This window comes from Choloepus didactylus (genome assembly GCF_015220235.1).
Source record: "Choloepus didactylus isolate mChoDid1 chromosome Y unlocalized genomic scaffold, mChoDid1.pri SUPER_Y_unloc1, whole genome shotgun sequence".
Classification (NCBI taxonomy): Eukaryota; Metazoa; Chordata; class Mammalia; order Pilosa; family Megalonychidae; genus Choloepus; species Choloepus didactylus.
Genome location: NW_023637624.1, coordinates 1,755,142 through 1,825,992, shown reverse-complemented (window position 1 = coordinate 1,825,992; position 70,851 = coordinate 1,755,142). Strand labels below are relative to the sequence as shown.

At 47.8% G+C, this 70,851-nt stretch overlaps 4 protein-coding genes across 4 annotated transcripts; 3 read left to right on the top strand and 1 right to left on the bottom strand.

The window, feature by feature from the left end:
• Positions 1 to 17,463: 17,463 nt before the first annotated feature.
• On the top strand, positions 17,464 to 27,132 carry GPKOW (G-patch domain and KOW motifs). Its single transcript, XM_037824706.1, has 11 exons — positions 17,464 to 17,649; positions 18,390 to 18,544; positions 18,643 to 18,767; positions 20,686 to 20,795; positions 21,549 to 21,762; positions 22,235 to 22,367; positions 23,089 to 23,215; positions 23,418 to 23,541; positions 23,614 to 23,683; positions 24,223 to 24,308; positions 24,406 to 27,132. The coding sequence occupies exons 1-11, from the start codon at positions 17,474 to 17,476 to the stop codon at positions 24,538 to 24,540; spliced, it is 1,455 nt and encodes a 484-aa protein (XP_037680634.1). The 5' UTR covers positions 17,464 to 17,473; the 3' UTR covers positions 24,541 to 27,132.
• A 5,678-nt stretch (positions 27,133 to 32,810) lies between these two features.
• On the top strand, positions 32,811 to 34,646 carry LOC119525878 (long-chain-fatty-acid--CoA ligase 3-like). Its single transcript, XM_037824674.1, is given in 4 exon segments — positions 32,811 to 32,880; positions 33,449 to 34,251; positions 34,253 to 34,405; positions 34,407 to 34,646. Coding segments are annotated over 4 exon segments (1,266 nt in total).
• Positions 34,647 to 34,796: 150 nt separating this feature from the next.
• On the top strand, positions 34,797 to 50,593 carry WDR45 (WD repeat domain 45). Its single transcript, XM_037824703.1, is given in 10 exon segments — positions 34,797 to 35,462; positions 35,585 to 35,659; positions 41,032 to 41,136; positions 42,002 to 42,110; positions 42,250 to 42,344; positions 49,046 to 49,125; positions 49,242 to 49,465; positions 49,526 to 49,627; positions 49,722 to 49,867; positions 50,117 to 50,593. Coding segments are annotated over 10 exon segments (1,101 nt in total). The 5' UTR covers positions 34,797 to 35,407; the 3' UTR covers positions 50,227 to 50,593.
• A 497-nt stretch (positions 50,594 to 51,090) lies between these two features.
• On the bottom strand, positions 51,091 to 56,715 carry CCDC120 (coiled-coil domain containing 120). Its single transcript, XM_037824673.1, is given in 12 exon segments — positions 51,091 to 51,614; positions 51,617 to 51,833; positions 51,835 to 51,993; positions 51,995 to 52,178; positions 53,286 to 53,384; positions 53,519 to 53,693; positions 54,064 to 54,126; positions 54,519 to 54,813; positions 55,331 to 55,471; positions 56,134 to 56,267; positions 56,411 to 56,501; positions 56,632 to 56,715. Coding segments are annotated over 12 exon segments (2,166 nt in total).
• Positions 56,716 to 70,851: the final 14,136 nt, after the last annotated feature.

The following is a 70,851-nucleotide window of genomic DNA, read 5'->3' as shown; positions in this document are numbered from 1 at the left end:
ACATAGTTATGCATTCATCACCACAATCTATTTCTGAACATTTTCCTTACATCAGAAACAATCAGAATAAGAATAAAAAATAAAATAAAAAAGAACACCCAAATTATCCCCCCCCCCATCCCACACTGTTTTTCATTTAGTTTCTGTCCCCACTTTTCACCTCATCCATCCATACACTAGATTAAGGGAGTGTGATCCACAAGGTTTTCACAATCACACTGTCACCCCTTGTACTCTACATTGTTATACAATCATCTTCAAGAGTCCATACTACTGGGTTGGAGTTTGATAGTTTCAGGTATTTACTTCTAGCTATTCCAATACTTTAAAACCTAAGAGGTGTTATCTATATAGTGCATAAGAATGTCCACCAGAGTGACCTCTCGACTCCATTTGAAATTCCAGAGCCTTGACTTTATTTTTTTAATTCAGTTTTATTGAAATATAGTCACATACCATACAATCATCCATGGTATACAATAAATTGTTCACAGTATGATCATATAGTTATGCATTCATCACCACAATCTATTTCTGAACATTTTCCTTACATCAGAAAGAATCAGAATAAGAATAAAAAATAAAAGTAAAAAAAGAACACCCAAATGATCCCCCCATTCCACCCTATTTGCCATTTAGTTTTTGCCCCCATTTTTCTACTCATCCATCCATACACTGGATAAAGGGATAGTGATCCACAAGGTTTTCACAATCACATTGTCACCCCTTGTAATCTACATTGTTATACAATCATCTTCAAGAGTCCATACTACTGGGTTGGAGTTTGATAGTTTCAGGTATTTACTTCTAGCTATTCCAATACTTTAAAACATAAGAGGTGTTATCTATATAGTGCATAAGAATGTCCACCAGAGTGACCTCTCAACTCCATTTGAAATCTCTCAGTCACTGAAAGTATTTTATCTCATTTTGCATCCCCCTTTTGGTCAAGAAGACATTCTCAATCCCATGATGCCGGGTGCAGATTCATCCCCAGGGGTCATTTCCTGCATTGCCAGGGAGATTTACAGAGCCTTGACTTTTAAAAGCATTTGTGCAGATGTATCTAATGGTAATATTTTGTGTATCTCTATCTCGATAATGGGAAATAGAGTCATTAGTGCCTTTGAATCTAATCGGATTAGATAATCAATTCCAAAAACCCCAGAACCAATTCAGAAATCTCATCTTTAAGATACTGTTTCTCAAGGACCACTCTTAGTATGAAATCTGTATTAGTCACGATTCTCCAGGGAAACAGAACAGTCAGAAAAGATATATACATACATATATATATAAATATTGTGAGATTTATTAGGAATTGGCTCATATGACTGTGGGGATGGACAAGTCCAAATTCCATAGAGCAGGCTGCAGGCTGCAAACTCTCATGAAGGTTTCAATGAATTCCCCAGCAGAGCTGGCTGGCTGAAATAGAGAGAGAAATTTTTCTTTCTGATTGCTGAAATCATCAGTTCTCCCTTTAAGGCTTTCAACTGATTGGATGAGACGTCTCTCATTGTTGAAAGCAATGTCCCTTGTTGATTTTAGATGTAATCAGGCATAGATTCATAGCAATCAACTGACGGATAATTTAAATCTATCTAGGAAATATCCTCACAGTAACAACCAGGCCAGTGCTTGCTTGACCAAACAACTGGACACTGTAACCCAGTCAAATTGATGCATGAACTTAAACATCACATTGCCTGAAACATTTGTGAAGCCCATTGTAAGGAAACAAAAGGAGGGCCACATATTAGAAATCTAAATGTCTAAAAGTAATAAATCAAGTTAACTGTAAAATGAAATACAATGTACGTTCCTACCCTGACAAATACATTTGCATATCAACCTGCAGAAAGCAGGTAAGCAGGTCGCAGCCCTGGCCACACTGTTGTCAATGACTATCAGCATCTGTGAGTGCCTCTCCCCACAAACCAGGTGCTTCCCAATGGAAGAGCTGAGATTCCAGCCTCATATTTCCAGTTGTACTTGTATGGGGTTGAGCTCTGTGAGGGTGTCCGAGGTTGTCTGTGTAATGCACAAATGATTGAGAATTGTAAGGGGGAAAAGTATAGAACAGGGGGTCTCAACCTTTCCATACCCAACTGCAGACTCAAGTTGGGACAGATGCTGGCAGCTACGTAGAGTACTCCTGCAGCTCCAGAAGAGAAAATCAGGGGAATACATGCTTGAAAACAGCCTTGGAAGCCTGGTGCAAACCCATGCTCCACTGCCTCCTAGCTGTTGTGACCTTGGGGACGTTACTTATCCTCTCTGGGCCTCCATCTCCAATCCGTAAAAAGGGGATAATTATAGTGCCTTGTGTTGGCTTGTTTCTCTTTCCCCAAGAATAGGCCCCTGCTCAGTGTGAAAGGCTTGTGCAGCATAGCAAGGCAATATAAGAAACTATCCTGGCTTCTCCAAAAAGAAAGTGGGCAGGTGTGGCCCGACTTGTGCAGGGCATGGCCAGGGGGCAGAGGAGATCCCAGATCAGGCAGCCAGAATTGGGGAAGTCTCCAGGGGAATTTGAGGAGACCTGACCCTGGAGAGAGGGTAGGAAGGCATCCTAGTGGAGGAGAGGCTATCAGAGCTCAGTTTTTCTCCTCAATCCAGTTCACATGGAAAAAATACAGGAAAGCACAAAGGAAACGACAGCCGCCTGGCACCCTTCCACAGACAGAAGCATGTTGAGTTACTTTTCTATGTATTCAACCATCCATGTTCTGTATATGACCACATGTTCTTTCTTTTCAGAAATGGAATAAAAGAGGTTTGGAGCCTTTAAACTGGACCTTGATAACAGGCAGGCACTTCCAGGGAGACAAGGCCCTGGGAAGAGTCTCCCAGAGAAAGGGCACAGCATGTGCAGAGACAGGGAAGTGTGAAAAACAGCAGGAGTACTTGGGGAACTGTGACAGCCCCACATGGTGACTGAGGCCATAAGGATGGGGCAGAGCAGGCAAGGAGGTCCCATATGTCCTCCCTCAGAGGTCAGGTCAGAGGAGGGAGGAGTGGGAGACTGGGGTAGGAATAAAAGCAGGGACCAGGATCGTTCAGCCTGTTATACTTAAGACAAAACTGGGGCCTTGAAGGAGGACCAGGGAAGTTGCCCAGACAACCAGAATGGAGGTCAGGACATGGGGTGTCCATAGCCCTTAGTGAAACAGCCAGGGACAAAGTGAGCTGCTTGAGGCTGGCTCTGTTGTTGGCTGCCTTTATTTACTGTCTTTTATCCCTTACTAAACTGTAAATCTCATCCAAGGAAGGATCAGTTTCCTTTCGTTAAAAAAAAAATTAAGTTGGCAACCTATGTACAACATTTTAACTACATTTTCCATTTTAATCACTTTCAAGTGTATAATTCAGTGGTATTAATCATATTCACAATGTTGTGCTATCATCACCATCCACTGCCAAAATTTTTGTTCTCTGCAAACAGAAACTGCACTCATTAAGGACTAACTCACTACTCTCTCTCAATCCTGTAATATACTTTCTGTTGCTATGAATTTTTATGTTCTAGTTATTTCATAGAAGAGAGATCATACCATCAAGTGTGTCCACAGCCCTTAGTGAAACAGCTATGGACCAGGTGAGCGCTCAGAGGTAAGCTGCTTGAGACCAGCTCTATTGTTGGTTGGCTGCAGGGCAGTCAGCCAGGTTGCCTGACTAGGCAAATCTCTGAGCCCCTCTGACCCTCAGTTTCCTCCTCTGCAAAGTAGCAGTCCCAGGCCCTCTTCCACTGCAACCCCATTCCTCCTTCCACTACAGCAGCAGTCTGCCCAAGGGCTCCCCCCTTGGGGCCAAAGTCTCCAGACCCCCTTTTTCAAACCTTCAAACTTAGGGCCTCCTCCTCCCCTCCCATGGCCAGTGTCCTATACCACCCCAGGGTCTTCCAAGCCTTCTCTAGTCCAGGCTTCCACCTCCCCCCACTCTTCAGGGAACCTGCTTTCCCCATTTCCTGAGTCCCCCAACCCCATAATGCTCACGACCCAAACCCTCCCGCGGCCCCACAGGCTCCAGGGCCGTGCCTCACCCCAGCCCCACCATACCCTTCCGTTTCCCCATAGGGACCCTCTTAGGCAAAGATTCACTGCAAACTGACTGAGCGCCTACTACGTGCAAAGCTCTGTTGGAGGCTGGCAGAATTCCCTGGCAAATTTGGGTTCCGATTCTGTATCTCCATTTTTAGTTGTTAGACCTTGGGCCGGGCCCTTACTTCTCCAGGACCCACCTCCTCTTTCACTTATAGGAGTGGGATAAGAACATGCCGTCGGTGGAAAGAAGAGCCCAGCCCCGGGTCCTCAGTAAACAGAGGGAGTGCCTGAGGCCGAGCGAGGCGGAGCGCACGTGCAAGCTCGCAAAGCCAGGCCTCCTTGCTGGCCGCCAGGTAGGTCACCGCGCTGGACTGGGCGCCGGGCCCGGGATCGGCCGGTCTCAGCTGCGTCCAGGCCGGGGCGGGTCGCCAGGTGAGCGCGCCCCGGCGCTCGAACTGCGTCGCTGGCGGCCCTACACCCACCCGTCCGTCTCCTGGCCATGGAGCAGCGCGCAGGGGGGCGCCGCGGACCCTAGAGGGAGCAGAGGAGGTACCCGGGAGAGGAGGGGAGGGAGCGCATTCCCTGCCCGCGCCTCGCCCCGCCTCTTTCTTCCAGCAGGTTGCAAGCACAGCAGTTTCCGAGCCCAAACGGCGGCGTGCAGGGGCCCAGCGACCAGGGCAGGGCTGCAGACCCCCTACCCATCCCCACTCCGAGGGGGGAGGGCGCACCCAGATCCTGGGTGTCTCTGGAGTTTCCTGGGAGACAGGCGGGGACGGGGTTGCCGAGGGTCACTGGGGACATCTGGGCAATTAGGATCTGGGGTTAATGGGGGTTTGGGGAGTAGTTCGGGGCCTCTGTGGAGGGGGAAACTGTTGTTCCGGGGAATATCTGGGGAAATGGGGTCTCCGAGGGGATTTGTGCAGGGTGGCTGGGTTTCCCCAGGATATTTGGAGGCAGAATCGGGGGTCACGCGGTTACGGAGGCCGACCGTGTTCTCTCGGGATATCTGGGGGGCCTCAGGGTCTCCGGAGATATTTGGGGGGGTTGGAGTCTCGGGGAATTGGGGAGCAGTCGGGGATCTCCAGAGGTATTCATTCGGTGGTGGAGATGTCCAGGAATATTGCAGCGAAACGGTTGTCTCCAGGGATACTGTGGGGCGGGCGGAGGACCACGGGCATAGCCGGGATGGGCAGGGGTCGCTGGAGATATTGACGGGCAGTTGGTGACCTCTGGAACTATCGACGGAGTGGTCAGGGGTCTCCAGTTTGTCAACGGACATTTCTAGGTCTTCGGTCTTCTGGAAGCATGGGGGTTCGCCGAGGCTCAGGGTTGGCGCTGACCTGTCTCCCTCACCCGCGCAGGCCCCGGCGTGCCCCCGCGCGCGGGCCCCAGTGCCCGTCAGCTCCTGGCGCGGCTGGACGCGCGCCCCCTGGAGGCCCGAGCTGCGGCTTCAGTGCCGCGGCTGGTGCGCAGAACAGGCCTCACATTTCGCCTGCGCCCCAAGCAGGGTGCGTGAGGGAAACGCGGCCCTCCTCCGGCGCGGGGTCGGAGAGGGCTGGGTGCTTTGGAGGCGGCGGGACCTGGATTGTCAGGTACTGCCCTGGACCGGGCTAAGCGGATGTGAGTTGAGGGGTGAGCCTGGGATGGTGACCCAAGGGGTGGGGTTGGTGTTATCCTGCAATATTAGTATAAGAGATGTGGGCAGCAGGGTTATTCCAGTAGGAAGTGGAAGAAAATTAGTTGAGAGTGCGGGGATAATTACTTCCATCAGCGGGTCTTGGAACGTGATCTTTAGGAGGCAGTGAAAAGTTATTAAGAGGTGGGCGTTGAATGCTAGTTAAGGAGGCCACAGGGCTTGAAATGTTACGAATAGTTTGACATTCACTAGGAGGGACCTGGAGTGTTTGGGAGCCAAATCCTGGATTATCACGCTCCCAGGTGAACCTAAAGGTGTTATTTGACAGGATGGAGCTTGGGGTGTGTGCCAGTTTGAATGTATTGTGTCCCCCAAATGCCATTATCTTTGTGGTCTTGTGGGACAGACGTTTTGGTGCTGGTTAGATTTGCTTGGAATGTGCCCCACCCAGCTGTGGGTGGTGACTTTGGTGGGATACTCCCATGGAGGTGTGACCCCACCCATTCAGGGTGGGCCTTGATCAGTGGAGCCATATAAAACATGCTGACTCAAGAGACTGTAGGGAGTACAGCTGTGAGTGACGTTTTGAAGAAGAGCAAGCTTACTAGAGAGGAACGTCCTGGGAGAAAGCCATTTTGAAACCAGAACTTGGAGCAGGCACTGGCCATGTGCCTTCCCAGCTAACAGAGGTTTTCCGGACGCCATTGGCCATCCTCCAATGAAGGTACCCAATTGCTGATGTGTTACCTTGGACACTTTATGGCCTTAAGACTGTAACTGTGTAGCCAAATAAACCCCCTTTTTATAAAAGCCAATCCATCTCTGGTGTTTTGCATTCTGCAGCATTAGCAAACTAAAACAGGTGTTTTTAGAGATGCACTGTAGGATTATTCACATGGCCCTGGGCTGGGATTATAAATTAAGACTTGGGGTCGAAATACACTCAGTGGAATAATTTTCAGCCCTATAAAGGAGTGAAGTTCTCATCCATGCTACAACTGGATGAGCCTTGAAGAGGACGTGTTGAGTGAAAGAAGCCAGATGCAAAAGGACAAATATCATATCATCTCACAGTATGTGAACTAATTAGAATACAGGCTACCAAGGGCAGCAGCAGCATGGGGAATGGGGAGTCAATGCTTCATAGGTACAAAATTTCTCTTTGGAGTGATGGAAAAGTTTTTGTAATGGATGGTGGTGATGGCAGCACAATATTGTGAATGTAATTAACACCACTGAATCGTATACTTGAGAGTGGTGGAAGTGGTTAATTGTAGGTTGTATATGGATTACCACCATAAAAAAATATTTAAAGCCTGTAGAACTGTACAACACAAAGTTTAAACCCTAATGTAAACTATGGAGTTTATTATAATAATATTGGTTTGTCAATTGTAACAAATGTACCCCGCTAATACAAAAATTTAATAATGGAGAAAACTGCGTGTGAAGGCATGGTGTGTGGTAACTATACTTTCTGCATGATTTTTCTGTAAACCTACAACTGCTCTAAAAATAATTAAAAAAAAAAAAAAAGAGTTGGGATCCGGACTGTTATTTGTAGGGCAGAGCCTGAATGATTACTTGAGGGATGGTGCCTAGATAGTTCTTTATATGGGCAAGGCTAGGGTGTGAGTTCAAAGGGTCGAGAATGGAATGTTAATTTGGGGGGCGGGCCTTAGGTAGTTAATGCGACTGTACTCAACTGTGTTCTCATTTTGTTCTATCCCCAGTCCAGTCGCTAGCCTGCTGGACTCTGCAACCATCAATGTCATGCTTAGTCACCTGCGCCAAGACCACCTTGCCAACACACATAGGTCCCAGCGTGGCAAAGACAGTAAGGTCTGAAAAACAGTGAACATTTTGGGGGGAACTGTGAACAGGCCCCCGGTGCTGGAGACTGCCTTATTGAAACGTGGCTAGGGGGAGGGAGATGAGGATCCTAGCAGCTGAAGAAGAGCAGTGGACTGGACCAGACTGAGAATCCCCGGCAAGCTCTGAATATAGAGAATTGGGTAAGAACTCAAGTGACTAAGAATGGCAGACTGCCTGAGTTCAAATGTGACTTTCCACCACCAGCTTCTTGACCTTTTTACTTCATTTAATCTCTTTATGAAAAGCTGAGTTCCCCGAATATAAAAGTAATATTTTAAGGATCAGAACTCTGTAAAATCTGTATTTCCCTGTCATTACCTCTTCTGATTTAAAATTAATTTGTAGAAACTCGATTTGTTTAACATACATGAAATCGTGGGTAGATAATATTTTGCAGCCTACTTTTTCAAAACTATTCTTAACAGCTTTATTGAGCTATAATTCACATGCCACACACTTCACCCATTTACAGTGTACACTTCGACAGTTTTTAGTATATTCACAGGGTAGTACAATCATCACTGCAATTGTAAATTTAGAACATTTTCTTTTCCCTAAAAGGAAACCCAATACCAATTAACAATCGCTTCTTGTTCTCTACCTCTAACTACCCCCTCACCCCAGCCATAGGCAACCAGTATATGTTTTCTGTCTCGTAGATTTGCTTATTCTCAACATTTCATAAAAATTGACTCTTGCAATATGTGGTCTTTTGTAACTGGCTTCTTTCACCAAGATAATGTTCTCAAGGTCCATCCATTTTGTAGTATGTATTGATACCTCTTTGCTTTTTATTGTCCATTAATATTCCATTATATGGATGTACCACATTTTATTTATCCATCCATCAGTAGATGAATATTTGGGTTGTTTCCACTTTTTGGCTCTTATGAATAATGCTACGAACATATATATACCAATTTTTGTGTGGATGTAGGTTGGGTATATATCTAGGAGTGAAATTGGATCATACGGTAACTATGTTTACCGTTTTGAGAAACTGTCAAACTGTTTCCCAAAGTGATTGCACCATTTTTTAATCCCACCAGTAATATACAAGGCTTCTTATTTCTCCACATCCTCACCAATGCTTGTTATTGTCCATCTTTTTTATTCTGGCTATCCTAATTTGCTCCACAGACTTATCCAATTAAAGTCAGACCCCGTAGAATTTGAGGTCATTCTTTGTGGATTGCTCTGACCTCAGGAGGACTCCTCTTTGTTGGCTTCTTAACCTGGTTCGCTCAGTTAAACTTTTAGCTGGTCTACTGTTTTTTGCTTGTTGTTATGGAGAAACTAGCCTTCTCTCTTTTTAAAAAAATATTTTTTATTAGAGAAGTTGTGGATTTACAGAACAATCATGCATAAAATACAGGATTCCCATACACCACCCCACCACCAACACTTGCATTGGTGTGGAAATTTGTTACAATTGATGAGAGCACTTTTTTATAATTCTATTTTTTTAACAGTAGTAACATTTGTTACAATTGATGAAAGATTATTAAAGTAGTACTGTTGACTATTGTCCATAGTTTATGTAGGGGTATTTTTTCCCCATATTCCCAACCTATTATTTATTTATTTCATGTTTGTCTTTATTTTATTACTCATTTACCCATACACTGGATAAAGGGGGTGTCAGTCGCAAAGTTTTCACAATCACACCATCACAAGATAAAAGCTATAAAGTTATACAATCATTAGCAAAGATCAAGACTACTGGATTACAGTTCAGTATTTTCAGGTGTTTCCTTCTGGCTGCTCTATCACTAGAAAACTAGTAAGAAATATCTGTGTAATGAGTCAGTAGTCATAATCATTTGTTAAATCCTAACTTCTCCATTATAACTCCTCCCTCTCATTTGATCATTCTCTCAATCTTCAGGGATATCTGGGCAATGACCACTCTAATTTTTTCATGCTGAAAGGGGTATTGACATTATGGGGTAGAGGAATGAAACTGCTTGATGTTCTTGGGAGAAACTGGTACCTGTGGGTTTCAGGGCTTATCTAGCATAGGAACAATCTGGAAGCTAGGACTAACTTCCTCTTAATTGCTCACAATGCCCTTAGGGTTGAATTTCCTGACTCTATTTCAAATAAAGCCAGTCCTCTTGGGGAGGGCTACTGAGCTCTCTGTCTTACCATCTGCCTGCCTCTCTCTCCTCCTGGGCAGAAACATTGCCCTTCTGCTCTGCTGAGGCTGGTGTGGGGACAGTGCCTTACTTCTCTACGAGTCATACCATGCTAGGCAGGGGTTATAGTCCCTGGACCTAAGAGAGGGGTCTGGTTGGATGAAGGGAGCCCCAGGCCTCTCCGCCATACCTTCCCGAAATAGAACTTCTGCTACAAAGGGCTGGAGGAGATGAGAAACGCTGGCGGTCTGCCCCTCCTCAGGAAAAACCATAGCTCTTGACTGGGAGCTGGGTGGAGAGGGAACCCCACGTTCTTAGCCACACTAGGGTGGAGCAGAGCTTCTGTCACACTGAGTTGAGGGGCAGGGAAGAAGCAGTTCGTGGCTCAAATCCCAGACTCTTTCTGTTCTTACATAAACTAAACTTAGCCGATTTTCTTGGATAAATGTTTCGCAATTTGTTGCATGCCCTAGGTCAATTTCCAGAGACTTCACATTGTTGTTTTTTAATAATTTTCACCAGTTATGGTTGCTTTGCTGGGGAGAGGGTCCACCAAGCTCCTCATGCTACAAATCTGGAAGTGCTTCTCTATATGTTTTTAAATGGTGAAATATAACTAATAGAGGAGAAACTGCATATGACATCATAAAGAGTTTAAGAAATTGTAAAATTAATACCTGTGTGACTCCCACCAGGTTAAATTTTCCAGAAATCCCCTATATACTCCTCAAATTCCTTTTTCTGTTTAAATAAAATATTGTAGCTATGGTTCCCTGTCAAGCCATGAAGAATTTTTTTAATTTTTAAATCAAAGTATAGCATACATATAGAAAAGTGCCCCATTCATAAATGTACAGCTTGATGAATTATAAGAAATAATACATAAAAGCTTACTTTACATATATTAACAACTGTGTAAGATGATATATAGATAGATGATAGATAGATAGATAGATAGATAGATAGATAGATAGATAGATAGATAGACAGACAGACAGACAGATAGGGTGGGGAAAGAAAGCCAGGACCTATAGGTGGGCACTCAGATTGAAAAAAACCCAGACTAAACATTCTTGAAAACTCATCTTGCCCAAATTTTCCATTCTTTCCTCCAGATCCATCCTTAGAAATGGAATCACTGAGTCAGGAAAGGTGTACATATTATTATACTACCCCTGATAAATGCTGGATCAGTTTGTGCCCTGTCTTAGTTTGCCAGGCTGCTATGACAAACACCATACAATGGGTTGACTTAACAGAAATTTATTGGCTCACGGTTTTGAGGTAGAAACAGTGGAAAATCAAGATATGGGCAAGGTTTGCATTCTCCCAGATTCTGTAGCATTCTGATGCTGGTTGCCAGCAATCCGTGGGCTCCTTGGCTTGTATCTCTGCTTCCCATCTGTGCTGGTTTGCATCTCTTACCCCACAAAAGCCATGTTCTTTTAATCCAATCTTGTCAGGGCAGACCTATTGTGGGTGGGACCTTTGGGTTAAATTATTTCCATAGAGATGTGATCCTGCCCATTCAAGGTGCATCTTAATTAGTTTACTGGCATCCTTAAAAGAGCTCAGAAGCTGAGAGAGAACTCAGAGCTGACACAGACCCAGACACCTGGAGATGCAGACAGAAAGACATTTGGAGATGTGAAGCTAAGACATGAAATCTAGAGTTTGCCCCAGAGAAGCTAAGAGAGGATCCCCAGATGCTTAGAAAGAAATGCACTTGGAAAAACAAGCAAGGACACACAGGAACTGAGAGGGAGAAGCTAAGACAGAAGCCCGGAGACATTTTGGAGAAAGCAATGGAAACCAGAAGCTAACCCTGGGAAAGGCCCAGCAGACTCCAGCCATGTGCCTTCCCATGTGACAGAGGAACCCCAGATGCCATCAGCCTTTCCTCAGAGAAGGTATCATCCTACTGATGCCTCAATTGGGACATTTTCATGGCCTTAGAAATGTAAATTTGTGAACTAATAAACCCCCATTGTAAAAACCAGTCCATTTCTTGTATATTGCATTTGGCAGCTTTAGCAAACCAGAACACCATCACAAAGTGATGTTCTCTCCTGTGACTTCTGGGTTCTGTGACTTCTGGGTTCTCTTTATAAAGCCTGTAGTCATCCTGATTAAGGTTTACAGAGATTCATTTGGCCATACCTAAATAGGGCTTTCAAAGATCCTATTCATAAATGAATCCACAACCTGATTTACTTTAACATAGTCAAAAGTGCTGTTTAGGATGGATCCACACCCACAGTATCATGGATTAAGATTAAGACCATGTATTTTCTGGGGGACATGATTTGCTCTACCACATGCCCCCATCGGCAATGTATGAAAGTGCCTATTTCTTCCAACACTAGCATCTCTGGACATCATTACTATTTTTAATCTTGGCCAATTCAGTTGCTATCTTGGGGCCACAGTTCCCTCAACTGTAAAATGGATGTTAAAATATTTTCTATTTCACTGAGTCCTTTGGAGGACTGAATGAGTGCTTCCATTGGCTACTGGACAGAGGACCTAACCTGTAAGTGTTTGCTGGTTTTACTTTTGGTCTTTACTGATGTGATAAGTGAACAGCATTTCATTATCCATTTTTTGCATTGCTTTGATTATCTGTGAGGTTGAGAATCTTTACATCTTTACATATGCTTAATGGTTTATTTTGTAAATCACTTGATTGTGTCCATTATCCATTTTTCAATTGCAGGTTGTTTGCCTTTTCATTTCTGAACTGCAGGAGCTCTTTGCATTTTGAGGATATTGACCCTAATATCGTTTACATGTGTCTTTTTAAAAAAACATTTTCTCATGTCACTGGCCTGTTTGAAACCTTCTTATGATTCTCTTATCACCTCCAGCAAAAAGTCCTACCCCCCTTGACCTCAAATTCACTGCCACCCATGAACTAGCCCCTGCACATCATTCTAGCTTTACTTCCTGCCACCCTTCGGAATACTTTGTTAGGCTTCACCTCTCAGAAGTAATTTTGGACACAATTAATCCCCTGTTTTTCTTTTAAACCACCCCTCACTGATCTCTATGTGTCTGCAGTCTGGTTACACCTGTAATCTCTCTGATTTTCCCAACTTTCCATGAGTACCTGGGGAGCAGAGCCTGTAACAGGATAGCTGCTCAATAAATATTGACTGAATGAACAAAAGAATAAATGGATGATTTTGCAAAACTTGGATGTAGTCTTCCTTAACTGCATGGCAAGCCAATACTTTACTGAATATTTGTGAATAGAATAAACTCCCAATTTTATTTTCAGGATGAAATTAAGACGGAAAAAAATGCTTTTCACCCATTACGTTTTCACCACAAAGTTTTGCATCCAGACTAGGAGAGCATGGTGTGTGTCCCGTAGTACATGTCAGGAGCGAGTCAGAGACCAGATGGGAACCAGCTGAGAAGGCAGGGATCTTTCAGTGACCTCTGGCCAGAGCCTGTGTAAGCCTCTGCATATTATTTTCACACTGTCACAGATGGCTGCCTCAGGAAGTTCGTATCACTTCAGCTATGGACAGCTTGTTTCCCAAGCAATGAAGCAAAGGAGAAACTCAGAAGACACCACCTATTTTAGTTTCCTCATTGCTAAAGCAAAACCATGCAAATTGGATTAAATAATGGGAATTTATCAGCTCACAGTTTTGAGGTTAGGAGAAATCCAAATCAAGTCCTCATCAAGATGATGCTTTCTTCCTGAAGACTGGCATTCTGGGGCTGGCTGCTGGTGACCCTTGGTCCTGGGCTCCTCTGTCACAAGACAATGCACATGGCAGCCTCTCTTGGCCTCTCCCTTCTTTTCTGGGTTCTGTGGACTTTAAACTTCTGGCTGTTCCCTTTGTGGCTTTTTGCATCTGACTTTCAGTCTGCTTATAAAGGACTCCAGTAATCCAGATTAAAGCCCAACCTGATTCATTTGGACCACACCTTAACTGAAGTAACATCTTGAAGAGATCTTATTTACAATGGGTCCACACCCACAGGAATGGATTAAGTTTAATAACATGTTTTTCTGGGGAACATAACTCCAAACCACCACACCATCTTAACCAAGTGATCAGTACCACCATCACTAGTAATAAGACATATCAACATCATATGACGTGATGAAAAGGGCATATCACCTCCATGACATTCTGTCCAAAACCCATAACCCCAGTCTAATCATGTGAAATTATCACATAAACCCAAATCAAGGGACACTACAAAATAACTGATCAGTACTTTCCAAAAGTGTTAAGATCATGAAAGACAAGGAAGGACTAAGGACTATCACAGACTGGAGGAGACTAAGGAGACATGACAATTAAATGTGATGTGTGATCCTAGATTGGATCCTGGAGCAGCAAAGGTTTGCATTAATGTTCACTTCCTGATTTTGATCATTGCACCATTGCTATATAAAATACTTAGGGGGAGTTGGATGAAGGATATACAGGAACTCTCTGTACTATTTTTGTTGTTGTTGTTTTATTAAATTCAGTTTTATTGAAATACATTCACACACCATACAATCATCCATGGTATACAATCCACTGTCCACAGTATGATAACATAGTTATGCGTTCATCACAACAATCTATTTCTGAACATTTTCCTTACATCAGAAAGAACCAGAACAAAAATAAAAGATAAAAGTGAAAAAAGAACACCCAAATCATCCCCCCCATCCCACCCCATTTGTCCTTTAGTTTTTATCCCCATTTTTCTACTCATCCATACACTAGATAAAGGGGGTGTGATCTACAAGGTTTTCACAATCACAGTCACCCCTTGTAATCTACATTATTATATAATTGTCTTCAGGAGTCCAGACTGCTGGGTTGGAGTTTGGTAGTTTCAGGTATTTACTTCTAGCTATTCCAATACATTAAAACCTAAGAGGTGTTATCTATATAGTGCATAAGAATGTCCACCAGAGTGACCTCTAGACTCCGTTTGAAATCTCTCAGCCACTGAAACTATTTTGTCTCATTTTGCATCCCCCTTTTGGTCAAGAAGATATTCTCAGTCCCACGATGCTGGGTCCACATTCATCTCCGGGAGTCATATTCTGCATTGCCAGGGAGATTTACAACCCTGAGAGTTGGATCCCACACAGGGGGGAGGGCAGCGAGTTCACCTGTCGAGATGGCTCAGTTAGAGAGAGAGAGGGCCACATCTGAGCAACAAAGAGGTACTCAGGGGGAGACTCTTAGGCACAGTTACATGCAAGTTTAGACTCTCCTTTGTGGTAACGAGCTTCATAAGGGCAAGTCCCATGATCAAGGGCTCAGCACATCAAACCACCAGTCCCAATGTTTGTGACAACATCAACACCAGTCCAGGTGAGGATGTCCAACACATCCACACCTTCCCCCAGATCCTCGGGGCTGGGGAGGGGGAGGCTGTAAATATATTTTTTATTATCTGCCCAAATTACTCTGGGATCACTATTTCACTCCAGCCTATACTAATGTACCGTATCTCACTTCCTATTCAAAGTTCTATGCAACTGTGGTGTTTGAACAAATTGACTGTAGAGTTGTACCGTTTAGAAAATTTAGATCCTGTACCAAATAAATATCTCTTCCCTTGGTCTGATATGGAAGTTGAAGTTTTAAAACACAATCAGTTTCAACCTTTACCCTTTGGCCTGGCTTGCCCTGGTCTTAACCAGACCTGCTTCATTCATATCACTAATTGAAGTCTGGGCTCTTTTTCAGCTTTTTTTTTTTTTTTTTTTTTTTTGACAGTGGCTGTATGCACTAATACTGACATTCATATCTGCTGAGCTCTAGCTCTGAGTTTCAGGTGTCTCAGAGATATGCACTGTTCCAGAGACCAATCAGGTTATACACTAGGGGATCAGCATCTCAAAGTTTAGAGATAGGCATTACAATTCAGGGATAGAGTTAACTGCTGTAAGAGCTTACAATCCAGGGACTATTACAATTATTATGTCCACTGTAGGCTATGTTCTAAGATTCAATTCTGAGTTTACACATTGTAGTTAGTCCTATTGGTGAGGCATCATCCCTCTCACCATGTTTTCTCCAACACTTTTACTCCTATGGATATATTTTCCTACAATTTTATAAAGTTATATTCACATACCATACATTTATCCACAGCGTACAATCAGTTGTTCATGGTATCATCATAAAGTTGTACATTTATCACCACAATCAGCACTTGAACAAATTGATTACTACAAGAAAAAAAATTTTTTTTTAGCAATAAGAAAAAAATGATAAAAAGAAAAATAACATGTCATACAATACAATATACTAGTAAGGACAGCAAATAACACCACTACCAAGAATCCCATATTCCTCCCCTATATCTCCCTGTCATATACATTTAGCATTGGCATATTGCCTTTGTTACATTTAATGGAGGTATATTACAATGTTACTGTTGACCATAGACTCCAGTTTGCTTTGATTATGTTTTTTCCTGAATACCATCCCCTTTTCAACTCTCTACATGGTTGACATTCATTTGCTTTCCCACATGCAAAAACATTTTTATATTTGTATATTTAGTAACAGTCATTGGCCACTCCAGTTTTTGCCACGTTTTACAGTCCCAGTCTTTATCATCTATCTTTACCTCTGGTGTCATACATTCTCCTTGTACTATTTTTGCCAAGTTTCTCTAAGTCTAAAATTATTTCAAAATAAAAAGTTAAAGAGTTTGTTGTTGCTGTGCATTGAGAACCTTGAGATTCCAGGGCCCATCCCAGAATGCCCAGGGCTTGTTGGCCTGGAAACACAGCCATGAGATTGACTGGATAGTGGGCTGCCTGTTTTCAAGCCCATTCTCTGAACCACCATTCTGTTCTACTTGCTACAACATTGTGACCAAGGCCCCACTTTATTTAATTATATTTATGTTGTCACAATCAAAGGCTTTAGCATATTCATTCCATCCAAAGGGTGTGCTGTAATTCCTTTACCCCATCTTTTTCTGTTTTTCATTTAAGTGGTCTTCAAGCTTTGCCACAATAATGTTACGATGCATCCTGTATAAAAATCTTTTTGTACATCTTTGATGACTTTTTTGGGATAAATTTGAAGCCAAAGTGTAGTATTCTTTCTTGTGCCAATTTGTTTAATTATCGATCTTCGCCTTTACAAACTCTTAAGCTCCTACACAAGAGAGAGACCTGTCTTATTAATCTATGAAGCCTTAGGACAGGACTCTGAAAACGTGTTTAATGTTGCTAGGAACTACCTTTACCAAAATCTGTTTAGTTGTCCCTGTTCCCCGGTAGACTACGAGCCTCTATACAGGGGGAAGCCTATTTGATTAATGTTTGATTCCACCACTCTGCCGAATATTACGTCTGGCAGCAGAAGCACCACTGAAATGTCTATTGTTTTTTATTATTGTACACAACTGGCGCTTACTGAATGATTTTTTTTCTTAACGGTTTATTTTATCTATACTTCCCACATCAGTACGCCATAGCAAGATGCACACAGTAGGCGCTCAATACAAACTTGTCAAACGTCTACACAACTAAATAACCGGCAGGAATAAACCGACCTTCCGCCACGCCTATTCCACCTGAAGAACTACATTTGCTCGTATACTTTGTGCGACGCGCTCCCATGGAGTTTAATAACGACAATTACTTCCTACACCTCATATCCGTCTTCGCCTCGGCCGCAGTGCTTTATGGGAAGGGTAGTTCTTGTTCTCGTGGGCCCGCACCCTGAGAATTGAGTTCAAACTAAACTTCCCGGCAGGCAGCGCACAGGCCTGGGAAAAGAGGCAAGATGGCGGACGCCGAAGAGAGGGTTTTACGGCAGGCGGCAGCTTCTACTGGACCAATTTCATTCAGCTTTAGTCGCACCTCTGTCCGGAGGCGTGTGGCGGACCTGGGGAGCAGCGCGGAGGCAGCCGCGGAGGAGAAGGATTTGTTAAAGACCGTGGAAGGGAGGGAACTGCAGAGGTGATGCGCTGGGTCCCTCGTCCCTCTGGGAATCGGTGCTGTGGGAAGCCAGCGGGAGGGCGGAATCCGAGTTGATTGTCATGTTGACAGTGGCCTGGAAAGCCTGAAGCACAGCCTGAGCAAATTCGTGGAGGCGGGAAGGCAGGAGTTTGTAGGAGAGGTGGGAAAATAGAGCCCAATGACCGTGGGGATGGAGACGAGAGAATGTATTCCTGAGAGGGAGTGTCTTTAGGATTTGGGGACCCTTGAGGCGTGTGCGTTCTGAGAGAGGAAAGCAGGGGAGATTGATGGGACCCCTACTATCTCAGCTGAAGTGATGGTGCTGCTCTGATACAGGGAGTGACAGATTAAGGTTAGGGGAGGCTATCATCATCTTAATTTGGAAAGAGGAGTCTGAGGGGCCTGAAGGAGGTATTTCCAGAAGAGAATCTACCGTGCAGGAGGCTGAAGTGGAGCTTGGAGCTAGGGGAGAGAGTCCAGGCTGGTGATTTACCAGTCACCGTGGAAGCTTTCAGGGCTGATTCCTTGAAGGCACCGACACTTAAGAATTGGGGAGGTGAGGGAAATCCAGAGAAGGTGCCGTCAGAGACATAACAGAAGAGCCAGACAGGAGAATGGAGTGTGTGGTCAGTGGGGCTGGAGATGAGTTTGGCTCTTGTGTTTTGTGTGGGTGAAGGGGTGTGTCTCAAAATCCACTGACCTTGCTACTTTCCCAACCTCACCCCCTTTGTTGGCATCAGTGTGAAACTCTCAGAAGTCCCCAACGAGTTCATCATCCCTTTGATCAAGAATGGCCGTCGCAGGCAGCCACCAACCCAGGCCCCTGGGCCATCCAGAGAAAATGAGGCTGTAGTGGATGGGATGCTGTCCCAGGCTGTGGAGGAGCTTGTTGAGGGTGAGTGACCCCTACCCCTTGCCTACCCATTAAGGAAGAAGGGGAGGAAGGTGCAAATGTAGGGTGAGACCTCATTGCTCCCTCCCATTCTTCCTTAGAATCCAAGAAGTCTCTGGAGGAGAGAGACAGTGCGGGTGTTGACCCCACGCTCGCTATCCCCATGATCCAGAAAGGATGCACCCACAACAGGGAAGGGGCAGACAGCGAACCCCAGGCTGAGACAGTGAGCTGGCCTCTTGCACCCCTCCTGCCCTAGCCTCTTCACCCTGCCTGCTAGGTTTCTCTCCCTGCATGTAGCAGGGAAAGTCTGTGTATGAACTAGGGGCCTGCTGCCTATCCTTTCCTCTTTCCGTCCTTTTGGGATGTACTGTTGAGTAGAGATCCCAGGATGTGCAAAAGCTACATGGATTCTGGAATTAGTAAGATGGGGAGCAAAGGGTACAGGAAATATAAAAGCCTGAGGCTAGACTCTGCCTGGAGTGTTGAGGCCAGTGTAGCTAGAGTGGAATGAGTGAGGGAGAAGAGGAGTAGATGAAATCAGAAAGGTGGTGAGGACTAGACTGTGAAGGGCCAAGGCCAAGGCATTGTCTTTTGCTCTGAGTGAGAGAGGAGCCAGGAGAGGGCCCTGAGCAGAGAAGGGACTTGACCTACTACAGAGTAGGAGGCAAAGGTGGAAGCAAGGGGACCAGTGAAATGCTTATTGTATAGTCCAGGTGAGAGAAGATGAGAACTCAGACCAGAGTGGTGGGAGTGGAGAATACGTAGGGTTTAGTGAGAAAGGGAAGAGCAGAGTGAGTGCATCTGAGGGGAGCAACGCCCTGAGCAAAGGCATGGTGGCAGGATATTAGTATAGTGATGCAACTCATGGTGTATCTGGAGCTGAGGGTGAATGTAAAAAGATGGAGAGAGGTGAGGGTGGGAAGTGATAACAGCAAAGGTGAGGGGTGTGTCCACAGAAGTAACCACAAGTCAGTCTTTCATACGCATGGGCCCAGCTCTTCACCTCTTCATTCATGATTTTTTTCACAATGCATCTTCGGGGCCTAGTTCTCCTGCAGCCCCAGACCACCCTTTCTTTTTACTGAACTGTTCTCATCAGCTTTCATATGTGCTCTGGTTTCTTTCATCTTAAACAACAACAGCAACAACAACAAAACCGTCACTTGACTCCTCATCCAGTTCCGGCTTTGACTTCATTTCTCTAATTTTCCCTCCTACAGACCTTCTCCCACAGCCTTTCACATCTCAATTGATCACAACTCAATTCTTCCTCTTGCTCACACTAAACATCTTGGAGTTATCCTTGATGACTCTTGTCTTTGTTCTGTATACCCCATATATGGTCCATCAGCAAAATCTCATTATCTCCTTCTTCAAAACACATCTAGAATCTGACCACTTCTCACCGTCACCACCCGGGTCTGAGCCAACATTGTCTCTCATCTTCCAACATCGTCTCTCACCTTCTCAAAACCCTCTTGTGGGTCTCATCTGACTCAGGGTCCTCTGGCTCCTGCCCAGGTCTCCTAAATAAAAGTTCTTACCAACCCTCTGTCCCTCCTCATCTCGATTTCAGTCATGTTGACTTTCATGATACTCTTCACACATACCAAGTCTTGTCCTGCCTCAGGGCCTTTAATCTTATTGTTCTCTCTGCATGGAGCATTCTTCCTTCTCCCCTCCTCATGGCTTCTTCCCTCATTTCTTTCTAGTCACTGCTCACACGTCAGCTTCTCAGTGACACTCCCTTCTTCATCCCTCTGCATCCACTTAACATGCTGTTTTTCTTCCTCAAATGCTATCACCACCTGACACTTCACGTTTTATGTATCTTATTTATTGCGTGTCTCCACAACTAGAATGTCAGCCCCACAAGGGCAGAGGTCTTTGTCTCCTTTGTTCACTGCATTATCCCCAGCACCTAAAACAACACCTGGAACAGAATACTTGCTTTATAAATAGTTTTTGAATGACTGAGTGGAGGAGTGAAGTGATGGGTAGCTAGAGGAAATCAAAACTGACTCTGGAGCTGACTGGAAAAGCAGATAGAAGGTCGCCTGGTGGGTGATAGAAAGTTCACTTCAAACAGAGGGAACAGCATAAACAAAGCCCAACCTTCCTCCTTCTTCCTCAACCTGTAGGTGCCAGACGAGGCAGATTATGAGGCAGTCCCTGTGGAGGCCTATGGGTTGGCCATGCTGCGGGGCATGGGCTGGAAACCTGGCGAGGGCATTGGCCGCACCTTCAATCAGTAAGTTCAGGTGGGGCAGGGAACAGGTGCCCATGGCTACTGCCAGCCCAGAACTAAACATTCCGGCAGTGAACAAAGACACATTAGTGCTGTAATAAGTCCAGTCGCCCCTTCCACTACTGTTTCCAAGTGCTCTTTGTACTTTGTAAAGTTCATGTAAACTTTCATGTAAAATTTGCCTCTCCAGGCATCATTTTCCTCATCTGAGCACTGCAGATAATAACAGTGCTGACCTTACAGGTCTGTTACGGGGTTCTGCATGAAATTCTGCACATAAAGCACTGATAATAGATCCTGGCCTAGAATAAGAACAGATTAAACCTTTTCCATTATTACATGGATTCACAGTCTCTTATCTGCAATTCCAAACTCTAAAGTATTCTGAAAGCTAACATTTTTTTTCTTAAATTTTTTTTGGCAGCCAAGCACAACCTGACTTGATGGTGCACATTTTATGGTCTGTTTTTCCCACTTGGTATGAGTATTCATACAATGTCCACTGCAGAAATATTAATGTGTTTGGTTACAGGCTCTGCCTTAGAGCCCACTGTATATACTATGTAATAGATGGTATACACAGTGTGCTGTTAGGTTGAACCCTATGAAATTGCCATTTCTGTAGGTTAAAAACAGTCCTAATACAAGCTCAGGTAGCATATTCTTAAAAATACTGATGGTGTGGAGAATTGGGTGGAGGGAGTGGGATATTGCAGGCTGTTGCATTCCCCAACAAACCCAAATTCCTTCCTACAGAGTGGTGAAGCCCCGTGTCAACTCACTGAGGCCCAAGGGTTTAGGGCTGGGCGCCAACCTGACCGCAGCCCAGGCCCTGGCCCCCACCAGCTCTTCTCACCTGCCGAGGCCAGATGAGGAGCAAGAGAAGGAGAAGGAAGACCAGCCTCAAGGGCTGGTGCCTGGAGGAGCCGTGGTGGTACTGTCTGGCCCCTACCGAGGCCTCTATGGGAACGTGAGTAACCAAGAACTCCCTGGAGCCCAAGACAGGCAGCAGTGAAGATCAGCAGGAGAATCAGAGGGAGAAACAATTGGATTTGGGGCTAGAAAGGCTGGGAGTCCTTTCAGGGCTGGCTGGCCCACTGCCATGCTAGGTAACCCAGGATCACATGCTGGGCCTTTCTGAGCCCCCATTTCCCACAAAAAGGGAGAGAACACCACATACCACACATCCCTGAGGATTAAATGCTTATAATGTGCCTGAGCTTTCAGGGGTCATAGTATGGCAGGAAAGAAACAGGAAGCAGACCTGGTACCAGCCCCCAGGGGTCACAGTCTGGTCAGGGAGATACAAGACCCAGGTCTGATCCCAGCCCTCAGGTCACAGTTGGTGGGGGAGACACAGGGAACAGGCATATTATAGAGAAGAGGGTATATGGGTGGAGTCCACTCCAGCTCTGCCTGACTTCTTCCCCCCAACACTTTAGGTGGAGGGTATTGATCCCGACAACGTTCGGGCCATGGTTCGCCTGGCGATGGCGAGCCGCGTGGTGACTGTTAGTGAGTACTGCCTGCGACCTGTTTCCCAGAAGGAGTTTGACAAGAACTCCTTGGATATCAGTGAGTAAGCCTCTTACACAGCTGGAGAAGTTGGAGGAGTATTCCTGGGGATATAGCTTATGGAGTTGTAGCTTAAGTGTTAGATCTGCAGAGGGGAGGGGGCAGTGGTCTCCCTAGCAGGTGTGACTTCTGTTCAAAGGTCAGGAGGTGAAAATGAACAGATGTGGCTTTATTCGGGTTGTTTGAATAATGTTGAACTGAATTGAATGGAATAGAGTCCCCTGGGGTCTTTAGCCTCTTTCTGAGGGGGGAAGGAATAGTGGAGGAAATCAGTTCCTATCCTCAGGAGGTCTGTCTGTTTGGGGTGATGACCTTCTCTTTTGCCAAGGAGTGAGGGAGCAGTTAGGATATCGGTATGACCAAGGAGGAAGGCAGTCTAGGCAGGCAAAATAGCCCAGGCAAAGATGTGTGGATAGGATTGGGCAGTTTGGGAGATGATTGCACACAGAGCTCTCCAGGATCTCTCTGGCCCCTGCCAGGCAGTTGACTCAGGTAAGTGCTGTCAATGTGGACTGGGGTGGTTGGGGAAGACTTCCTGAAGGAGGCAGAAAAGATTGAGAGGAAGGTGGTGGGCATTCTAGTAGACCAGGCAGAGGTGTGATGGTGAGAAGGGGTACTTTGGCAGATGGAGGATGACCCTAGGCTGAGATATGGCCTTGGAAGGAAAGGGCAGTGAGACACTGAGGCTCTTTTCTGGTTCTTCCCACATCCCCTTGAATAGGCCAGGTACCCAGAACTTCCTCAGAGCAATGGAATGGAACAAACTCATCATGTACAGCCCTCTGGAATCAGGATCTCCATGTCCAGCGGGAGGACTCAGAAAGAAAGAGGAAACACCCTCCAGACCAGTGGGTCCCTGGGCATCTGGGATGGGGGAAGAGTCCAGGGGCATGGGTAGGCTTGAGCAGTCAGGGAAGCCTTCCAGGTAAGACAGGCACTTAGAAGAAACTGGGAACGGCATTATGGGTGGGCTTCACAGCACAGGAAAAGGTGCGGCAAACAGAACGTGTGTCTGATGAACTGAGCCCAGTGTTGACCACTTCTCTATAGACAAGATAAGCCCGCAGCCAAGAATCAGAAATCAACCCCCAGGAGTCAGCACTGGTTGCGCAGGGACCTGCGTGTACGATTTGTGGACAAACTGCACAAGGGCGGCCAGTATTACAACACCAAGGTGGGAACTCCACAGCCTGGGTCCCCTCCTCCCCTAGGGACTTGGCCTCTTTAACTCTCTAAAGTTTTCCAGATGACAGTTGAAGATGTCCTGACCTCAGATACTTGCGTGTGTAGGACAGATGAAGGCCAAGTCCTGGAAGGTGAGTCTGAGGGATGGCAGCTGATCACTATCATCCTAGAGGCTGTTCTTGAGAAGGGTGTCTTATGTCAAGAGCACAGCCCAGGCAATGACTGGGAAGTTGGGCAGAGTTCAGATTTACTGTCAGGGCCAGCATACTTGTATAGAACATTTAAAACTTCTGTGATAGTTATTATCTGAGCTTCACTTTCCTCATCTGTAAAATTAGCATGGAAATTACCTACTTCTCCCTCTTATGACTGGTGCCTTGTAGAGGGTGTCTTGAACTCCCAGTGCAGGGTGGAGCTTAAAATATTCCCCCAATAAATGGTGTCTGCTATCCTCACCATCATCATCATCATCATTGTATGTAAATGCTTCCTTTATTACAATTATTTCTATGAACTGCTCTCTAGGTATCTTCATCTGTGAAATGGGTGTGGTGGGACTCTATCTCTCAGTAGGGTGTAGAGGGGCTTCAGGGAATACAGGGAAGACCTGACAGACCCTGACCCAGCTGGCCTTGGCTGCAGGCCTCACTCCCCTCTCCCCCATCTGCAGGCCTGAGGGAGAACATGCTGGAGACCCTGATTCCTAAGGAGGAGGGCAAGTGTGTGATGGTGGTGCTGGGACCACAGGCTGGAAGGGTGAGTCCCAGACCTGGGAATGGAGGGTTGGGGGTGATGCAGGGGCTGTTCCATGATCTGGTGTTGGCCTTGCCAACTCCACCCCACCCTGCTCCAGGTGGGACATCTGCTGGGCCGAGACAGAGAAAAGAGCCGGGCTTTGGTGCAGCTGCGGAGAAATAATCAGTTGGTGGAGCTTCATTACGATGCTGTCTGCCAGTACATGGGCCCCAGTGACTCAGATGAAGACTGAGCTATGTGACCTATTCCAGTCCCACATCTGTACAGTATCAAAAACTGGCCTCCATGAAGGCAGGGAGAAAAATTTTTCCACCCTCCACTCACAGCACAGTACTGGTCTGGGAACAAGGAATATGGATGGACTGGAAGTCAGGCTAGAAACAAACTTGATATTTAGCATATAATAAAACCATTTCAGATACTTGACAAAACGATGGATTATTCAATAAATGGTATGCTGAGCTGTGAGTTAAGGCACCCATTCCATTTTTCAGGCCCACCTCTGCTTGGGGTACAAGGCAAGAGAAAAGATCCATTTGATTATTAGATTATGAGCTTACTCTTGGAATAAGAAGCTGTGAAATGTGTCCCCTGAGCAGATACTGTGGAATCTGGGATGTCCCATCTCTGAACAACTTCCTGAGCAAGAACCCTAGCAATGGGTTATACTTTCACTCTTGGTCCAGAACAGACCCCCAGAGAATATCTTGAACTGGTGGTAGGATCAAGAGGAAAGGAAGCTTCTACCCACAAAAGGGATATGTTAACTAATTTCCCAAGAAGTCAATTTCTGGGCCCCCATTTTAGTTCCAAAACTATGACTTTTAAGACAAAAAGTGTTGTCTGTCTTGTGTAGAATTTCTCTGGTTGCTGCAGGTAACTATATTCTCAAAAAGGTTACTGTCTGAGAGAATCCTCACACTTGTTTCTCTTTAATGGCCTGAGACATAAAATCAGTGAGGGAAGTTAATGTTTTGGACACAGTTGTTTCTAAATCATCCGCCATCACCAAATCACTGATGTGATAATTAGTTTTGAGTTAGATCTAGGCCATTGGTATAGACATGTCTGAACGTGGCATGGTGCTAGAGAATTTAAACAGTGACCCATGTAGCAGGATAGTAAAGGTTAGTTGCTGTCCCAAGGTGCCAAGCAAAGGCAAACTGCTCTTATTAACTAAAATGAACAGGTATAGAATAATGAGGTCGCCAGATCAATGGACATATGCTCAGTAAGGGATGATTTAGAAAAAAACTTCGAATATATAAACCACAATGTGAAGTACAGTTACCACAGCCTCATTTAATTTTTTATCGTCCCCAATTAATTCCAGAACTCAACTGTATTCAAAATTGGGCTTAACAAGGTTATTAAGGCAGACTGGGGTGGGTTGCAAACTACCACCACTGCCCCCATTTCCTCCTATTCTGAAGTCACACTGTGATTTCATGCCCTGCCCCTGAAATCCCAGACTGGGTTCTATTTTTAATTTGGTGGGGAGGGTTGGGGTGTTCTAGAAGTTTCCAATTTGGCATATCCAGCAGTCAGTTTCCTACTCTATGTGAAAGGAAAAGGCTATCTCCTTTCTCCAAATCATAATAAACCATTTTAGTATCCCCTGAGAAGGGCTTAAAGCTCTCCAGCAAATGTCATTGGCCCTCCATGTCTGGCCTCTAACATGGCCAGAATCACCTGGCAACATCAGGCATTCCCTCCATCTCTTCCAGGTGCCACAGTACTTAAAATTGATCTTTTACCAGATTCAGATTTCTTGGAATTAATGTTTCCCCTAAGCCTGCGTTTTAAAATGGGCCCTGGAGTTCTTGCATATGGCCTCTTGCCCAGAACTCCTAGCACTAGGCAGAGCGCCCTGGTCTCCCCCAACAGACCATTGGGGCTTGTGCTTCCTCTTCAGAGGATCCCTCCTGAACCCTCATTCTGAGGACAGGGCTCCTTACATTCAGAGAAGTCTGGACAATATGAGGGGGCTTTTGCAGTCTGCTCCTTTTTCACTGTGCACAAACGAATCCTTGTTTTGCAAAGTCCTTTGGATCTGCGCAGTTTTCTCTCAGTTCACTGTCTGCCATCTGCCTGCTGCTAAGGTTACTGCAGCAACAGCATCTGTGAGTCTATGAATTCCCCATGGGCCACTCAGAAGCTGGAGACTGATTCATACAATTTGTTCAAACTGGCTTTTCTTCCGTATCACAGGGATTGAGGGAGATGTAGGCTAAAAAGCATCTACCTTGTATGCCAGGCTTCCAGAAGTTTCCCTGACGGTGTTGCCTCCATGACACTGAGCTGTGAATTTGTGGCAGCAGATTCAGAAAGAAGAAAATTATTTGAGTGGTTGAGGCTGCTGCCTGGGGGTGGGCTTGGTGGTAGATATATACAGGTAGACTCTCTTCTCTGACTTCCTCCCTCAACTGGAGATGCTCCTCTACACCCCACAGTGGGGCCTCTTAACCTCCATGTTTGTTGTACCAATCGGAGTGATAAAGTATCAAACAACCTGTAAAGCTATATAAGGGGGTGAGTCCTCCTATGTGCCCCAGTTGCCCCGATACATTCATGAACATCTGTTGAGCTCCTAGTGTATGTTAGGTACTGTTCTGCATGCTAAGGATACAGTAGGGAATAAATCATTCATTCAAGAAATATTGAGTCCCTACTATATGCCAGGCATGATTGTAGGTAGTGGTGATATAGCTATGAACAAAAGAAAGATCCTAGCCCTCGTGGAGCTGACATTCAGATGGAGCTGAGAGCCAATAAGCAACAAATGTCACACATTAACTAGGATGCTAGACGGTGCTAAAAGCCCTGGGGGGTGGGGGGAGTACAGCAGGGTAAAGGGAATCAGGAGGGGGAGTAAGCAGGTGGCAGTATTAATTGGGTGGCCTATTACAAAGGAAGGCCTTATTACAAAGGTGACATTTGCACAGAGATTTGAAGGAAGTGAAGATGAGTCACACTGCAGTCTGGAGAAAGAGTGGTCCATGTAGGGAAAAGAGCAAGTGCAAAGACCCTTTGGCAGCACTGCTGCTGGAGTGTTTGAGGAATAGTGAGGAGGCCAGTGTGGCTGCAGGGGACTAAATGAGCTGGAGGGTGGTAGGAAGTCAGGGAAGTACTGTAGTGCTTTGAGGGCCACCGTAAGCACTTTGGATTTTGTTCTGACTGAGGTGGAAACCATGATAAACCTCTGCGCAGCCACAGCCAAAGACTTCTGACCACCCCCCATCCCCACCCCAACCACCATGCACACACACACACACACACATTCACATTAAATACATTTGGCCCTCTAGTGCTTCAGTTGATCTAAGTGATATCTACTATTGGGAACTGATTTTTCCATTGGCTGCCCAGTGGAGCTGCTAGAACCTCCTGTAAGGCAGTGCCTCCAGCAGTGCCAGTCTGGACACTTGCCTCAACTTTGGGAAGTATCTTCCTTCCCGGGCCTCAGAGGGATCTTTAGCACCTGATTTCTACACATCTCTGATCTTTTACTACCCCACTGGAAGAGTTCTCATTGCCTGAAGATCACCAGACACCAAAACTAAAGGAGAGAAGCACAAAACCACAGCATCTCCTCACGAAAGGACTAAACACCACAACTTTGTTCACTAATCTTTTGGGACTCCTGATTTTCCTTGTAGCCTTATCCCATCCCTGTCTTCAAAATGTTTTAAGACTCTTTGGGAAAATTAGGGATACCCCACCTCCTAAGACAAAGATTCAGAATAGTGACAGAAATGAAACAGTCAGAGGGTTGCCTGTGGACATCCAAAGGCAGAAGGCATTCTGACCCATTTTTATAACCCAGGTGACTAAAAGCAGTGACACCCAATAATAAGTTTTCATATTTGGGGCACTGAGAGATAACTTTATGTTCTTTATCAGAAACATCATTAAGTGATTTGCACAAAGAAAGAGATGGTGGTGGCCTAAGAAGGCAGAAGAGAGAGAGACTTTGTGTGTGTGTGCATGGTAAAATACCCATAACATAAAATTTACCATTTTAACCATTTTGAAGCATACAATTCAATGGCATTAAGTGTATTCACAGTGTTATACAACCATCACCATGATCTAGTTCCAGAACTTTTCATACCCCAAATGGAAACCCTGTACCTATTACACAGTTGCTCCCTCTTCTCCCCTCCCCCCAGTCTCTAGCAAACACAAATCTGCTTTCTGACTATAGATTTCCCAATTCTGGATATTTTTCAAGTGCCATCCACATTGTAGCATGTCATTCTTTTTATGGCCAAACAATATTCCATTGTGTGGATATACCACATTTTTGTTTATCCATTCAACTACTGATGAACATTTGGTTTGTTTCTACTTTTTTGGCATTTGTGAACAGTGCTGCTATGACCATTCGTGTACAAGTTTTTGTTTTAATGCCTGCTTTTAATTCTCTGGGTATATGCCCAGGAGTGGAATTGCCAAGTCATGATAATTCTCTGGGTTTTTTTATTTTTCATTTTTATTGTGGTAACAAATACAACATAAAATTTTCCATTTTAACCTCTTTCAGGTGTACAATTCAGTGGTGTTTACTACATTCACAATGTTGTGCTACCCTCACCATCATCCATCACCAAAACTTTTCCAGCATCTCTGTACGCATTAAGCATTAACCCCCCCATTCCCTATCCCCATCTTGGCTCCTAGTACCCTGTAATCTGCTTTCTGTTTTGATGAATTTGCATATTCTATTTCTTTCATATAAGAGATATCACATAGTATTTGTCCTTTTATGTCTGGCTTATTTCACTCAACATGAGGTCTTAAGGGTTCATCCGTGTTATCACAGGTATCAGAACTTCATTCCATTTTACGCTGAATAATATTCCATTGTGTGCATAAACCACATTTTGTTCATCGATTCATTGGTTGATGGACATTTGGGTTGCTTCCAATTTTTGGCTATTGTTAATAATGCCTCTGTGAACACTGATGTGCAAATATCCATTCAAGTCTCTGCTTTCAATTCTTTAGGGTATATACCTGGAAGTGGGATTGCCAGGTCATAATTCAATAAGTAACAGTTACAAGTTCCTTGAATCTAAGTCATCAGATCCTGCAGGTTTTCCTTCCTCAATACTGGATCCTTTGGAAGGGTAGAGGAAGAACCTAGACTGATTCGTGGGCTTAAGCGCATCTTTGTGTTGTGTATTGAACTTCCTGGTCAGAAGCTGGTCATTTGGTCTGAGGCTTCTTGTAGAGCCAATTATTTTTTAAAGATGTAAATAGTAATAAAAATATTATATATTTATCTATGAAGTTATCATTCCAGTGTTCTTCATTTCTTGTGTATATCCAGATTTCCATCAGGTATCATTTTCTTTCTTCTTGGAGGACATCCTTTAACATTTCTCATAGTGCCAGTCTGGTTGTGATGAATTCCTTCAGCTTTTGCATAGCTGAAAATATCTTTAGTTCACCTTTGCCTTTGCAAGAAATTTTTGCTGGGTATATAATTTTAGGTTGACAGTTTTTTTTCTTTCATTACTTTGAATATGTCATCCTACTATCTTCTGGTCTCCATGATTTTTATTGAGAACTCAACAGTTAATCTTATTGAGGATCCCTTGTACAAGAGGAGAAACTTCTCTCTTGCTGCATCCAAGAGTCTTTCTTTGTGTTTGTCTATCAATAGTTTGAGTATAATGTGTTCAGGTGTGGCTCTCTTTAAGTTTATCCTACTTAGACTTCATTAGCTTCTTGGATGTGTAGATTTATGTATTTCATCAATTTGGGAAATTTTTGGCCATTATTTTGCCTAATATTTTTTTGTCCCCTTTCTCCTCTCATCTGGGACCCCCATTATGCATATTAGGTACACTTAATGGTGTCCCACAGGGTTCTGAGGCTCTAGTCATTTTTCTTCATTATTTTTTCTTTGTGTTCTGCAGACTACATAATTTCAGTTCACCTATCTTCAAGTGCATTGATTCTTTTTTCTACTAGCACAAATCTGCATTGAGCCACTCAAGTGAATTTTTTCATTTTCTCTCCTTTGTTGATTTATCTACAACTCATTGTTTTGTAATTTTAGCAGTAGTCATTGCTTTAAAGCTTGTAATATCTTACTTTTATGATTTTTAAAGTAGGTTTAGAGCAGTACTAAGTCTAGGGCTAATGGTTTCCCATGACTGAGGCAAGACCTTCCTGAGTACTCTATGTCCTGTGAATTATGAGTTTTTCCAGTCTGACTGGTGAGGGCAGGCACTATTCCCAGCTCTATGTGAGTGCCAGGCCCTGTTCCCTCTCATCCATTTGGTTGGTTCCTTTCCTGGCCTTTCCCTGAGGGTAGTTTCCTCATAAGCATGCATTGAGAAGTACTCTGTTGAATACTCAAGGGGGACCCTCTGCAGATCTTTGTGGTTCTCTTTGCAGCTCTCTCCTCTCTGATATTCTGTTCTTTTAACTCCAGCTGTCATTATCTCCCTCAACTATCAGTTCTGTCTGGTCAATTTAGGGAGTATTCTACCCTCTGCCTCAGTTTGTCCTTCCTGTGCCATGGCATGGAAACTCTCCATTCGGTATGCTAGGGCAATTGTAGGGCTTACGATAGTTGTTTCCTGTCTCTCAGGGATCACTGTCCTTCATTGCCTGGTGTCTAGTGTTTTGAAAACCAATATTTCATGTATTTTCTCCCTCTCTTTTTTTTTTTTTTGGTTGTGGGGGGTGGTTTTTTTTCATGTTGGAAGGCAAATTTGGTCGCTGTTAACACCATCCTCACTGGGAAACATATGTCTGAGGAGTTGTATTTGAGATACTTCTTGATAGTGGGCCCAACAGAATTTGCCAGTGACAACACAGGGGTATTGAGCACATGTCTCGTTTTGGACTTGAGTGACAAACTGGGTGTTGTGGTGCCATTGGTTGAGATGAGGGAGACAGGAGGAGGATATATGAGCAGAGGAAATTCAGAAGTTCTTTCTGGCTGGTTCGAATGCTTTATGAGACATCCACATGGAGATGTCAAACAGCCCATAGTATATATGAGTCTGGATTTTTGGAGAGAGGTCTAGGTTGGAGGTGTAATTTAGTGGGTCTTCCAAATATTTGCATAATTAAGGTTGTAAAACAAGATGAAGTCACTTAGGGATAGAATACTGGTTACAGAAGATAAAGGGGCTAGGATCACACCCAAGGACCTCTAGTATTTATAAATAGGACACAAATGGAGTAGTAGCCATAGGTGTAGAAGAAAACCATGAGAGTGAGAGCAGGAAAGTGTGGAATGCTGCTGGGAGGTCACAGGAGAGGGCATAAAAGTGACCACTGGTTTGGCAAGTTATGCTTCTTTGGTGATCTAGTTAAGAGCAAAGTCAATGATACAGGGGTGACAGAAACCAAATTGTATTAGGTTAAATGAGGTCTGGGAGGTGAAGAAGTGGAGATTGAGAGTATGGACAACATTCTCCAGAAGATTGGGTTTGCTGAGGAGCACAGCAATGGAGTCACACTTAGAGGGATATATAGGGCCAAAATTCACAAGTAAAATTAACTATGGATGTTGACAACACAGTTCTAGAAACAATCTAGATATCCACCTGTGGGGGAAGGGGTGAGCAATGCTACATCCATATCATGGAATAACATGAATCAGTTTAAAAGGATGAATCAAAGAGATGTATATTATGTATTACTAAATGAAAAAATAAAGCCATCAAAACAATACTTCTGAAAAAAAAAGAGGAAAGGATGGGTAGATTGTATCAATGTCAATATACTGACTGTGATATTGTACTACAGTTTTGCAACATGTTACCATTGGGGGGAGCAATGTAAAAGTACATGGGATTTCTGTTATTTCTGCATGTGAATCTACAATGATCTCAGAATAGTTTAAAAATATTTGAGTATGTTGAGTATGTACATAACTTGGGCTGTTTTTTTTGTTTTGTTTTGTTTTTAAAGTAAGCATTCATACCCCTTACCATCAAGAAACAGTTTTTCATTTTGTGAATAAAATAGAGTCGGGGGAAAAGAAGCAAGCAAGCAAAACCCCATCCCCATCCCTGATTTCCCCAGCTAAGGGGATAACGTCTTAGTTCTCCGGGTCTGTCCCACCCCGTGCCTCCCCATCCAGAGGGGGAGGACTGCTGATAGCGGGCAGGGGCGGCGACTCTATCCCACCTCTGAGGTCCAAGTCTCATCAGCCCCGTGCATGACGGGGAGTTGAATGCTTGGCCCTTTCCCGCTTAACAAGGAGAAGTCTCGTTCTTTCTCTCTCCCACTGCCTTCCTCGGTTCCTTCAGAAAATTATGCTCTTGCAGAACCTCCTCCGCCTGCGGTGCCCCCACAGACCTTTCTCGGCTCCCAGCGCCCTCGGAGGAGGAGCCTGCTGTCATTCTGGCTCCAAAAACCCAGGAACCCTGGCTGGAAGCGCAGCCTCCGGATTTTCCGGCCAGATTAAGTCATTTCCGGTTACCAACTCCCTCCCCCGGAAGTAGGACCTGATGTAAACACGAGCAGGGCATGAAAGCCCCGGAGGTCGAAAAGCCGGGCTGCGGGCAGCACCAACAGCTGGGACCACACGGAAGGTCAGGTCAGTGCAGTCGGAGGGGAGTTCTAGCATGATCCCGGGATTAGTTGGCATCTCAAGAGAGTGTCTTCTGAGCAGGGGTCTTGGTGGATAGGGGTATGGGTCAGGGATCTTGAGCGGGTGTTGACGTAGGAAGGAGTTTGAGGGTGTTCTTGGGCAAGGGTCTTGACGGGTGGTGTGAGGCATGCCGGGCAGAGTTCTTAGGTGGCGGAGATCTCTGGAATGGGTTTTGTGGGGTGGAGGTGGCGTCCAAGAAAGGAGACTTAGAAAGTGGGGCTATCCAAAGAAGGGATATTAGAGAGTGAGGAGGTTCAGAGGAGGGTGAGAAGGCGAAACGGGGGTAGGGGGTGGAATTTGAGGGTTTGGGCTATTGGAGGATGGGGAGGGGGAGTGTGGTGCCTGGGCAGAGATCTTGGGGAGATGAGGGTTTCAAGGGAGCATGGAAGCTCTTGGTCAGAAATCTTAGGGGTTCTGGAGGTCCTGGAAGGCAGCTTGGGGATTGAGGTGTCCCAGGAAGGGGTTTTGGGGGGTGGGTCCTGGGCAAGGGTCTTGAACTGGTATTCAATATAAGGACAATATAAGGACAAAAGGCTTTTGGGAACACGTGAAATTTTAAATGAGGAAGACGAAGTACAACCAAATGGAAAAATTTTTAAAAAGGTGATTCTTGGACACTATAATTGGCTCTCCTATGAAGATGTCTTCATTCGAGCCTTTAATTTTGGAAATGGCTTACAGTTGTTGGGTCAGAAACCAAAGACCAACATTGCCATCTTCTGTGAGACCAGGGCTGAATGGATGATTGCTGCACAAGTGTGTTTTATGTATAATTTTCAGCTTGTCACATTATATGCTACTCTAGGTGGTCCAGCAATTGTTCATGGATTAAATGAAACAGAGGTCACCAACATCATTACCAGTAAAGAACTCTTGCAAACAAAATTGAAGGATATTGTTACTTTAGTTCCACGCCTGCGGCACATCGTCACTGTGGATGGCAAACCACCAACCTGGTCCGAGTTCCCCAAGGGCGTCATTGTGCACACCATGGCTGCAGTGCAGGCCCTGGGAGCAAAGGCCAACCTTGAAAACAAACCTCATAGCAAACCGGCACCTTCAGATATTGCAGTGATCATGTACACGAGTGGATCCACAGGGCTTCCAAAGGGAGTTATGATCTCACATAGTAACATTATTGCTGGTATAACAGGGATGGCAGAAAGGATTCCAAGATTGGGAGAAGAAGATGTATACATTGGATATTTGCCTCTAGCCCATGTTCTAGAATTAAGTGCTGAGCTTGTTTGTCTTTCTCATGGATGCCGCATTGGCTACTCTTCGCCACAGACTTTAGCAGATCAGTCTTCAAAAATAAAAAAAAAGAAGCAAAGGGGATACATCTATGCTGAAACCAACACTGATGGCCGCTGTTCCGGAAATCATGGATCGGATATACAAAAATGTCATGAATAAAGTGAATGAAATGAGTAGTTTTCAGCGCAATCTATTTATTCTGGCCTATAATTACAAAATTGGAACAAATTTCAAAAGGGTATAGTACTCCACTCTGTGACAGGTTTATATTCTGGAAAGTACGAAGCTTGCTAGGGGGAAACATCCGGCTTCTGTTGTGTGGAGGTGCTCCACTTTCTGCAACCACACAGCGATTCATGAATATCTGTTTTTGCTGTCCAGTCGGTCAGGGATATGGACTCACTGAATCTGCTGGAGCTGGAACAATTACAGAATATAAGGTCTTGAACTGGTAGGGGTGGACTGGGGGGGGTGTTGGTTCTCAGGAAGAGGAAGAGGAAGAGCGGTCTATAGGAAAAACCTTTGGGATTCCTTATATTGAAGTCAAGGACAGCAGAGTACAAGGTGCGGTTATCCCTTCTCATGGGGTCCTGAAGGGGTTTGGGGAAGCCTGTGGGGTATGTGAGAGGGCTCAGAGTTGATGGAATAGGTTGGGGTTGGGTTAGAAGAATAGGAGGTGCGGGTTCCAGTGGCTGGTGGACCAACCATAGCAGGTCTGAAGGCCAGGCCAGGGAGATACAGGACAAGGTGGATGTTCTAGCCCTCTTTCTTTCCCTCTTTATCGACAGGCAGATTTGGGTCCAGGTGTGAAGATGAGAAGTGTGGAATAAAGGGTGGTTCCAGGCCGTATCAAGCATTGAGGCCAGGATGGGCTGAGGGTGGGGAAGAGATAACACTGGGGCACACCCTAACCCATTACTTCCTGACCAGACTCAGAGGACCTGGAGTATAAGGGGGAAGTGGGCAGGTCAGCATAGGTATGAGAAGATTGAGGGTTCCTGACTATTGGCTTGGAGTTTGGGGAGCTTAGGGTAGAGGCCCCAGGACTTCCACCCTGTTTTTGTCTTCTTTGCAATCCTGCTAGAGTCAGTAGGTGACAGAGTGGGAGGAGGAAGAGAAAATCAGTTGGGGACAGGGGTCTGGGACTGGGAGGGGGAGATCCTAGGACTCTTCCCAATCACTCCCCCATTTGTGTCCAGGGGAGCATTCCTGGACCATGACTCAGCAGCCACAAAGAGGAGTGACCAGCCTTCATTTCAACCAAGACCAGAGTGAGAGAGGCTTGCGCCTATACCCTTGTGGGAGGGAGGGAAAGGTGGGGCAGATTTGGGCAGTGTCCACCACCCAGGCTTCCTTCCTGGGAAAGGCAGCCTGGACTCCTCCAATCCCCCAGACTGCTTTTGCTGTGCCATGGAGACAGGTGTGCGCATCTACAATGTGGAGCCATTGATGGAGAAGGGGCATCTGGGTGAGCCATTGGTGGGGGGGGGCAATAGGCAGAAGGGATGGGCTGGGCATTGGCTCCCATCCCCACTGACACCCTGTGTCCGGCGCCGCCCCGCTCGACCCCTGTTCCCCGGCCGGCGAGGGGAGAAACAAGGGATGAGAGAGAGAGAGAGATGCAGACCACGCAAACTGACCTGGCTGGAAGTCACGACTCGAGCCACACGGCGGTTGCGAGAGCAAGTCTTTTACTGAAGCTAGATAAGCATTCTCTGTTACAGGTTTCCACGCGGGGCAGAGTGCCTCGCGGGAGAGCAGCCTCGATGTGGCCGTCAGGTACGGCTCCTAGTGGGCTGTCTCCCCGAGGTTCGCTTGGGCAAACTCTTAAGTACTCTACTCATAACCAATGATCTAGCGCCGCGCATATGCACTCAATTGGCAGATAGGAATAGTGAGTGTGCACGTCATAAGCGGAAGCAGGATATGGGCGCCATCTTGGCTCATTCGATGGGCGGGGGGACTTTGGAGCAGGTTTACAGCGCATGCGCTATGCCCGTCCCGGGAGACGGCTCTCCACATCTCCCCCTTTATTATTTATATCGACCCAGTGTCCCCAGTGATGAGTGTGCTCCCGTGAACCCAGATGGCTCACAATTTGTTCCGGTGCTTTGGGGAGTCTGGACTAGGTCTCAGCCATTTAGCGGCGGAGCCTCTAGCACCGACCAGAATGCTCACCTCATATGGAGACAGGAGAGTCCGTGAGCTGGAAACAACATGACTCTCCCTGCAGTGCTTTGCCTTGCAACTGGGGGACAAAGGCGGGGGCAGGGATAGCATTAACCAGAGTCGGAGGCGTCACTAGGCGTCCCTATGCATTGGCTAGAGTCAAGTCTGGCCACAACTATGACTCTGCCTTAGGGACCTACCTGAGACAAAAATTATGACTGCTGGCGTCGCCCGTTATACCCGGGACACAGCTGCGCGCTTAGCTACAAACCTCGCTCCCGAGTGCCCCGCCCGAGGCGGCCAGGATGGGGTATGGCCATCAGAATGGTCGCTGTTGGGGGTATCAAAGGTGGAGGACATAGCCATCATAGTGGTAACACGGTACTGCCGCGCTTGAAACAGGCGTTCTAGCAAAGATTTAACAATGACTAATCCCACCAATGGTCCCACCATCAAGAGAATCCAATTAGTCAAATTGGGCCAAGAGAACCAAGAGGTGACTTGGTCCCACAGATTTTTTACAGTCTCGCCCAGTGTGGAAAGGTCGAAACTAACAGGCTTCAATTTCCTAATGTTCTCAAGTCCCTGAAGGTCGGATTTCACTTGGTCGGAGAGATTGGTGAAGTTGGGGAGATAAGTGTCCTTGAGCCACTCGGCGACATCTTGCTGCTCCTCTGTCAAGTTCACCCTAACCGGGGTGACACAAAGCCTCCCGAATAACCATCGGGTATCACACGTCTGCTGGAGAACTCTCCAGAGTCCATCTATTTCTAGTCCAAGTTCATCTATCTCCGCTAGGAGTTTCTGAATGGCCTGGAAATTTAAGTTCAGCATCTGATTGTGGCGGCGTAGCACGTCTCGGGTAAGGTATGCCTCTTGGACGCCTAGACTTAGAGAAGGGGATATTGTTAAGTGAAACAACTTGAGAAACAGGGCCAACCCAGTCGGTTGCCTTGACGGGGAGCCAGACATAACTTGGGCGATACACTAGGATAGCGGGGCGGCGAGGCATCCGCGTCTTTGGAACGGTTGCAGACTGTAGGAGCAAACCCCGGAAGGAAAAGGCACCTTTGAGTCTCATTTTTACTCAAGATCCCTTCACAAGACTGGCGGCTCTTCCCTGTAACGTTAAGAAATTCAAGCAAGACTCCCTTACTTAACTCGCCATTACCAGTTTCACAAGTAGCATTCGCCGCAACTGTGGTGTTGACAACCTTGACAGAGAGGTTAGCAAAAGAGAGGATCAGTGTGTCATTGGTGAGGGGGAAGGACTCGTTGAAGCTTGTGGAGGAAATATTTCTGTCAGAAGGCAGGTGGTGGAGACCTAGAGACAGGGTACGAGTGAAAAACACAGGAGAGGCGGGAGACCCAGCAGAGAATGGGGCCAGGGTCGGGGGATGATGCCACAGGCCCCAAAGACCACTCTCCTGCGCTACCACAGTTCCACTAAAAAAAGAAAAAGGCAGATTAGAAGGATTGCTATAGGAGAGCAAAGAACAGAGTTACCGATCCTCTTTTTGGGCAACCGCGGGGTGGTCAGTCCTACTATTATCGTCTTGTCGGTCGTCGCCATCATCAGCAGGGTCGGAGGCTTGGTCTAATGGTTCAGGTTGTATATTCGTTGGCGCTTCTGACAGCTGTTCCTTGGCTTCTTCAGGTGATGTCACGGTTCTCACCAGTCTTTCCGGAACCCACACTGGTTGACGTCCTGGTTCCTGGGGAAAAACACAAACAGAGCCTCTGGCCCAGCTGAGCACCGGGTCAGGGCCTTGCCACTGTCCTGACAGGACATCCTTCCATCGGACTAGACCTCTATGCTGAGGACTCGGGGTGGTGTGTTGCAGGGCAGGTGTCACTCCCTGTGAATTTTCATTTAAGAAATTGTACGTGAATAAGGCTACAGACAGTTGAGCCTTTGGGGATAGGCCGTGACCTATCCCCTCTTTCTGTTTTTTGAGCAAGTCTTTCAGAGACCTGTGTGCTCTTTCAATGATTCCTTGCCCTTGAGGGTTATAGGGGATGCCATGTTTCAATTGGACACCCATGTAGGGGGTTAGTACGAGTCTGGAGGTGGCACAGAGGTCCAGTCCTGCTGAGCCGGGGGACGCACGAATTTGATCGGATCCTGTGTTGTCGAATGGCATGCAAGGGGGTCCGTCGAAAGGGCGGACCCCCTCTTCCCGTTTTTTGGAATCTGCTCGGGGCGGCCAGAGAGGCGTCTACCCTGCGCATCGAAAACCGATTTACAATCTTCTGCGCGGTGGGGGCCTTTGTGGCAACGGCCACACGGCCTGGTTACTGCACCTGGTTCGCCAAACCGTTGAGTGGCAGGGGGCTGACGTCTATTGGGACAATCTCTCTTAAAGTGCCCTGATTGGCCACAGCCATAGCACCCGTTAGACTTTGCCCCTAAGGTTCTCGGGCCTTTTGTAGCCACCTGTAGGGAGCTAGCTAGCATGGCAGCTAGACCTGCATTAGTTAAAGGGCTGCCAGTATCTCTACAGAGCCTGACCCACTCTGTCAAATTTTTTGCTCTGTTTTGTGCCAGGATAACTTTGCACTCCTTGTTGCACTGCTCAAAAATCATTTGCTTAACCACAGTCTCTGCTACTCCTGGATCTGAGAAGATTCTCTCAGCCGCGGTTTGCATCCTGGCTACAAAATCCGCAAATGGTTCTGTGGGGCCTTGGTGTATATTGCTGAGTGAGGCCTGAGCCTCTCCCTTACCTGTTAGCTTTTTCCAGGCACCCACAAAACAGCGGAAGATCTGGGCGTAGACCTCTTGTGGGAAACCCGTTTGGTTCTGGGCATGGGCGCCTCTCCCCAACAGCATGTCAGCATTCCACCCGCCACGTCTCCCTGCCGCATTCCTTGCGGCCTGCTCTTCAGCTAACTCCTCAAACCATGCTTTCCAATCTATGAATCGGCCTGACGGCAAGCAAGCACGGGCTAGCTGAAAAATATCTGCGGGTGTATGATTTAGAGCAGAGAGGTTCTCGATCATGTTCAAGGTATAAGGGGCATTGGGGCCATACTGATGGACGGCCTGCCTCAATTCCCTCAATAGTTTGTAATCATATGATTCGTGCTGATTGCCACCTTGGGGATTGATAATAACCGGGTACATTTCTGAGACTGGCTGCGGCTCAAGTGGCTGGTAGCCACCCAGCATGCCAAAAGGTCTAAATGTTGTGAAAGGGTTCCATCTCCAGAAATGTCTCCCACCACTACCTAATGGCAAAGGGTCCTGAGGGCCTGTGTACTCGGGCGGGGGGTACGGCAAAGGTTGCCCCTCCCCTGACCGGCCCATCGGGGTTTCCGGGTCTGGCAGCAAAGGATAATTACATTTACTGGGCATGGCCACTAGAGGGAGCTCTCGGCGAGGTCCTTTGGTGGGACCGCCCAAGGCGTCAGTTGGGAGCTGGGGTGTCCCTGGGGGTGCAGCGGTAGACATTGGCGGGGCGGAAGGCCGCACGGGTGTGGCGGGAGGCTCCTCCCACTCAAGTAGCGGGGATGCTTCCGCCTCCTCGCCAGTATCGCTATCTGACTCTGAGTCAGAGTCACTGGACTCCGGCGGTTTGCCCTTATAGGAGCCGTCCGCTGACGAAACTGACTGGGTTTCTTGGAGCGCGCACCGTGCTTCTTGCAAGGCAGAGGACGGGCTTAGGCCGGCAGCCGATTCTAGTTCAAGGACCGCACGGACGGTCCTCCCATATGGGTACTAGAATCGGGTCCATACACACGCCCGTCTGGCGCGCTCGGTCTATGTCGCGACCGAGCTTCATCCAAGAGGGTAGGCTAAGGCTGCCGGTGCAGGCAAACCAAGGGGCAAAAGTATCAACATCATCAAGAAAACGCTGAAGGGAGCTTTTCCTGACCGAGATACCCCGTTGTTTCAAAAGGTTCTTTAAGGGAGCTAAGAGAGGTGAACTTCCGGACTGCCCCATGATTGCAGTCGGCACTATACTTCAGTCACTCGGAGAGCTCTTCCGAGTCCCCCGGGGTCACCTGAAAACCCACGGGCCCTAACTATCATGTAATAAGACGCACTCACCTTCTCGCGTTGATCAGGCGCGGGAAGTCCGCCGTAAGCTCGATGCGCAGCGCTGCTCTCCTCACAGAGGGACCGTCGAGAGCGAGGCAGGAGGAGGAGCGTTCCCCGTACGGGCCACCACTTGTCCGGCGCCGCCCCGCTTGACCCCTGTTCCCCGGCCGGCGAGGGGAGAAACAAGGGATGAGAGAGAGAGAGAGATGCAGACCACGCAAACTGACCTGGCTGGAAGTCACGACTCGAGCCACACGGCGGTTGCGAGAGCAAGTCTTTTACTGAAGCTAGATAAGCATTCTCTGTTACAGGTTTCCACGCGGGGCAGAGTGCCTCGCGGGAGAGCAGCCTCGATGTGGCCGTCAGGTACGGCTCCTAGTGGGCTGTCTCCCCGAGGTTCGCTTGGGCAAACTCTTAAGTACTCTACTCATAACCAATGATCTAGCGCCGCGCATATGCACTCAATTGGCAGATAGGAATAGTGAGTGTGCACGTCATAAGCGGAAGCAGGATATGGGCGCCATCTTGGCTCATTCGATGGGCGGGGGGACTTTGGAGCAGGTTTACAGCGCATGCGCTATGCCCGTCCCGGGAGACGGCTCTCCACAACCCTGGTCCCTGTCCAGACCATGAGCAGGTGGGCAGCATGGGCCTGGTGGAGATGCTGCACCGCTCCAACCTGCTGGTGCTGGGGAGTGGCGGTAGCAGCCCCAAGTTCTCAGAGATCTCAGGTAAGTGCTTTCATCCTGCCTTTGGCCCAGATTCCCCAGTTTCCTGGCCTCAGACGGGCACCCCAAGCACTGGCAGATGACAGTGTTAGAGCACCTCAGAGTCACACAGTGAGGCCTGCAGCTTGGGAGTCATGGATCTTGCAGTTCAAGAAGCTTGGTGTTTTGTTTTCATTTACCAAATGCTCATTAAGTGCCTACCGTATGCCATGTCCTTCCTTTTGTAGCACTGACTGTGAGCCTAGTACTGTTCAAAGCACTTTACCTGTATTAACTCATTTAATCTTCACAGTCACTTTATCTAGTAGGAAGTGTCATTATCCCCATTTTTACAAATGAGGAAATTGAGGCCCAGAGAGACTAAGTGACTTGTCTAAGGTCACACAACTAATAGGTTTTAAAATCTTGGAGTTGACTCCCCAATACCCCCTTGCCTTGAGCCTCAAGTGCCATCTTATTTTAAGGGTTTTTTTTTTGTTGATCCCATCGGGACATGGCAAGAGTTGCCCTAGATGAGTCACAGAGCCCTAGAATTCTTCACAGGAATCTCCTGGGGTATGGATTGGGACCCTGGAGGCAACATAGTTACTGAGGGGAAGTTAGAGGCCTGGGTGTGAGTTCCTACTTGGCCAGGCAGTCAGCCATGAGGAGCCTGTTTCCTTATCTGTAAATGGGTATAACAGCACTAGAACCGGTTCTCTTGGGGCTTGTGTCCATTAGTGTTTGTGCTGTGTGAGGCTCACACTGAGTGTTCAGTGAAAGTAAGCAAGTGGGTTGAGGCTCCATGGGAAGTAGGAGTGGGTCGTGTGTCACCAGGGCTGCCCCTCATCCTACACTTTGGCCCCCAACAACCCACCCACCTGCCCAGCAGTGCTGATCTGGGATGATGCCCGGGAGGGCAAGGACTCTAAAGACAAACTTGTGTTGGAGTTCACCTTCACCAAGCCAGTGCTAGCTGTACGCGTGCGCCATGATAAGTGAGCCTGAGGCGGACTTCGTTAGGGGGAGGGGGCGGAAGCGGGGGTTGGTGGTTCCCACAGCATGCCAGAGGGGTTGGTTCAGCCCAGGCATCCTGCCCTCCCCTCATGGCTGTCTTGTGTTGTACGATGCCCACAGTATCGTGATCGTGCTGAGGAACCAGATCTACGTGTACTCCTTACCTGACAATCCCCGGAAGCTATTTGAGTTTGACACAAGGGACAACCCCTAGGGTGAGAGGACCCCTGTAGGCAGATGTAAGGGTGAGAGGCAGTGGATGGGGCAGAGATAAGGTGAGGCAGTCAAGGACACACAGAAACTGGGCAAGAGAGGCAGGGTGAGAGACAGTCTCTGAGCAGAGAGATGCTGAGATGGGCCAAGAGATGCTCATACCCCCTGGTCCATCCATCTCTCCATCCCTCAGTGTGTTCTTTCACTCCACCCTCACCCTGGCCCCCTCCCGTGGGTGCCCCAGATGGCAGAGCAAAAACACCTAGTAAGGACATGGATGGGGGATGTCAGGGACCCCTGGGCCTCCTGGGGTTGTCTTGGCAGCTTACCTAGAATCCCCAGTTGCTTGAGGAGGAAGGGAGCACAGGTAAGGCAAAGCCATAAGGGCTCTGGGTGTTATATGTACCACAGCAGGTCGAAGTCTGGCCCTTATACAGCTCTGTCCACTCTAGGTTGTTGGAATTTTGATTGGGATTGCATTGAATCTGTAGATGAGTTTCGGTAGAATTGACATCTTAATGATATTTAGCCTTTCTATCCATGAACATGGAATATTTTTCCATCTTTTAAGGTCCCCTCCTATTTCTTTTAGTAGAGTTATGTAGTTTTCTTTGTACAGGTCTTTTACATCTTTGGTTAAGTTTATTCCTAGGTACTTGATTTTTTTGGTTGCTATTGAAAATGGTATCTTTTTCTTGAGTGTCTCTTCAGTTTGTTCATTTCTAGCATATAGAAACATTACTGACTTATGTGCATTAATCTTGTATCCCGCTACTTTGCTAAATTTGTTTATTAGCTCTAGTAGCTGTATCGTCGATTTCTCAGGGTTTTCTAGATATAAGATCATATCGTCTGCAAACAATGACAGTTTTACTTCTTCTTTTCCAATTTGGATGCCTTTTATTTCTTTGTCTTGCCGGACTGCCCTGGCTAGCACTTCCAGCACAATGTTGAATAACAGTGGTGACAGTGGGCATCCTTGACTTGTTCCTGATCTTAGGGGGAAGGCTTTCAGTCTCTCACCATTGAGTACTATGCTGGCTGTGGGTTTTTCATATATGCTCTTTATCATGTTGAGAAAGTTTCCTTCAATTCCTACCTTTTGAACTGTTTTTATCAAAAACGGATGTTGGATTTTGTCAAATGCTTTTTCAGCATCTATTGAAATGATCAATTGATTTTTCCCTTTTGACTTGTTAATGTGTTGTAATACATTGATTGATTTTCTTATGTTGAACCATCCTTGCATGCCTGGAATGAACCCCATTTGGTCATGGTGTATGATTTTTTTAATGTGTCTTTGGATTCGATTTGCAAGAATTTTGTTGAGGATTTTTGCATCTATATTCATTAGGGAGATTGGCCGGTAGTTTTCCTTTTTTGTAGCATCTTTGCCTGGTTTTGGTATTAGATTGATGTTAGCTTCATAAAATGAGTTAGGTAGTGTTCCATTTTCTTCAATGTTTTGAAAGAGTTTGAGTAAGATTGGTGTCAGTTCTTTCTGGAAAGTTTGGTAGAATTCCCCTGTGAAGCCATCTGGCCCTGGGCATTTATTTGTGGGAAGAGTTTTGATGACTGATTGGATCTCTTTGCTTGTGATGGGTTGGTTGAGGTCTTCTATTTCTTCTCTGGTCAGTCTAGGTTGTTCACATGTTTCCAGGAAATTGTCCATTTCTTCTACATTATCCAGTTTGTTGCCATACAGTTGTTCATAGTATCCTCTTATAATTTTTTTAATTTCTTCAGGATCTGCAGTTATGTCACCTTTTACATTCATTATTTTGTTTATATGGGTCTTCTCTCTTTTTGATTTTGTCAGTCTAGCTAGGGGCTTGTCAATCTTGTTGATCTTCTCAAAGAACCAACTTTTGGTGATATTTATCCTCTCTACTGTTTTTTTTTTCTCTATGTCATTTATTTCTGCTTTAATCCTTGTTATTTCTTTTCTTCTACTTGGTTTAGGATTTGTTTGCTGTTCATTTTCTAGCTTCTTCAGTTGATCCATTAGTTGTTTGATTTTGGCTCATTCTTCCTTTTTAATATATGCGTTTAGTGCTATAAATTTCCCCCTTAGCACTGCTTTTGCTGCATCCCATAGGTTTTGGTATGTTGTGTTCTCATTTTCATTCGTCTCTATATATTTAGCAATTTCTCTTGCTATTTCTTCTTTAACCCACTGATTGTTTAGGAGTGTGTTGTTTAACCTCCAGGTATTAGTGAATTTTCTAAGTCTCTGATGGTTATTGACTTCTAATTGTATTCCATTGTGGTCAGAGAATGTGCTTTGAGTAATTTCAATCTTTTTAAATTTATTGAGGCTTGTTTTATGTCCCAGCATATGATCTATTCTGGAGAAAGTTCCATGAGCACTAGAAAAGTATGTGTATCCTGGTGATTTGGGATGTAATGTCCTGTATATGTCTGTTAAATCTAATTCATTTATCAGATTGTTTAGGTTTTCAGTTTCCTTATTGGTCTTCTGTCTGGTTGATCTATCTATAGGAGAGAGTGATTTGTTGAAGTCTCCCACAATTATTGTGGAAACATCAATTGCTTCCTTTAGTTTTGCCAGTGTTTCTCTCATGTATTTTGTGGCACCTTGATTGGGTGCATAGACATTTACGATTGTTGTTTCTTCTTGCTGAATTGCCCCTTTTATTAGTATGTAGTGGCCGTCTTTGTCTCTCAAAACATCCCTGCATTTGAAGTCTATTTTATCTGAGATTAATATTGCTACACCTGATTTCTTTTGGCTGTAGCTTGCATGAAATATTTTTTTCCATCCTTTCAGTTTCAGTTGCTTTGTGTCCCTGTGTCTAAGAGATGACTCTCTTGTATGCAACATATTGATGGTTCATTTTTTTTGATCCATTCTGCGAATCCATATCTTTTAATTGGGGAGTTTAATCCATTTACATTCAACGTTATAACTGTGAAGGCATTTCTTGAATCAGCCATCTTATCCTTTGGTTTATGTTTGTCATATTTTTCCCCTCTGTCTATTAATATCCTTTATTGTACCCATACCGAATCTCTTTAGTACTGAACCTTTCTCCAAGTCTCTCTGTCCTTTCTTTGTTTCTCTGTCTGTAGTGCTCCCTTTAGTATCTCCAGTAGGGCAGGTCTCTTGTTAGAAAATTCTCTCAGCATTTGTTTGTCTGTGAAAAATTTAAGCTCTCCCTCAAATTTTTTTTAATCTTCATTTTATTGAGATATATTCACATACCACGCAGTCATACAAACAAATCATACTTTCGATTGTTTACAGTACCATTACATAGTGGTACATTCATCACCCAAATCAATCCCTGACACCTTCATTAGCACACACACAAAAATAACAAGAATAATAATTAGAGTGAAAAAGAGCAATTGAAGTAAAAAAGAACACTGGGTACCTTTGTCTGTTTGTTTCCTTCCCCTATTTTTCTACTCATCCATCCATAAACTAGACAAAGTGGAGTGTGGTCCTTATGGCTTTCCCAATCCCATTGTCACCCCTCATAAGCTACATTTTTATACAACTGTCTTCGAGATTCATGGGTTCTGGGTTGTAGTGTGATAGTTTCAGGTATCCACCACCAGCTACCCCAATTTTTTAGAACCTAAAAAGGGTTGTCTAAAGTGTGCGTAAGAGTGCCCACCAGAGTGACCTCTCGGCTCCTTTTGGAATCTCTCTGCCACTGAAGCTTATTTCATTTCCTTTCACATCCCCCTTTTGGTCAAGAAGATGTTCTCCTTCCCACGATGCCGGGTCTACATTCCTCCCTGCTTTCTCTTGGCTGTAGCTTGCATGAAATATTTTTTCCATCCTTTCACTTTCAATTTCTTTGTGTCCCTGTGTCTAAGATGAGTCTCTTGTATGCAACATATTGATGGTTCATTTTTTTGATCCATTCTGCAAATCTATATGTTTTCATTGGGGAGTTTAATCCATTTACATTCAACGTGATAACCATGAAGGCATTTCTTGAATCAGCCATCTTATCCTTTGGTTTATGTTTGTCATATATATTTTTCCCCTCTCTCTATTAATATCCTTTATTGTACCCATACCGAATCTCTTTAGTACTGAACCTTTCTCCAAGTCTGTCTGTCCTGTCTTTGTTTCTCTGTCTGTAGGGCTCCCTTTAGTATCTCCAGTAGGGCAGGTCTCTTGTTAGCAAATTCTCTCAGCATTTGTTTGTCTGTGAAAAATTTAAGCTCTCCCTCAAATTTGAAGGAGAGCTTTGCTGGACAAAGTATTCTTGGCTGGAAATTTTTCTCACTCAGAATTTTAAATATATCATGCCACTGCCTTCTTGCCTCCATAGTGGCTGCTGAGTAGTCACTACTTAGTCTTATGCTGTTTCGTTTGTATGTGGTGAATTGCTTTTCTCTTGCTGCTTTCAGAACTTGCTCCTTCTCTTCCGTGTTTGATAGTGTGATCAGATATGTCTCAGAGTGGGTTTATTTGGATGTATTCTATTTGGGGTTCGCTGAGCATTTACGATTTGTGTATTTATGCTGTTTAGAAGATTTGGGAAGTTTTCCCCAACAATTTCTTTGAATACTCTTCCTAGACCTTTACCCTTTTCTTCCCCTTCTGGAACACCAATGAGTCTTATATTTGGACGTTTCATATTATCTATCATATGTCTGAGGTCCATTTTGATTTTTTCAATTTTTTTCCCCATTCTTTCTTTTATTCTTTCATTTTCCATTCTGTCATCTTCCAGGTCACTGATTCGTTGTTCAACTTCCTCTAGTTTTGTACTATGAGTGTCCAGAATCTTTTTAATTTGGTCAACAGTTTCTTTAATTTCCATAAGATCATCCATTTTTTAATTTAGTCTTGCAATGTCTTCTTTATGCTCTTCTAAGGTCTTCTTGATATCCTTTGTATTCTGTACTGTGGTCTCATTGTTCATCTGTAGTTCTTTGAGTAGCTGCTCTAGGTGCTGTGTCTCTTCTGACCTTTTGATTTGGGTGCTTGGGCTTGGGTTATCCATATCGTCTGGTTTTTTCATATGCTTTATAATTTTCTGTTGTTTTTGGCCTCGTGGCATTTGCTGAACTTGATAGGGTTCTTTTAGGATGTGTAGACCAATTGAAGTCCTTATGTCTAATTTGTCAGATCTGTAGCTTCGTGGAGTACACTTTCTCTAACTAACCAGCAGGTGGCATCCACGAGCCACTTGTTCTCCACAAGCCAGTTCTCCGCTGCTTAGCCTTTGTGGTGAGTGGGGGAGTGAGTCTTGTGGGGTCCAATTGGTGTACCAGGCTTGCGTGTGTAGTTTGTGTTGCCCACCCTGTATATGGGGCGTGTTTCTGGGCAGTCAGGGACGGGGGGTGGCTCTAACAATCAAATCTCCCTGGTGATCCTGGAGTTTTAAAGCTGCTGCAATAGTCTAATCCTTCAGTTCAGTCCTGCTACAGTTTGTCTCTGCCACTGACCCACAAGTCCTTGGTATTGGCGTATGGCCCCTGAGACTTGCAAGTGGGCCCCTCTTCCAGGCTGTGCACCCACTCGTCCTCTGTTGGGGGATGACTGTGCTATGTCACAGGTGAGTGCCGTCCCCCCAGGGCAGTTCTGGGCTGCTTGGCTTTGTAGGGAGGCTCCCAGTCTGCTGAAATGATGGCTGAATGGGGCTTTGTTAATTCACACTGCTCTACCTTCCCAACTCTGGGACAATCAGCTGAGGTTGCAGGGAAGGCTAATGTCCACGCCCAGTTTTGTGGTGTGTGCCTGTTATCTGAAGCACTTCCGTCACACTGGGTTGTCTGGGGCAGCTCTGGGCTATGGGGCTGGCGATGGGCAGGAGTGTTTCCTGTCCACCAGGATGGTGGCTGTGAGCAGACACCCCCCTTTTCTTGGGAAGTTGTGGTGTTTAGTGAATTTTCTCAGCCACTGGATTATTGCCTTTTGTCTCAGAGCTCTCTTAGTTCTGCTCTTGTCTCGAGCTGCCCAAATTGCAAGTCTTTGAAGCTTTCTGTATTGGGCTTCTTAGAGTAATTGTTTTAGAAAAAGCAAAAAGGATTTAAAAAAAAAAAACAAAAAAAAAACGGCCCTCCTCAGAGATCTAATGGGTTATTGAAATGCTAATAGACAAATCAACCAGGGCCATTAAGGAAAGGTGCACAGGGCAGAGAGATCAGCCTTGCTTCGGGATTTGCATATGCGCCTCAAGGCCTGATCTCCGCCCTTCCCCTTTCTGTGTTCACCAGAACTCCAAAAATCCTCTGCTTTTATTTTGGAGTTTTTCGTGTTGTTTTTTTTCTATGCCTGTCTCCTCTCTGCTGGGCTGGCTGCTCTCAGAGTCTCTGGTGTCTGGTCTCAGTCTATCTATGGTTGGAGTTTGAATCAGTAGAATGAGTTTCCGATAAGAGCAGCCACTGCAATTCTCCCTTCTCCTTCCTGGAGCTGACAGCCCCTCCTCCCCCAGGACTGAGTCTGGCAGGGAGGGGCGCGGGTCCCCTGGCCGCAAAAACTTACAGATTTCGCTGATCTCAGCAGTTCGGCGTTTTCATGAGTGTTGTATGAAGTATGCCCAAAGCCAGATTGCTCTGTGGTGTCCAGTCCATGCAGTTCCTGGCTTTCTACCTACTTTCCTGGAGGAGTAACTAAAACATACAGCTCACCAGCCTTGTCCACTCTAAGACACTGCTTGTCCCACTGCCTCTCTTTTATCAGCCCACTCATCCCTTCATCCTCACACCCTAGGACTCTGTGACCTCTGCCCCAGCCTGGAGAAGCAACTGCTAGTGTTCCCTGGACACAAGTGCGGGAGTCTGAAGCTTGTGGTGAGCCATCCAGAGGACCAGGGTGGATAGATGGCTGGGATGGCTCTCTCCATCATGGACTCTTGGTCCCTCTCCTCCACAACACCCCTAGCCCCAACCACTCCCTCCTACCCCAGGACCTGGTGAACACAAAGCCCGGCACTTCCTCTGCTCCTTTCACTATCAGTGCACATCAGAGTGACGTGGCCTGTGTGTCACTGAACCAGCCAGGCACCGTCGTGGCCTCAGCCTCCCAGAAGGGCACCCTTATTCGCCTTTTTGACACGCAGTCCAAGGAGAAACTGGTGGAGCTACATCGAGGCACTGTCCCTGCCACTCTACTGGTGAGCATGGGGTATCTGCTTGGTGGGCTGGTGATCCCTCGCCACATGACACACGGATCATGAGGTTTCTCTTCTAGCATCAATTTCAGCCACAACTCCTCCTTCCTCTGCGCTTCCAGTGACATGGGGACCATCCACATCTTTGCTCTCAAGGACACCCGCCTCAACCACCGCTCAGCGTAAGTACCCCCTGCCCCACCCTGCCTCATCCCCAATCCTTCCCCCACCCCCAGCCTGTGCACCACCCCTGGGCTCAACCAGTGCTGCCTGCAGGCTGGCTCGCGTGGGCAAGGTGGGGCCAATGATTGGGCAGTATGTGGACTCTCAGTGGAGCCCGGCAAGCTTCACCGTGCCTGCTGAATCCACCTGCATTTGTGCCTTCGGTCGCAATACTTCCAAGAATGTCAGCTCTGTCATTGGTGAGTGGAAATAGCCCCTTGGGCCAGAGAGGGGGTGGCACCACATGGGCAATGGCCCAGAAAGAATTCAAGGTCCATGAGAAGACTGAGGGAGCTGGAATGTGTGGTTCAACTCTATCAACAGTAAAGGGACTGGCACTGTGTGGCAAAGGCCTGGAGGTAGACCCTAGGCCACAACAGCATCCCGGGAGAGGACTGGATTTGTGGCTGCAGCAGCCTCTAACCTTTTACTGCTCCACCCTTCCCCAGCCATCTGTGTAGATGGGACCTTCCACAAATATGTCTTCACTCCTGATGGAAACTGCAACAGGGAGGCTTTCGACATGTACCTTGACATTTGTGACAATCATGACTTTTGAGGATCCTGGGGGCTATGCTAAGAACCTGCAGTAGCAGGTCACAAAGCAGAGTCTCTGGGTGTGCGGGGTCCTGCTGTGGAAGCCACAGGGCAGCCAGCACTAACGGAGCTTGAGCACTTTCTACTCAAAAGAGAGGAGCCTCGTCTCAATAAACAGCTTACTTCCCAAGCACTTCTTGAAGACTGGGTGCCTGCAGGGCTAGGCCAGAGACCCAGGGAAAATCTAGACCGCCCTCTGGGGCCCCTAACCTGGAGAAGACTCCTAGGGACCCAGAGGGAGTGTCCTAACCCAACCTGTGGGGATTAAAGACTTCCCAGCAAGAGCTGATCTCTGATGTGATGAATTTGAATAAAGACCCTTAAAGGCATTCATGGCTGGATCTCTAGGGTGGGGCAGGGGGTAGATAAGGTTGACAAGGCCCTGCAGGAGTTTCCAGGAGAGGTGAGACCCTCTTGAACCCCGACAGGCAGAAGACCCGGCTTGGGTCCTCCAGCAGCCCCTGCTGCCTTTTCTCTGCGCGTCCTTGCAGGCCTGACTTACTGTGTGCTTTGGCCGCGGGCGCCGCCCGAGGTGGGTGAGCGTTTGAAAGAAGTGGGAGGAGGGAGCGTCTCGCCTTCGGTGGAGACTTGATTTCCCGGTGGCCCCTGCTGCCTTACTGCTCTGTGTACTGTTTGCATTTCCGGACACGTGCACCGCTGCCCCTGCGCAATCCACTTAAGCTGGTGGCAGAGTCGCAGGTCCAAAACTCCATTTCCCGGTGTCCCGTGCGGTGGCGCGGGGTGGGCCAGACGTTGTAGTCCGACCGCCCTTCTGGCTGGTCCAGCAACATCGACCCGCAGGATGTCGGAGATACGGCTGCCGCCGCTACGCGCCCTGGACGACTTCGTTCTGGGCTCCGCGCGTCTGGCAGCCCCGGATCCATGCGACCCGCAGCGATGGTGCCACCGAGTCAACAACAACCTCCTCTACTACCAAACCAACTACTTGCTCTGTTTCGGCTTGGGTCTCGCTCTGGCCGGGTAAGTGAGGGGGGGAGATGCGGGCAGCCGTGAAACTCCTGGAGTGCGGGAGCGGCGCCTGGCTGGGGACTCTGTAGAGCTCCTGGCCCACCTCGTAGCAGCGAGCTTGGAGGAAGGGTGGGTGTGGCGGGTCCGTGTAGAGGATAACGGGCCGGCGCTGGGGCCCCGCGGCCAGTCTCGAGTTCCGGATGTACCAGTCCCGTAGCCCCTCCAGGGCAAGGTTCTTGTGGCCGCTGCGCTCACCAGCCGGGGGGATACGGGCGAGTGGGGGCATCCACAGCAGAGGGGTTGCATGCACCTCCGGACCCTCAGCGGCCTCTAGGGGAAGGCCACAGGGCTTGCTGCGGGTGGCACGGGCGTGGGGATCCTACTGTGAAGGAGGGGGCTGCTGCCCTCAGCTGCATACACGGGTGGTGAGCCTGGGAGAATGGCCAGGAGCCCATCCCGGCGGGAGAGGGGTCCTGGGACCTCAGCTGCAGGCAGCAGCTCCCCCCAGCCTGCCCTACTGCCACCATGGGGCAGGCCCCGGTCCAGGGAATAGTCCAAGAGAAAGTCCCCACACACAGGTGGGAGCCGGGGGGGGGGGGGGGGCGTGTGAGGCAGGGGCAGCTGAGCTAGGTCGGGTGGCCTGGGGAGGGTCTGGGGGACCAGCCGTGCGGGAGGAGAAGGCAGGGGCTGGTTGGGGCTGCTCATACAGCACCTCACTGCTCTTGCAGACTGGGGGGCTAGTGGCGGGGGGGGGGAGGCAGAGGGGCAGGTGGGGAGCCAGCTCCCCTGCCAGCTGCCCGGTCCACCAACAGGGCCTTGGAGCTGTTGCTGCACCGGGTGCGAGCTGTGAAGAGGGAGGCACGGTCAGAGGCAGGGTCAGCGCGGGGGAAGCCCACCTGGGAGTCCTGGCTGCCGGACCACTGGTGAGAATGGAGGCCTTCAGGTCTGGGGAGGCAGAGGTGGGGGAAATGGCAGTAAGGTCAGGAAAGTCAGGCAGATGGGCTAAGTGCCCTCCCTCCCCTGTCTCTTTGTGAGCCTTCATTTCCACACCTTGAAAATGGGCCCAGGATTCCAAATTGTGTGTATGGTGTCAGGTAATAGGCATGTAAAGGGCAGCAGAGGTTGGAAATCTAGAGTGGGGGGCGGCCCAGGGGCTGTTAGCCCTGAGGGAGAGGTAAAGATGTGTCAGCTGGAGAGGAAGCGCTAGCAGAGGAGGGGCCTGTGAGACCCCTTGTCCCCTGCTAGGGTCCTTTGCATGGCTCTCCACTGCCTCCACAATGAAGTCCTACTCCCCGGGCCGTGAATTTAAGACTCTTCCTGAACTCTCTCACCCACCATGAATATGAACCATCCCTAACTATCAGCACAACCACCACCACCATTCACAAGACATAAGCTCCACAAGGACAGGGACTTTGTTTTGTTCACTGCCTGGGACAAAGGAGATCCTTGCTAAAAAATGTTTTAAGAAGCAGTATAGTGTAGTGGTTTAAAGCATGGACTCTAGAGCCAAACTTGCCTGGGTCTGAATACAAGGTCTTCACTTTACCAACAAGTTACTTAACCTTTCTGTGCCTCAGTTTCCTCAAAGGGAATTAACAATAGCATCTACCTCATAGGGATCTTTTTGAAAATGTTTTCTAGAAAAGTTGTGGTTTATAGGGATCTTGTGACTAATGAATTGATTCTATGTAAAGCACTAATTCCTGGTAGATGGTAGGGCCCTCAGTACATGTTAACCATAACTGTTACTATGACTACGTCTTTCAAAGGCAGAAATTATGTCCATTTCACAAATGAAGAGACGAAGATTGAGAGAAGGGAAACGACTCATCTACAATGCATAGAAAATGCACAGAAAAATCCACACTCACATTTTGGTACTTCTGCCCCAAATCCCCATACCCTTCTCCTCCAGAACAACTTCCTATTCACCTTTCAAAGCCCAGCCTCCCAGGTCCAACACCCTTTGATAATGCTCTCCCCAAAACCCCAGTTAGAACTAACAGTTTCCTCCTCTGATCCTCAAACCCACCCTCAGAGTCCCCTTACTTGCAGAGCTGGGGGCCGGCGCCCCAGGTGAGGACAGGGGTGGCAGGCACACTTCGCCCCTCAAAACTGGAGGCACTCCTGGGCAGCGAGCTTGTGGGGCTAGACAGAGACAGGCAGGCCCAGGTAGGGGCCCAGGTTAGAGACCATACCTACCAGTGGAGCTTCCTGCTAGCCCAGCCTCAGGATCCCATTCTTGGCTCATGAAGAAGGAGGGAGAGGGATTTTACCCACACCTGGTGGGGCTGGCCACAGAGTTCCACTGGCTCTTTAGGTCCCCGTAAAGATCTGACGGGGGTGGTTTCCATGGGGCTCGCCACTCAGGGCTGCCCCCAGATACTGCCTGCAGCTGGTCCCAGGCCTTGGATGGTGAGGGGCGCTCAGCCAGAGGGAAGCAGCCACGGGGTTCCTCTGAATGGAAGGGAGAAATTGAGGGAGAAGTCAGCGAGACACTTCTGGGGGCAGAACAGGTTGGGGGCAAAGCAAAGGGTAGGGGCTAGGGAAGCAGGGGAGGGACAAAGTGCTGGGACATCATTAAGCAGGGCTGAGGAGGAGCTAAGGGATGAGACAGGGCAAAGAGGGGAGGGGAGGGGCTCACAGGTAGACTGGGGCTGAGGGAGCAGGGGTGAGAAGCTGAGAAGATGGGGGGCCCACAGGAAGATGGGGCATGGATGAAGAAGAGATGGAGCTGAAGAGGTACAGGAGGGGCTGAGCAGCAAAGGGTGGTCAGAAGGGACATAAGAGGGATGTGGGTATAGATTAGGGAGATAGGAGTACTCACCATTATCATAGCTGGCCCCCGACTCTGAAAGGGAGCTGCTCTCTGAGTGCAGAACTACATCCTCTATAGATGAGAAGGGGGAGAAACAGGCCTATCAATCCAACGCCTAGCTGCCATCCCCTTACACCATCGGATGGGCTCCTCTGATTAGTCCTGCCTTCTGGACCAGCCTCCTCCTTACCCTCTTCTCTTCCCAAGAATCCACCTTTACCTGAATCCAAAACTACCATGGGCTTGGGTCCTTATTTCTCTTGTATCCCCAACGGCCCTGCCCTGCCCTCTAAGCCAGTTTTATCACAACTCTTCCTACTGGTTGGGCCTTTTAAGTCCTGCCTGCCTTCCCATCTTCACACTGGCTGTTCCCCCATCCCACCTCGGCCTTGTCCATTAGCCAGTGTCTACTCGCTGAGCCCACTCTCCCACCCTCATCAGCGGGGTTATGTGGCCTGGCTCACCTTGGCTGAGCTGAGTGAGGCGCGTGCCCAGGCAGACTCCCTGTGTGGTGACAACTGCCCCCGTGGACAGCAGCAGTGGCTGGGGTGGCAGGACCACCGGGAGTCCCATGCGGGCCCGGACATCCACGAGCTGCTCCACCAGCTCGTACAGCCTCTGTAATGCATCTGCCTGGACCTGGTGCCAGTGCCGGTGCTGCTCAGTGCTCAGCTCTGGGGCTAGGGCCAGGCGGCGGGCAGCTGCTGCGATCTGCTGCTGCACGGACACCTCACGCTCCAGGGTCTCAAGAGCTAGCTCCTGCGGGGCCCAGCCAAAGATGGACAGAACAGGACCAAATGTGGGAAATCATCAAGCACCGGGACAAGGAGGTGGCAGGGGCCACCTAAACAGGAGGCAGGGCCTACTCTTCCTGTGGGTGTGGCTCAACTTGACAAGGGGTGAACCTATTATCCTAGTGGGGCAGCTTATTTGTCCTCTGGGGGAAGAAGAGCCTTTCTTGATTAGGGGCTATACCTATTCATCTTCCAGGAGGTGGCAGACCTACCCTGGCTGAGTTAGGGACCTCTTGCGGGTGGGGCTTATCCTGCCAAGAGGTGGAACTTATCTTGGGACCTGCTCCTGTCTTCCCCTGGGGACCACTGCACCTCTCAAACCAGGAACGTGCCTCCCTCAAGCTGCTTTCCCCCTTTTCATCTTAGCCTCTTCCGCCCCTGGACAGAGTCCCCATTCTGCCATATTTTCCTCCAGGCGCTTCCTTGTCTGTACCTGTCTCCCCTCTCCTCCCACCATTTTGCTCTCCAAGCAGTCTGCTCACCTCAGCAGGGCACAGGGAGCGGTGCGCTGGGTTGGGGTGCAGTGGAGGGTAGGCGCAGGCTGCAGGGGGCCATCGTCGGACCAACTGGGGCTGTTCACCAGGCTCCAGTGGGCACTCGGGGGGCAGCTGGCCAGTCAGCTCCTGGAAGAGGGGCAGGGCTCTGAGACTACCAACAGTTTGCTGGGGTGGGGGGAGGACCCCAAAAACTAAACTCTCTCTCCTACTGAGAGCCCAGCCCTGCTCAGGGCCCCACCCACATTGTTTCTCTTCCTCCTTCCAATATCTCCACTGGGCAGGTGTGCAGTGTACACTCAGCCCCTCAGCCCAAATCCCTGGGGCAGTGGGGGCAGTGGGGACAGGGAGACCTGCTTTGGAATCTAGAATCATTTAGTTTTTGTAAACACAACACAGGGTGGCCTTTGTACAGTATATTACATAACACCCACGTGGGGGTCTGGGGCTGCAGGCTCTGAACTTTTCTGGCAAACTTTGTGGGTATCTACAGTCTAAGAAGGGTAAAGAGAAACTATAAAGTACCATGTCAGTTCGGGTCAGGTTTTGCTGCCAAAGCTCGGAAACTGCTTTTTTTTTTTCTTTTTGTTTTGAGTTTTTTGGGGTTTTAGAATTATAGATAAGGGAGTGTGGGCCTACATTAATTACCATACTTCATTAATTCTAAGACATCTAAGCTGAGCTTGGATGAGATAGAAGGTGACAGGTCAGATAAGTGGCTCAGCGATCGCCACCTCAGAGGCCCCCACTCCTTAGCCTCCCACCTGGCTGGCCTAGGGCCGGGGCCTTACCGCCTGCTGGAGATACACCTTGCGGAGCTCCTGAAGTTTCAGGCTCAGGGCTTCCTGCAGGGCCCGCTGCCAGTTGAGCAGCCCCTGCAGACGCTCTGACTTCACCGGGGGGGTAGCCTCTCCAAAAAGGGCAGCTGGACACGGAGGGAGCAAAGATGACTGGGACAGCCAGGGTTTCCTGGAGCAGCTGTGGGGCCAGGGACCAGCCCTTCTCACATGGGCAGGTGGTGACTCAGAGCAGGGGACGGGGCAGGAGGAGGGGAAACCAGCCACTGACCTGGGGCATTGAAGGTGGGAGAGCTGATCAGCTGACCTTTGACTTCCATTCTGGTGCTGTTGAGAGGCCGTGGCTGATGGCGGGATAAGGCCTGGTGGGGAGGCACAGGAGCTGTTTAGGGAGCACATCCCGGGATCCCCCAACCCCTCACTCCTGCTCAGCTTCCCACGCCCCAACTGGGAATCTGGGGTGCCCTGGAGCCCACAGCCTGCTTGACCTGCCCTCTCAGAATCTGCATCGTTATCTGGACCCAGCTGGGTTGCCCCAGAATGGTGTTGGCCCTGGTACCTTGGTTCCTTTCCCATTGAGTGGGAGCACAGCAAGTGGAGAGCTGGGTGGACTTACAACACCTCTTCAGAGGCCCATCAGCCACAGCCAGGAGTCTTGCCTGGGAAGGGAGAATTAATGGTACAAATTCAACCAACTATAACAACAGTGGGCACTTATTAAGCACCTGGGTACCTGGTACAGTTATGTACCAGGCCACATTTAATCTTCATGAATGCCCTATGATGGCTATCACCCCTGTTTTCAGATAAGGAGAGTAAGGCACAGAGAAGTGAAAGACCTTGGCCACAGACACAGCTCAGGCCCACCCCACAGGTCCAACACTCTCCCTAGCTAGAACTACTCCATCCCCACCAACTTCCTGGTTAGCTCCCAGGTCTGTCAGGTCTCAGGGCCTTTGCCCAAGCTGTGGCTACTGTCTGGAGGACTCTTTTTGTCCTCTCACCCCCAATCATTGGTTCTCACTTATCATTCTTGGGCTTAAATGTCACTTCAAGAGGTGGGCCCCTGTGTTATGTCCTCTCAGAATTACCATACAGGAGAGTATGAGTCCTCCATATGCCCACGAGGACCCGGAATATATCTGTTCTGTTTTCTTCAGTATCTGAAGCACTTTCAACACTGCTGCACACACAGCAAGTGCTCAGTGTATGTCTGCCAGTTTGTGTGAATAAATGACTGAATAAACAAATGGAGAGGCAGCAGAGCCAGGGTTCAAGCCTGGATCTGTGGGTCTGTACCTGCTGCCCCAGTATAGCAGGGAGAGTGTTCAGTTGACTCTGAGCTCCCTCCAGCCCCTCTCCCCACCCTAGCCTGGCCTGAGCTCACATAGGGAAGACAACCTGCTGGGATGTGTGGAAAGCAAAGTCCACAGCTACAGATAACAAACCCGCCTGCCTTCTGCCTCCTCCTCTGCCCCCAGATGCCCTGGCTGGCTGTGGAGCCTGCCCTTGGCTGGCTAATAGCTCTGCCCTGGCCGCCTCCTCCAGAGTTGCTCCCTCCCACATCCTGCACAGCTCCCATGCCTGGCCTGACCTCAGTGGCAGGCAACTGGGAAGGCCTCACACAATCACAGAGGTCCCACCTCCACCCACCTCAAAACTCACAGCTCATCCATGACACAGTGGCTGGGTGTGGAGCAGACCCAGGCAACCAAGGAGGAATGGGTTCAAGCCCCTTCCCCATATATACAGTGTGGGGTATGGCCAAGCTGCCTATAAGGTCTCAACAGTTTCTCTGCTGTCCTCCTACCCTCCCATCCCTCAGTCCCACCCCCCATTCCCACCCAGAACGTCTGTACCTCTTCCTTGAAGTAGTGGGTCCCTGCCCTCAATGTTAGGGGTCGTGGGGTCGGTCCCTAGAGCCTTTGCACAAATCCGGGCATGAGTGTGTGCTTTGCAGAGGCACTCGTGTGCCCACCTGACTAACGTCTGACAGGGTATGCTGACTTGGAAAACAGACATTTCCCAGCCAGGGTTGCCTTCAAGTTCCAGCTCGGTCTCCTCTGCCCCTTGACTCCTGGGACTCCCACTTCCCCTGCCTCCATTTGGGTTTGAGGAAACCCACAGGACTCCCCTGTACCTTCCTCCACCCCAACAGGAACCCCCACCCCTTCCTGAGGGGCATGCTCACCAGGACTGGTCCCACAGCCGACACTGGCTGCTTCAAGCCTTCCTCCCCTGGGAGCTGAGGGCATCCTGGAAGTCACTCCAGGGTCCAGACAGGAACCTCGACTCCACCCTGTGAGCTTAACCTCAGGGACATAGCTAGGAGTTGAGTCACGGGGTCACTGGGCAGGCCAGACACAGGAGCAAGGTCCCACCCCCCCACCCAAGGCCAAACCTTTGCCTCCTCCCACCTGCTCTCCACACACTTGCCAAGGGGCCCAGAGATGGTGAGAGGGGAATCCTAGCAACCCCTCCCCAACACAGACCCACATCAGCCCTTGGGTCTCCCCACTGGTGACCCTGAGGCCCTGACCAGTCCGGAATAGGCTGCAGCAGGAGCACTGCAGAGGACAGGCACCCCCCCCCCTCCCCCCGACACACACACTCAGAGGCAGGCCCAGCAGGTTTTTCAGGTCTGCCCTTCTGACACCACAGCCGAGAAAGAAATTCCTGGCTGTAATGACTGTTTACAACCAAGACACCTCACCTGGGTGGCACCCCAACACTCTGAATAAGACATCCCCTCATTTCCACATCCTGCCACAACTAGAGCAGATACAAACAACCTAATGTTGGGAACTGTTCCCCACTCTTTCCTAAAGTCCCCACTCTAGGTGAACAAATGGAGGGGTGGTAGACAGGCAGGTGCCCAGGAAATGATTTCTCAACAGCCCAGTCTGGGATTTCCTAAGGGGCTGGTCCCTGGGTTGGGGGACAGCAGAGGCTACTCCTGCAAAAGGCAGAGGGGGAGAGGAAGTAGGGGTAGGGTGGAAGTGGAGGGGGGACTCATGCTTCATGATGTGGTCCCCATCCCTTCCCCTCATCCATTTCATCCATTTCTGGCCGGGAATCAGCTGCATGCCAAGAAAGGAAATCGGACATTTTGGGCTTCACCCCCTACTCTGGCTTTCCATCCTCACTGCCTCCCCACCCCCTATCCCCCCCAGAGTGTTGGTGCACCTCTCCCACAGATCTGGCTCTCTCCCAACAGGAACTTCAGCGCACGCCACCCCAGTCCCCCAGATGCCCTCTTCTTCCCCTCCCTACCCGCCCTTGAGCCCACTGCTCCCAGGTGCTCACCAATGCCAGAGAGGTACTTCAGGGGGGCTTCAGGTACCTCAAAAAATGAGTTGTTTCACCAGGCCCTGGCTCTGGCCAGGGCTGGCAGCAGCTGTAAGCAGCAGTGGCGGATGCCTCGGCCGCCTCCCACTAGCCCACTAGGGAACGGCCCAGCCTACCTGGCATGGGACTGGGCCAGCCCACACCTTTTAACCCTTGCCTGCCTGCCACCGGGGTTAGGGCCACACCTGGGGGCAGTCTCAGGGCCAGGTCCCCTCAGCGTGCCCAGCATGGCCAAGAAAAGAGCCTGGAATGCCCTCCTCACCCCCAATACACCTAGCAGGGACCTGAGAATGAGGAAAGAGGGGCTTAGGATTGAGGGAGTGGCAGCTGCCTCCCCTGCTGCCCAGATTCCCAGAGGATCAGATCCTGCCAGCTCAAGGGTATTAACTTGGAGCTGGCCAGAGTGGGGTCTGGGGGTTTGTTAAGCACAGGTGTAAATCAGGTTTGTGGTTCTTGGCAGTGTGCATCACATTCCTGAGGCCCCTATCCTTTCCTCCCAGGGCAAGGTGGGGGTGGCAGAGGGGTCTCACAGGTGGTGGAAGGGTCTCGGGGTAATTCCCACCCTCATTTGGGTAATAGTTTCCCAAGTGGGGACAGAGGAGGTCGACCTTTCTAAGGAGAGGCCAGGTCTCAGGACTCCACCACCTTCTGCAGCTCCAGAAGAAACAATTCCCGAAAACTGACCACCACTTACACTCTACAAAAACTCTGATGTATTTTAACCCCTCTTGGTCCCTACACACCTGGGAGGATGACACAGAACCAGGCTTCTCATGGCCATTTTATAAACATGGCAGCTGAGGCACAAAGAGACAAAGAGGCCTGATTGATCCAGATCACAAATGGCATAAGAGCAGGAAGAATCAAACTTGAAGGGGCGGGGAGAAGGGACGGGTCCTGGGTTGGAGGGGGGCAGAGGCTACTCCTGCAAGGGACGGAGTGGTGGCGGGGGTAGGGGTTGGCAGGGTGGGTGAGAAAGGGGTCTCATGCTTCTTCACATCCAGACTGGGTCTCCCCTATTCCCTCCCGTCAAGCATTTCTGGTCAGGAGGTGGCTTCATGACACATAAGGAAACTGGGGACTCTGAGTCCCTACCATGTACTGTCTCCCCTACATAGCCTCAACACCGCCTGGGCTCCAGGCCTGCCTCAGCACACACCACACATCCTGTGCTCAATTGGGGACCATGTGCTCTGTGACCTCAGGGTCCAAGCCCAATGCAGACGCCCTCAGCAGCCCAGGCCTGGAGGTGGCAGAGCCGAGTGGGAAAAGTTCTGGCCCTGCTTAGAGGGTGGGCTGAGCCTAGACTGGCACCCTCTGGAGCAGCAGCACCCCGTGCCTGTGATTTCAGGGAGGGATCTTCCCGGCCTCCCCCCATCCTCCTCTACCTTTCTTCCTGGGTGTAAGATTTCCAGCGTGGGACACAAAGGCCCCTTTCATCCGCCACTACCCTTCTCTCTTGCTCTTCCTTCGCTGCTGCCTGGGGCTGGTGGGAGCAGGCAGCGGTGGGTGGGCAGCTGGATATTGGTAAGGAGGGTCCTCTCAGCCATGGCCTCTCCCGTCTCTTATGAGCCACCAGGGATGTGGGGTAGAGGGACGTTTATAAAATCAGAGCCGAGAGGGACAAGTGAAATCTGGCTGGCAATGCAGACTGCGTCTCAAGGCTTAGGTTTGTTTCTTCATCTGCAAAATGCAAGGAAACTCACACCCTGTCGCTAATGACTGTTAATAACAACAATAATAAACTCCCGCAGAGGTGGGCTGGTGTGGCTAACGGGACCTCTTGGGCCAGGCAGAAGGGTTGGGGCAGGGGCAAACACATCAGGACTTTTAACAGCCAGGGACAGGGCACAACCTCTAAGCCCGACCCCAACCAGGTCCTAAGCCTTGCGTGGCCCTACATGGCTAGTAAGCAGCGGGTCTGGGATTCGACCCGCTCAGACACTTACTGGCTGTGTGGCTGTTTGGACAAGTCACTTAACCTCTCTTGTGCCTTAATGATCTGAAAAATGGAGTATTTGATAATAGTAGGTCCCTCACAGGTTGTTTTGAGCATTAAATGAGTTAATATAGTTAAAGCTCACTTTAGGATAAGGTCCTGCACATAGTAAGTGCTTAATTCATGCTGGCTGTCAGAATTACAAGCATCCCTCCCTACGTGAACTCAGGAATCAAATAGATACATCCAGATACGATTTTTTTTGAAGCAGAACTAGTATCCCTCAGCCTCAACAGACAAATGCGAAACAGAGCTGTTTTCCCTCAGAGAACTTGTTGCAATTCTCACTATCCAAAATCAGAAACAGAATGGATTCAGATCTAGTCTTGAGACAAAGCTGGTATCCCTCAGCCTTTGAACCCTCCCTACTGGCCAAACCAGATAAATGTGAAACAGAGCCGATTTCCCTCATTATCCAACCTCTCCCTACTCAATTACCGAAAAAGCAGCAACTGAATATGTTCAGATAACTTGTCTGCCCCAAACTCACAACCCCAAGTCAGGAGCCGAATGGATTTAGATACATTTTTGAGATATAGCTGTTATCCCTCACTCCCTGAGCTTTCCTTACTCACCAGGCAAAAGGCAGAAACCAAATATACACAACACAGTACTTCTCACTATCCCAACTCTTGTCACTGGAACTTAGGAAAGTGAACAGAGTTGAATATATTTTTGAGGTAAAGACTTGTTATCTGAGCTCTCTCTACTTGACCAGGTAAAATGAGGAAACTAAAACACTGCAGATAACTTGGCATTGTTCACTGTCTGAACTATCAGAACTCTGCCTCTCAGAAACTCAGGTACCAAATAGACTGGGAGAGTGAGGAATGCTTGTGTTGTTGTTATGAACGGATTTGGATAAATATTTTGGATAAGTGAGCTGGGCCTGGCGTCCCTCATTATTCAAACTCTCTGCATTTTCTATGAGAAACACAGGGAAAAAAACATAATTGAATAACACATTGCCCTCCCAATTCTCCCCAACCATCCTCAGAATCCAGAAGATTCAGACAGCAAAGGATCCTATTATTGTCATTGTTGTATTGTTACTTTCTAGATGGGCCTGATTCTAACATCCAGTGAAATCTCCAGCACCACCCCAGAGGTGGGGTGGACTTAGCATGAAAATTTTTATTGTTTACTGCTGAGAGGGGGGACTAAATTCCTGCCCCCATCCTATCCACTCCAAGCCCGGAAGCTTGTGGCCTAAAATGGACTTTTTTTTTCAGGCCAGGAAAGCAGGGATCACACACACACCTAGGATCAAGACCAGGGGCTGGGGGTAACAGGACTGGGAAGATTCACACATAACCCCAGGTTCATCCTTTGCTAACCTCCCCCAGAAACCCTGATATGGGGCAGCCCCCGACTTAACAAGGCTGGAAACATGACCTGGACCTTGCAGACACCCAGAGAGCCACTGAATAATTTAGGGTGTTCTTTCACACTTGGGGAGGGCAGGGGGCATAAGAACGGTTCCATGCCCTTCCGGGGCAGAGAGAGAAATGCAAGCTCTGTGTGAGATCACTGGGGTGGGGGTAGGAGGAATCACATACAAAAAACCCTCTCAGCCACACCAGTCCTACAAGGCTGCTTGTTTCAGGCAGCTGTGGGACATGAGGTAGGCAGAGAGAGAACGTCATGCCCCCTCTTGCTAAGAGAAGCATTTGGGATATACTTCAGAGGTCCTGGGAACTGAGAAACCTCCAAGTTAAGGGGCAGGGTACAATGGGACCCCTGTCCTTCTGGGCTCAGAGGGTATGGAAAGAAGGAGGAACACCCGAACAGGGTGGAGGGGCATGGTAAGGGATAAAATAGGGGCCTGGGGTTGGGACAGGACAGGAAGGTGTATAGGGGACAAGGCAGAATCAGAGTCACCAAAGGATAGAGGTCAGGAGGCAAGCCAGGGAATGAGCCAGGACACTGTTGCCAGGGGATGGGATGGAGTAAGATTCAGGATAGGAGTCAGAGAAAAAAAGCACAAGAAGGGGAGAAAACAGCAGGGCAGGGCTGGGCTCAGGGTCTGTGTATGACTGTAGTCAGAAGATGTGCCAGGGGGACAGGCCAAGACAGTGGTCATGAAACGGGCTAGGGAAAGGGGCAGGTTCAGGATGGAGGTCAGGAACAGGAAAAGACCAGGACAGAATGAGGACAGGAATAAGGATGGTGATGAACAAGAAAGGTGGGAAAATTGGCACGGGATTGGGGGAAGGGACAGGCAGGTCAGGAGACATTCCAAAGGTGGTAAACCAGTTATTAATAGAGGGGCCAGGGGGATAGTACAGGCTGGGGGATAAAGTACAGAAGTCAGAGGTCAGGAATCAGGATAGAGCAGGACCAGACTGAAGTCAGGGGGACAGGACATGCCCAGAGGGGTTCCGAGACTGTACAGGGGTTTAGGGAAGAGACAGAGCACAAACTGGGGTCAATGTTGGACATCAGGACAAGACCAAATGAGCTTCAGAGATGAAACAGGGTCAGACAAGGACCTGGGTTCTGCTCAAATATCCGAAAGACAGAATCGGATGGGGTTTGGGGTCAGCGCTGAGGGTTTAGGGGAGAAAACAGGGACGGAGGATCACAGCAGGCCAGACATGGTTAGAGCAGGGATCAGGCCGGGGGTTCTGGGGCCGAGGCTGGCCGGATTCGAGGTTAGGAAAAGAAACAGCCAGGTTGGGACATGGGTCAGGAGTGAGGCCACCAGGTCAGAGGTCGCGGGGCGCGCGCAGGTACGTCCACCGTGGGTGTTTCCAGGCCCTCACCCCGCCCTGTCCCCTCCCTGCCGCCCCATGCCAGGGTTATGACTCACTGAGGGTCCTTGCGCCAGGGCGTCAGCCAAGTCGCTGTCGGCTGGGAGGGGTGGTGGGCGCACCCCTCCCTCGCCGAGCCCCGCTCTTTCTTGGGCGAGAGCCTATACCCTTTCCTCGCCCTGTCCGTGGACAGCGTGCCGCCTCGAGACCGTTAGGCGTAGGGGCCAGACGGGGGACGCGAGGAGGGTGGGAGAAGGGCGCTAGACTCTGCGCCGCGGGTGGGGAAGCCCCTCTCCCCACCTTTAACTCGAGTCTGTGGGTTCCCGCGGCACCACCGCCTCAGCGGCTGAACGCGAGCCCCGAGAAGGGGCGGGGCGCAAGACGACAGCCGTGATGAGGCCCAAGTGCGCAAGCGCAAGCTCTGGTCTTCAAATTTCCTGTCTTGGGAGCGCCTGGAGCGAACCAGCTTGGAGGCGCGTGCGCACGCGCTTTCTCGAGGACAGCCGCACCAGCTCGGGAGCAAGGCCTACTGCCCGCGCTCCCCTGGAGTGCTCCCCTTCCCGGACTGGGTCCCGCCCCCACCGAGGCCACGCCCGCTTCAGGGAAGAAGTTGGGGTCCCTTACTCAAGGCACTCTGCCCTCCAACAGCCCCTATCACACTTCTGAATGCCCCAACTACCCACCGTGCCATCCCCAAACCACCCTGCGTGACCTCCAAGCTAGGTCCAAAACACTATATTGACCCCAAGCTGTATCCCTAAAATGCCTTCCATGGGCATCAAAATTGCACCCAAGTTGATTATCCATGGATTTGCCCACCCCCCAATGCATCCCCAAACCATGCTCCATCATCCCCCAGATCACTACCCATTTACCTCTGAATTTCAGTTTCCAAACCACCATTTCGTTGTCTGCCCGTTGACCCCCAAGGAGCACCTACAATTCACTTTCCATGGACGCTTAAGCTGCACCCATAAACTACACTCACTACCCCAGTTGTTTCCCCCAAACCATCCTCCATCAATCCTGAAACCATCAACATTAACCTCCAACAGCCCTCCCAAACTACCCTCCATCTACCTCCAATATATGCACAACCCAAACATGCTTCATTGACCCCCTGAACCACCCATCATATACTCTCCAAGCCACTATCTATTGATCTCCAAATCCCTCACCAAGAGCCCCCAACATCACCCCACACATTCCATTGACCCCTGTGCCAGTTTGAATGTATTATGTCCCCCCAAAACGCTATTATCTTTGATACAATCTTATGGGGACAGACATATTAGTGTTGATTAAGTTGGAACATTTTGATTAGGTTGTTTCCATGGAGATGTGACCCACCCAATTGTAGATGATAACTCTGATTAGATAATTTCCATGGAGGTGTGGCTCTGCCCATTCAGTGTGGGCCTTGATTAGTTTACTGGAGCACTATATAAGTTCAGACAAAAGGAGTGAGCTTGCTGCAGCCACAAGGGACACCTTGAAGAATGCACAGGAGCTGAGAGAGGAGCTGAAACGCAACCTAGGAGCAAGCAGAGGCCAGCCATGTGCCTTCCCAGCTAACAGAAGTTTTCTGGACACCATCGGCCATCCTTCAGTGAAGGTACCTATTGTTGATACCTTACCTTGGACACTTTATGGCCTTAAGACTGTAACTTTGTAACCAAATAAACCCCCTTTACAAAAGCCAATCCATTTCCATTTCTAGTGTTTTGCAAAAAGGCAGCACTAGCAAACCAGAACAACCCCAAAACCACCCTCCATATACTCTCCAAACCACCATCTATTGATCCCCAAATCACTCACCAAAAGCCCCCAAAATCACCCCACACATTCCCAACAACTCGCGGTGTGGCCCTCAGCTGCACCCCAAATCACTCTCCATCAGTAACCTGTGCTATCCCCAAACCATGCTCTATTGCTCTATGGACCCCCAAACCACCCTCCACTGACCTCTCTAAATTACCTTCCAACAGCCCCCATTACTATCTCAAACACTCCCAACTAGTCTTAGGTGTGATCCCCCAACTACACTTCAAACCACCCTCCAACACTCTTTACCCCTCCAAACCATACTCTACTGCCCTAAACTTCACCCCAAACCGCTCTCCAACAGTCCCCAACTATACCTCCAAATAGCTACCAACCACCTTGCTGTGGTTTCCCAGTTGAACCCCCAAATCATATTCCAGTGGCCCCAAATATATCCCCTATATCCTCCAATGACTTTTTTTAATTAAATTCAGTTTTATTTAAATAATATTCACATACCATACAATCATCCATGATGTACAATCAACTGTTCACAGTAGCATCATATAGTTATGCATTCATCACCCCAATCTATTTGTGAACATTTTCCTTACATCAGAAAGAATCAGAATAAGAATAAAAAATAAAAGTAAAAAAGAACACCCAAATCATCCCCCCATCCCACCCTATTTTTCATTTAGTTTTTGTCCCCATTTATCTACTCATCCATCCATACACTGGATAAAGGGAGTGTGATCCATAAGGTTTTCACAATCACACTGTCACCCTTGTAATCTACATTGTTATACAATCGTCTTCAGGAGTCTAGACTACTGGGTTGGAGTTTGGTAGTTTCAGGTATTTACTTCTAGCTATTCCAATACATTAAAACCTAAGAGGTGTTATCTATATAGTGCATAAGAATGTCCACCAGAGTGACCTCTCGAGTCCATTTGAAATCTCTCAGCCACTGAAGCTTTATTTCGTTTCATTTTTTATCCCCCTTTAGTCAAGAAGATGTTCTCAGTCCCATGATGCTGGATCCAGATTCATCCCCAGGAATCATATCCTGCATTGCCAGGGAGATTTACACCCCTGGGAATCCCTCCAGTGACTTTTAACTGCGATCAAACCATACTTCAGTGATCCATATATACCCCAAAACACCCTCCAGTGAACTTTTCCTAATATAATTTCATTGAGGTATAATTTACATACCATAAAATTCACAAATTTTAGGTGTACAATTCAGTTATTTTAGTAAATTTACAAAGCTGGTCAACAGTCACCATAATCCGGTTTTAAAGCATTTTCATCACCCCAGTAAGATCCCTCATTCTGACTCCCAGCTACAGGCAACCAGTAGTCTACTTTCTCTATACATAGGTTTGCCTTTTCTGGGCATTTCACAAAAATGTAATATGTGGATTTTTCATGTCTGGCTTTTTTCTCTTAGGATAATGTTTTTGAGGTTCATCCATGTTGCATCATGTTATCAGTAGTTTGTTCTTTTATTGCTAAATAGTATTCCATCCAATGATCTTTGCTCCCCAAATCGTCCACTAATAGCTCCCAACTACAACTCACAAAGCTCTCTGCATCCAGACCTCCAAAGAGGACCTGTGCCAGTTTGGATATATTATGTCCCCCAGAAAAAGTCATGATCTTTTAATCCAATCTCATGGGATATTGGGATTAGGTTGTTTCCATGCAGATGTGACCTCCCCCCCAGCTGTGAGTGACACCTTTGGTAAGGTGTGACCTCTGAATGTTTCCATGGAGGCATGGCCCCGCCCATTCAGCGTGGGCCTTGATTAGTTCACTGGAGCTCTATAAAAGCTCAGACAGAAGGAGCTCACTGCTTGCTGAAGCTGAGAGACATTTTGAAGACGGCCGTTGAAAGCTGATACAGAGACATTTTGGAGAATGCCATTTTGAAACGCAACCTGGGAGCAAGCAGATGCCAGCCACGTTCCTTCCCAGCTAACAGAGGTTTTTCCGGATGCCAATGGCCTTTCTCCAGTGAAGGTACCCTATTGCTGATGCCTTACCTTGGCCACTTTATGGCCTTGAGACTGTAACTGTGTAACCATATAAAACCCCTTTATAAAAGCAACTCCATTTCTGGTATTTTGCATAACAGCGGCATTAGCAAACCAGAACAGGACCCCAAACTGTACCCACCAGCCCTCAACTATACCCTCAAACCACTATTGATCCTCAAACAGCATCACTACACTAACATCCCAGAGCCTCGACTTCACCCAAAAACCACCCTCCAACAGTCCCCACTACATTCTCAAACTGCCCTCTATCAATTCCCGAAAATAGCCCCAAAGTGACTTATAAATAATCCCCATCTCCAATCCCAAACTACTCTCCAACAGCTCCATACCTTACCCCTAAAACTTCCCTTCCAACAGTCCACAACTCAGCCTATAAACACCCCATAACTACCTGGTCCCTCAACTGCAGCTCCAAACTACATCTTCAAACCACTGTTCAATGAGCCCAACCACCAAATCTGTCTGCAAATGCACCGGCAGAACATCTTCCCATTGTTCCAAACCATACCACCAAAACCACCTTCTAAGACATTCAAATTACACCTTAAATTGCCTTTTATAAATGAAATTTTATTGAGATATATTCACACACCATACAAACCATTGGAAGCCTTAACTGCCTTTTGATAGCCCTCAGTGCTATCCCTAAACATCTCTCATCCGCCTTCCCACAGTCCCCTAACTATACCTTCAGACTACCCTCCCATGACTCCCCAACCCCACCTCAGTCTTCCTTTTGATGGTCTCCAAGTGGTGCCCACATTTTCCAATGGCCCCCAATTATACCCCCAAACTGCCCTCAATAACTCCCAAGCCTACCCCATATACCCTCTAAGTCCCTTTAATAACCCCCACTCTACCCCAAGCCATCTGTATTAGTTTCCTGTTGCTGCTGTAACAAATTACCACAAAGTTGGTGGCTTACAACAGAAATTTATTCTTTCATATTCTATTCTGGGGGCCAGAAACCCAATATCAGCTTCACTAGGCTGAAATCAAGGCATTGACAGGTATGTGCCTCCTCTTGGGGCTCTAGGAGAATCTTTTCCTGGCTTCATCCAGTAATGCAGGTGGCTGCCTGCATTACTTGGCTTGCGGCTGCATCATTCCTACTTCTGCCTCCATGGTCAAATGGCCTCCTCCTCTTCTGTCTGTATCAAATCTCCCTCTGCCTCCCTTTTATAAGAACACTTTAAATTACATTTAGAGCCTACCTGGATAATCTAGCATAATCTCCTCATCTAAATTTCCTAAATTTAATGACATCTGCAACATCCTTTATTTTCTGCCTTATGAGGTAACATTTACAGGTTTCGGGGATTAGGGCATGAATATCTTTTAGGAGGCCATTATTCAGCCAACCACACCATCCTATCACAATTAATAACTTTACTCCTAAACTATCTTACAGCAGATCCACCTGTGTCCCTAGACACCCCACAATCTTCTTATAGTCCTTCCAATTGTACCTTGAACTGTCTTCCAACACCCCAACTGTATTTCCAAACCACCCCCCAATAGCTCCCACCTGCACTCTTTTTTTAACTTAAAATTTCAAATACTTTCAAACTTACAGGGTAGTTGCAAAAATAAGATAACACCCTTACAGAGAACTCCAACAAAAAAGTCATCCCCCAGGTATTATCCAGACCCACCAATTTCAATATTTTGCCACATTTGCCATTATTTATCTACCTACCTATCTATCTGTCCATCCATCCAGCCCACCTGCACCCTTTAAACTGTCCTCTAGAAGCCCTATTCCTCCCAACGACCTTCACATGGCCCATCCATTTCATGCAAACTATCCTCTAATAGACCCAAACATCACTCCAAGCCCCTCTCCATCACCACTCACATCGATCCCTAAACACCCTCAACTTCACAATCAAACTGCCTTCTCTCCTCTGTCCACATCTCCCTTTAACTCCCCACCCCACACTTGCTTTGCAATGAAACTCCAGCTGCATCTGAAAGAGAAAATAGAAAGTGTGTGTGTGTGTGTGTGTGTGTGTGTGTGTGTGTGGTGAGTGTGCATCTTGTGCAGGGTATATGATAGGGAAGCACTTGTTGTAGAGACATTTGAAATGTGTATGAAACTGGTGTTTGTTGCTTGGGGTGTGTGATAGGATAGTTAGTCTGTGGGTCTAATGTCAGGATTTTCTCCCAGTCTGTTGCATGCTTTTTAACTTTGTAGCATCTTTTATCAGATTGTAGTTTTATATTTTGGTGTGGTCATATTGGAAAGACTGTGGAGCATGGTGGTTAAGGGTGTCCGAGTTCAAAGCCTAAGTTTTATGAGCTGGGGTGACCAAGGACAAGTGATTTAAGCTTGCTTTGCCTTGGTTTTCTGATCTATAGGTTGGGATAATAATAGAACTGTCTTCAGAGGTCTGTTGTGAGCACTAAAATGACTTAATACTGATAAAGTTTCTATATAAAGAATAATAGCAAATGATCAATAAATGGTGGTTATTTTTAATTTTCTGTCTTCTGCTTTTTGTATCTTGTTTAAGAAGACCTACTTCACTGCCCAAAGTCTTAAACATATTCTCCAAAAGTATTTTGTGTTAATATTTTTATAATTTTATAGTTTTGTTTTCCATATTTAGGTCTTCAACCAATCTGGAATTTATTGTTCTGAATTGCCTAACTTGGGAACCTAATCCCCATCTGCCCCAAAAGATAGTCATTTCTCCCCCAAACCTCCCAGTGACTCAAAATATCATTTTTATCATATACTAATTCCCATACCCAGGTCCCTCCCCTCTTCCATGATATA

Excerpts from the sequence above, each read along its gene's own strand:
- GPKOW (XM_037824706.1), top strand. The coding sequence starts at position 17,474 with ATGGCGGACGCCGAAGAGAGGGTTTTACGGCAGGCGGCAGCTTCTACT. Across the intron at positions 17,650-18,389 it reads GAAGGGAGGGAACTGCAGAG|TGTGAAACTCTCAGAAGTCC; the intron begins GTGATGCGCTGG and ends TGTTGGCATCAG. Across the intron at positions 24,309-24,405 it reads TGGGACCACAGGCTGGAAGG|GTGGGACATCTGCTGGGCCG; the intron begins GTGAGTCCCAGA and ends ACCCTGCTCCAG.